Source organism: Crocodylus siamensis, chromosome 11 (genome assembly GCF_052110815.1).
Source record: "Crocodylus siamensis isolate JL-2025a chromosome 11, ASM5211081v1, whole genome shotgun sequence".
Taxonomy (NCBI): Eukaryota; Metazoa; Chordata; order Crocodylia; family Crocodylidae; genus Crocodylus; species Crocodylus siamensis.
This window is the reverse complement of record NC_143405.1, coordinates 25,264,406-25,335,744: the sequence shown is the minus strand read 5'-3', so window position 1 is coordinate 25,335,744 and position 71,339 is coordinate 25,264,406. Positions and strand designations below refer to the sequence as shown.

The following is a 71,339-nucleotide window of genomic DNA, read 5'->3' as shown; positions in this document are numbered from 1 at the left end:
TCTGGAGGAAGCAGCGCAGGTGCTGCAGCCTGGTGCACTCCAGGTGCGTGTGCACCAGGATCTCTCTCTGCTCCCGAAAGGGGCAGGTGGCAGGGGTGTCCATAAGCTGGGCCAGATACACACCTGTGGCAATGGCTCCATGTAGGATCCATCAGCTGAGGTCCCCGGTAGCACATGGGATTAAGGTGAAATACAGATATGTCCACTGGGAGCCCTCGCTCCTGCCCTTGCCTGGCTGTCTGTCCCACCACTCAGCTTCATGCACTGTGAATTCCTTCAATTAGCACAGTCAGAGTCAGCCTCCAGTTCCCTGCTGTACTCCCAACAGCTCTGCTTAGGACAGACCACCCCCTCTGCCTCTTGCAGAACTTACATGGCCTCAGCCTTTCTCTTCCCGCTTCTCAGGCACTTGCCTTAAAGGCACAGTCCTCAATTTCTCGCTCGCTCAATCAAAGGGCAGTGTCCCCTGTTACAGTATGGTGCTATTGACATGAGTAGAATGAGACCGTGCCTGCTCCAAAGGGTTTTTAGCCTGCCTAGACACGCTGCACAGAGGGAGAAACATGGTGTTACTCCCATGTCATTGTATAGATTAGAATATCAGGCCCAGAGGTGTTCAGGATATGTCTATCCTCCTGCCAAGGAATAAGTGCTGCTTGTTGGCTGCTGCTCTCCACGAGCGGTGTGCAGGACATGCCAGGCACCTTCAGGGATAAGCCCGCAGCTGAGACTCTCAGACTGTGCTCCACATAGGGACCACGCATTTGACAGACGGCGGTGTGCGCAGAACAGCAGCAAGTGGTAGAGCTGGCTGCTTGGCAGCGACATGGAATGGCTGTGGATGTGGTGTTGACATCCTCAGTGACCAGCCCATAGTTAACCAAAGAGGTTTGTGGGTGAAGAAGGAAGTGACCCTTACCTTGTGCTCAGTCCTTTCCCTGAGCTACAGGCCTACCTTGCATCTCTTCTCTAAGCCTGCATTAAAGAAGTTCAGCTTCTTAGGGCAAGAGCTGCTCCCCCAATCCCCAAGCAAGACAGAGATGTGCTAGCACTGTTAGATGCACAAACATGATTCACAGGATAAACACAAGAAATTGCAAGAAGTCATAGTGTAAAAACATTCTGACCTATTGTGGTCTTTCTGCGTTTGTTGCAACAGAATAAGTGTTCTGTTTTGTGTTTTTTTTGCAGTAAAAAAACTGAGTGAAAGTGGAGAGCTGGTATTTTCTAAAAAGGTCTAAAAGCTTGGGCCTCTACTAGAGGTAAAAGGCTGCAACAGTGTCTTTGACTGCCATGTGGCTCAGCCACCACTGGAGGGGGACAACACTATACTGACTAGGCATCAGTTGCACAATCCTGTACCCACAGCCCTGATCCTGAGAGGTACTGGCTACACACACTCACGCCTCTACAGGAGAGGTGACATGTGCCTTGTGGTGAAGGAGCATTGGGTGGGAATTGGCACTTGGGTGGTCAGCAGAAAGTGCTCTGGGGAGCTGCCATGGAAGCAGCTAGCACTGCCAGACTCCTATCTGTGAGGCTGCAAAGTGTGTGGTTTTCCTACAGCCCCAGGGCCTGCAATCTTGCTGCCAGTCGTTTGTCGAACCTCCCAGTGGCAGGGCAGGTCACCAGTCTTTCCTGGGACTTGTTATTGCAGCCTGACATTTGTTTTGGCTTGTCCATCTCATTTTTCTGGGCCAAACAAGCCAGCTTCCCAAGGCAGTGTAGAGCTCATGTGACTCTCCTGACAGCCTGCTTCATTCCAGGACACCCTTATCTGTTGGGTCATTTCAGACTCACGGAGCTCTGGCGTGTATAGAATACTGTTGCTTGCTGTCCTGAAAAGGACATGTTATCTCAACATGCTGGACTGTGGAGCATGGTTGTGGCAGCATCCCAGAAGGAGGAATGTTTCTACTTCAAATGCCTGCCTCCTCCCCCCACAAAGTGACTCATATTGCTGGTACATTGCTTGCAGCCTTTCCTCCTTCCAGAGGGAGCCGTCCAAGGGTTAAAATATGGAACTGCACCTAGCACTCCCAGCAGGGTCAAGGTTCTTTTTTAAGACCTCTGGATCTAGAAGGTATCTTAAAGAGCTCCTCAGTATCTTAGACCATGTTTACATCAGTGAAGATGCACACTTCTCTTGGGTCCACAGCTTGGACAGGGAGCTGATAGTGCTTATGGGCATCTCTACACCTCCTACTTTTCCCAATCCTGAGACTGCTGCCAATAAACTAAGTCCTACCCATTTGGATACAACCAGGTGACTGGGGTTTATTTTGTCAGCAGTGGTCCTGGGGTCAGGACATGCCCTGTGTGCAGTTTGGTAGGGGCCCCTGGTCTCCTTGCTTCCCCCTGTGATTGATAGACCCTAGATCTGTTGGCCTCCAGGCCATGTTGCAAGTACAGTGGATCCAAGTTTCAAATGCTTGAAAAGCCACCATTGGAAGAGGGAGAAATGTTGCTCTCCTTTGCTATACAGGGCAGGACACATGGCAATGGCTTTTAATTGCAACAGAGAAAATTTGTATCAGATCACAAGAAAGACTTCCCAACTGCATGGGATGATTAAACAAGCAGCCTAGGGAAACTGCAGAATCCCTTTCACTGGAGAGTGTCAAGAAGAGGCAGAACTTGCATCTGTCTGAGGAGGTTTAGGAACAGCACCTCCCTTCCAACCCAGGGCTTCTGTGTTCATTGCACGCATTCACACTATTCCTCCGAGTATGGCTCAACGCAGGGGGAGGGGGATGTGATAATTTTGGGAGGGCTATCGGGGACTGTTTCTTCAGTTAGTTGATCATGACGCATGTGATTTTTTTAGGCATTTACTTCAGGCAAATTAACACATTACCAAACAGAAGCCTTGGCTAGTGGTTAGGATATTAAATGGGGACTCAGACCTGGCTTTGAGACCCTGCTTTGCCATCAACTATTTGAGTGGTTTTGGCCAAATCATTTAGCTGCTCAGCTCCCCAGCTGTCCATTAGAGAGAAGAGATAAAGTATTCTGATACCTTGGGTGTCATTAGAAAATATCATTGCCACAACACAGAGTAATAAGTGAGCAGCTGAAAATGACCCAAAAAGGCCATGCTCTTGAAGCAAGAGTAAATATTTGCAGCTAGGTTCTATTGCATCATTTTTCTGTCCTACATCTTCCAAGCAGCAACAGAGAAGGAGGATCCTAAGAGGCCTTGTTAAAATCCCTCTCAGCATTGTTGGAAGAGTGTTATGAGTTCTCTGCTCTGCTGGGTTGCCCCTTCCCCAGCTGTTACTAATACTTCCCCCCCATGGGTGAATTGGGCCCAGTGATATTTACATTTGAAAACAATGTTTGCCTTGGGAACGGTGCATTTTTTGCTAAGGATTGGTTAAAGTGTTTGCAACACCTAAAGGGCTCCTGTAGGAGAGGACTTCTCTTTGCCCACCACAGTGCTGTCAACTTTCACAGCTCTCTTGGAAGTCTCATCGTATTGGATGAATTTCTAAAAGTCCCAACTTCTAGAGGCAGGTGAACATATGGTCCAAAATTGAAATGTCAAACCCCAAAGACCAACCAAAAAAAAATCTGGGAGTCTTGTGATCCTTCTCTAAGGGTCTGGGGGCCCGACACATGATGTTCTGCTGCTTGGCTCCGTGGACGTTCCATTAGGGATCCAAGGGCCTTTTATAAGCATAAAGAAATTAAGCCTCACAAGCTCTTCAGGCACTAGTGAGGTGCTGGAGTTGATCTAACTGCAAATAATAGACCTAATCCTCAGATCCAAAGGAGCTTGACTTGGTGCAAAGGCAGCTTCATGTCATCTTTCCCAAAGCATCGTCCTATGCAGAATCAAGCTGTCCAGACTCCTGCACAGGGTAAGAAAAACCTCCAAGGTGCTCTGATTTTCACCTGGCCCCAAGGTGTAACTAGTGGGTATCTGGGGAAATTGGCCTGCCCACTTATTTCAGGGCAAACCTACCTTGCTTGTCGTGCTTTTGATAATATTAATTAGAAGATGATAACAAGGCAGAAGGCTATCCATTTACTTGCCCGGATACCAAGGGTTTATACATGGCACCAAAACTCCTCTTATACCATGCCCCATGCCTTGTAGATGGCATCCATACTACTCCAGTACCTTACACTGGGATCCGCACACCAGCACCTCACATCAGGACTCACTCCCATGCCCTCACACTGGGGCTCATTGGTGACACATAGGGGATGCCCACGGGTGCACGTGCACCCCCTGAGATTGGCGGTGCACCCCCCGAGAGAAGCGCCACTGACACTGTCGGTGGCATCAGCAGGCAGTCGTTGATCGCTGCTGGCCACTGCTGCCAGCAGCATCTGCAGGTGGTCGCCGACCACTAGTCGGCACTTGCCACCCCCACCGCCGTGGCCGCTTGTGGGAGCTCCCCATTCCCCACCACCATGCCCCCGTCACCATGCCCCCCCAATGTCCTCATATCAGGACTCTCAATCCCTATGCCCTCACACTGGGACTCATAATTCCCCACACTGGGCTCCCAGCCCCTTCCTTTTCCTTGGGTTTTCTGCCTGGCTCAAGACCTTCTTGGTCCCCCCACTTGGTCCCCACACTAGGGCCTCCATCCCCTGCCCAATGCTAGGCCTCAAACCCCTTAGTCTCCTTGCCTCAGGGACTTCACACTTAGCTTCCTCATAAGCTTAGGACCCCACACTCCTGGAGCCTCACACCCGGCTCCTTCATGCATCTCAGGACTTGCAGTGAGGCTGGAAGCTGCCTCAGGTCCCTTCCTGACCTGGGCCCTGCCTCAGGATTCACTGTGAGCCTGGGCCCTTGCTTTGTTTTCAGGGTGTGCTCCCCTAGCTTTTCCCCTCCACAGGGTCACCAGCAAGGCAGCAGGGCCTGGGGCTTTCTGGTGCCCCATACTCACCCTTCACTGGGGAGGCACAGGTGCAGCACTTCCTGGAGACTGCCCTGCCACTGGCAGTCCCACCACACCACCCAGCCCCACAGGGTGTAGCTTTAGGTCATGCTCCAGGACCAAGAACCTCCTCCATCCCCATCGCTCCTGCCTGTACCTCCAAGTTGGTACGAGCAGCAGCTCCAGCGCAGCAGCGTTCTTCTCCCGGCTGCTTGCTGCAAACGGCTGGCTGCACTGCCCAGAGCTGTCCTTACAATAAACAGCTGGGCCCTGTTGCCAATCAGGTAGTTGTGCCTGATTGCAAGTGCAGCTACCTGCAAGCTGCTTGGCTGTTTGCTCATGCCCTTTGGAGTAACAGAGCACACCCTGTGCTGTGTTACACAGGGCATGATGTCTGGGCTCTACTTTGGGGTGGCCATGAGAGCCACATGAACTGTCCCTCTCCATCTTTTGCGTTACCTTGTGACAGGTACCCAGGTGAAGTACAGGAAAGATAAGTGGGCAGACTGGTTCCTAGAAAGCTTTGTGCTCAGGAAGCTTCCAGCTCCTGCTCCTTAAAGTGGAGCCGCTCTAGGAATCAGTTTGCTCAAAACTTGTCTCTCCTGCTGTCTCTAATTTCACGCAGTGGAAGCAGCAGTTGGGGAACAGAAGGGCTGTAAGTCAGGGACAGGGAATCCTGAGGTGGCTGCAGGTGGATGTCCTGTGTTCACAGCCACTGGCACTCAGATGACCTGCTCAACACGCTGCAGGGAGGGGGCATGCAGCAGAGCTTCCAGGGTTGGGCTAGACTCTTGCCTGAAGGTGAGCTAAGGTGTTTGAAAAGCAGATGATCAGTGAATTTGGGTTAGGGACAGGCCTGGGAATAGCCATAAATAGCAGCATAGAGAGACCCAATGTGTCCCAGCATCTGCTGTGAATGTAGCCTGTTCTGTAATTCAAAGGGTACAAAGTATGAGGCCTAGATCCTCCAAGATATTCAGGTGCCTAACTAGCATCACCCCCAGACCCTGTGCCTACATCTCCTGAAGGGCAAGGTATAAGTGAAGTGTGGATTAGCAGTAGAGTGTGTTTTTCTTATTGTCTGATCTGCATGCACATGGTATCCCCAGGGTCTGATGGGATGATGCCTGCTGTAGAGGCACGTGAGGCTTGCTGAATTTCCCATGTTCTGGGCTGCACATAAATCAGGCCTTTGGGTCCAGTCAGGTGCCTGCTGGAGCTCCTGGATATATCATTAAAGGCAAAACCTTTCAGCTGGAGCCCTGGGAAGCTGACCCTGCCAAGCAGCCATAATGAGGGTGGATGGCTTCTGCGTGGAGGAGGGCAGACACCTGTGGCATTTGCTGTCCTGCATTTCAGCAGATTGCAATGCCATTTGATCTCTGGTTACCACAGCTGTAACTTAATCCCTTTTCCTTGGCTTCCTTAGTAGGTGGGAAGTGATTCTCTTGTGATATAGTTCCTGGCCCCACACACCAACACACACATGCTCTGCAGAGACATCGTATCCAGGGACAAGCGATAAGTTGGAAGTCTCATAGCAGCTGCACAAGAAGAGCTGATAATGAGGAGTATGTGTGTGCAAAGAGAGGTTCATGTGTGGGATGTATGCACACAGGAAGGCGTACGTATGTGTATACAATAGAGGTCTAAATACAGGCAAAGGGTGTGGTATATGTCTGTTTGCACACAGATGGAAAGGTGTGTGCATGTGTTTATGCCTGGCTGTGCATCTCCATGGGAGACCAGGTTTGGATGAGCAGATAAAGCCATGCAAGACCTTGAAACAGGTCAAGTAGTGGAAAGGCATGGGCCAGTCTGCTACAGGCAGATAAGCACAGACAGTCAAAAAGTCCAAGGCTGAATCAATTCAGTCTTTTCAGATTAGTCTAAACTGCATAGATTGAACCAAAGGAGGGCATGTTCTCAGTGCATTATGAGACTGGAACAGACTAACTAGAGAGGCTGCACATTTTAAGTTAGACAAACGTTTGCCTGGGTTTGCACAGGATTTGTCCCACTTTGATAGGGAGTTTGCCTATACCTTGCAGTCTCTTCCAGCCCTACTTTTCTATGATTCTGCGCTTGTTTAACCAGACTGTAAGTGCCGGTGCCTTTCCTTGCTCAGGATTCCTGTGCTGTTAGACGCGCACAACCACTGGTTCCTCTGAACTGTTTTCCCTGTTGATTATGGGCTGAGTTTTGAGTCCAAACAGCTTGATGTGCTGCTGTCAATGGTGTACAGTATCCCTTTCCGCTCCAGTGGGTTAGACAGTTTGGAGAGGCTCCACTGAGGTAACAGTGATCCTGGCACATGCCAAGGCCTTGCCGCAAGAATCCTCCAGCCATTCAGCTGGGATCTAGTCAAGGCCCGTCTCCCATTCAGCTGGACAGGAGAGGTTCAGTGTTGAGTCCTAGGCCAGAGAGCCTCTTTGCTCACCCACGTTAGGTGCCAAGACTACTAATCACCAGCCCAGTTGGTCTCATTGGCCAACTGGGATGTGCCAGGGGAGTCATGTCTATGTACTACCTGGCTGCAAGGGGCATCTGGGCCCTAATTAAGCCTACCTGTGGCAACACTAGGCTGGCTGCTCCACACAGACACGCTCTTACCTTGCTCCAGATCTTGTCGACTGATTCGTGGCTCCTGGCTTTGGATCCTTTGGATTTTGGCTTTCGGTTTCTGACTTTGTTCCTGCTCCATGGTTTGTGACCCTGACTCCTGTGACCATCCCCCGCCCCGGGTTGCTTCTGACTTTTTACCCTAACCACTGGGTATTATTGCCCATGCTCCTGTCATGTAATACCAGTGAACCCATGGCTGACAGTTAGTGGCAACAGTGAGCCACTTCCCCCATATAGCTGGGATCCAGGAGCTCTGAAAGATGATGCTACTGGAAGTTGATAGAATGACCATTGAATGAGGAAAAGTATGGCCTGCTGAGCTCCACTCACTCTTTCCTTCTGCCTTCTTGCCCAAAGGCTGGGCCCACCACCAGAAGCATGGAAATCCCAGTCAGAGCCAGCTGGGAAGGTGGCTGGCCTTTTCCATGGTGGCTTGTGCCCCCTGTTGTTGAACTGACCTATTATAACAGTAATTACCCCAGTGATTGTGCATCCTGCTAGTGAATAGACAAAGGCCAGCCACTTTCTCACATCTGCTCCAGAGGCAGAAGTTCTGAATGTCCTGGGTTTGACCCTAGCTACCAGCTATGCTGTATGTATTGGCCATGACTGAGTCACTACTGCTCCATGAGCAGGGATCCTGGTTTTCTCTGATAAAAGAAAATCCCCAATTTTCAAATTAAAAAAGTAACCCCAGATCCACATTTTTCTGTAATTAAAATGAAATATATATATTAGTGACGTTTTATTTTAATAATGGAAAAATGTAGATTTGGGGTTACTTTTTTTTAATCCCAAATTGGGGATTTTCTTTTATCAGAGAAAACCAGGATCCCTGTCCATGAGTCACTACTGCTGTATTAGTGTGTACCAGTAGCACCACTCTCCCCGATGACGGGGTGGAGCATGAGGTGAGGGAAGGAGCCCTCAATGCAATGCACAGGTGGATTCAAAAGTTTACCATTTAATAGAAGCCTTTAACTACCTGAAGGGGGGTCGAAAGAGGATGGAGCTAGACTGTTCTCAGTGGTGGCAGATGACAGAACAAGGAGCAACGGTCTCAAGTTGCTGCAAGGGAAGTTTAGGTTAGATATCATGGAAAATGTTCTCACTAGGACAGTAGTAAAGCACTGGAACAGGTTACCCAGAGAGGCTGTGGAATCTCCATCCTTGGAGGTTTTTAAGACCCAGCTAGACAAAGCTTTGGCTGGGATGATTTAGCTGGGGACAGTCCTGTTTTGCGCAGACGTTTGGACTAGATGACCTCCAGAGGTCCCTTCCAATGCTAATTTTCTATGATTCTGTGATATCTGTTTCCTGAAACATGATGGCTTCCTGGGGGAAGGACCAGCCCTTCCTGCCCAAGTAGGTGAGGGGGTCCCTTAAAAGGACCAACTGTCACAAGTACCTTTGTAAAAACAGTATCCTGAGACCATCACAGTGTGCAGTGCTAGCTCCCACCCCTCCTGCTGCAGAAAGCCATGGAAAAGTAGGCCCACTTCCAGGCCTCAGTCTCTTGTTGGGGCAGCAATAATGAGGGGGTCCTGGGTTGTATCCAGTTAGGAGGGGCTGGGGTTGCATCAGCAGGGCATGGCTGTTTCTCTCCACATCTCCCTCCCTTTCATCTGGAGGCTGTGGAGTGATTGGCCTTTCTTAAATGTCGCTTGGTGCCCTGTTTCTGCGGTGGCTGTAGCATTAGTCTCTGTGTCCCTTGACTATTTGGGCACACTCTGCTCCTCTCCCTGGGCCTGCATTGCTAAGTCTGCTTCAGTGAGCTGGTTAGTTGATCTCCCCAAGGCCGCAATCCTGCCAGAGCAGGTGGGGTTAGGAGGGAGAGTTGCAGCCTGGCCACCCCACAATGGGGTAGTCTTGCTTTGCCAAGATGGGGCTGGGGGAGCTCCCTTTTGTTTGTAGCAAAGAGGGAGCTCTCGTTCCTCTGGTTGCCCAGCTTTAGCCTCTGCTCTGCATCAGTGAGGTGGAATGCCTGGCACTTCTTCCTCCCCTGTGTCCCTCATGCAGCCCATACTGGAAGTAGGACACTGGCCGAAAATTTGAATTTCATGTTCTTCCTTATACATTTCTCCAGTGAGGACCAGTTTCACGCTCTGCTATGACAAAAAAGGCTTTCTTTGGGAGAGTGCCCTTTCTGATCTCCAGCAGCACAGCACCCCCACCAGAAACCACAGCACTCACTTGGAAGTTAGCTCCCATACTTGGGGACTCATGGACCTGGATGTCCTTTCCAGTAGCGCTTCAGGGGTTAAATTTCACTAGCACTCTTGAGCAGCCCCAGGGTTGGAGAATGGGTATTAAGAGTAATCCATGAAGGACTGTTAAATACAAATCTCAGCATACTGCCATTTCCGATCAAATCCCAGCCACATTCCAAGCATCTACTGGGCTAGAAGGAAGTTAATGTGCGTCAGTGAGTCCCATTATTGTTTTGTGACAGGATTGATTTTGTTGTGCTTAACTGATTTGGAGGTGCAGATGTCAGCCCCTGGACTTCAGAGGCATCCTGGCCTCTAAGGGTTAAGCCCTGCTTGGGGAGAGCATTGTGAAACACCTCACCTTAAACCAGAAAAGACCTTACTTCCTTAACAGCCTCTGAACTGAAACCAGCAGCAATCATAACATATGACTGATCTGAATCACTGGTCCCTTATTATGGAGCCAGAGGGAGCTGGAGTCATTGGAAGAGGAAGTCAATAAATGAGTGTTGTCATACCCCAGAGCTGAAGCTGCTACAGGCACATCTCAGCACCAGAAAGCCCAGAAGGAAGGCTCTTATGAAACTTCCTGGGCATATCTGCAGGTCCATTAAAGACTTGGGCAGATGGGCGCTTTGATAAACTCCAGGTTTGTGGGAGCTTCTGTCTTTAGATGGTGGTGATTTGCTTGTCATATCCACGGGCCCCAGTTGGAATAAGATGAACAATTTTTTATGCATTCAAATATCAGGTGAGAAGATCCATCTAAAGCACTATGAATAGTTTTGTCTTGTTCACCTGGAAAGGAGAGTGCCTTGGCTGCATCCTCCCTGAGTTGTGACAAACAATTGCCCCAGTCCCAGAAGAGTACACGTTTGCAAGGAAAAGCAGTGCTCGAAACAGTCCATTCACAAATCTCAAGTCAAGTGGGCAAAAATCCTACCATGAGCTCATGAAAAGGCTCCTGCTTTTCTCAGTGCCGGAGAAGACTGTGATTTCTTAACCGGGGAGGGTAGTGATGTTGGAGGAGGTACCATCACTATGACACAGTGCTATGGTATGGGTGGCAGACTGTCCTAGCCTGGTGGTTCCTCAGTGGGGGTCTGTAAATAAGTTGCCAGCGGTTTTCTGATGGTTGGCAGGTCATGGGAAGCTGACTCCACCTATTCTTTCTCAACTGTTTCTATAGGTGTCCAGGTCCTTCCTTGCAGAGAAGAACCATCGAGTCTATAAAAGCAGCTGGAAGTCAACTATGGTAACTAGGGGCTCCTGCTACCCAATGGGAGGAAGAGAGAAAATGAGATCTGCTTTTAGGGGCCAAAGCCACCAGTGAGCTGAGGCTGCTAGACCCAGTGGGGTGGGAACAAGACAGTAAATGGTGAGTTCAAATTGTGTTGTGTGGATGGTCTCAGATGTATGGTTAGCTGGGATCCCCTCCATCTGCAGAGACATTAGGGGATCATGAATAGAAGAGGAGGGCATATGACAATGGATAGGAGTGAACATCTTTACCAGGATGTGGGGGAAGGGAGGGGAAATTTAAGGCTAACAGCAGAGAATGGTATTAGCTAAGAACCTTGGAGGGCTCTGGGATCAGGACCCCTTCCCTGCCAGAAACCCTTTTCTTTCATACCTTGTGTCTTTGCAGTTTAAAATAAAAGGACAAGGCTTGTTACTCCAGGCTGGGGTATGCGAACATGCTCAGGACAGGGGAGGTCTAACTAGGAACTTAATAGTCTGAGACCATGAAGGGAGAAGAAAAAGAGAAAAGCAAGGGCTGGGAGGGGGGAGGGGGTAGACTGTGTGAGGCTTTCAGCTGCCTGAATTAATACTCTGCAGCAAAGCTTATGGCTCTGCTACCTGAGCTATGCTTTCTGGAGGGATTTATGTTCCACTAAATATCCATTGCTGGATCTTCCTTCATTTTCCAACTTTGCCAATCAAATTGCTGTTCCTTCCAGAATTTGGAGGCAGATCCAGCTCCACTGGGCTCACCCTTTGTAGGGGCTGAGCTCAGAAGGGGGACTCTGGCAGCATTGAAGTACCTGGTCTATGACCTGATCAAGGACTCCAGATGATGATGCAAAGCCTTGTTAGAGATGGCTGCTTGCTGACTGGATGAGTGATAACTGTATCTTTTCTACCTTGGTCCTCATACCATCTCATACCATCACATCCGAATGCCTTTTTGTCGTGGAATAAGCAAGGCAGTTGCCATGTGTCCTGGGCACTCGCTTATCTGGTAAGTATGGGGACATTGCTTTGGTGTCTTTCACTGATGTCTGTGTTGAGCTGTGTTTCTCTTGCAAGCCAGCAGGTGTAGTAGGACTCCATTCTGCACTTGGAGCAGAAAGAACATGGGGCTAGGGAGGTAGCAACATCACCCCCGTAGCACAAAGAGGCCACCTTGGAATGAATCTCCCTGTATAAAACACCTCATATTGGAAGGGAAGTTTTATGCTGTAACAGCAAATCTCTAAATAACTGGGACAATCAAACAGCCCTGCAGGACAGCTCAGGGCTGGGAGAGAGTCAATCTGAATAAAAAACAGGCTTTCGTGTCAAGTCCCATTATCACCTTCAGGTTGATAAACTCAGCACAGGAGGCCCATGGTTAAAGCCATCAGAATGCTCCACAATGGCAACGACCAGTGTGGTGGGGGCCTGTGCCACGCTCCCTTGAAACAAGAGTTTTGTGGGCTGGGTGAAGTGTAGGGGCTTAAGCACTGTCCCTGACTTGGGATGCTTGTTAGAAGTGATTGAGCTCCAACATGGAAGGAAGAAGATAAAATAGCAGCAGCTTCCAAATCCTAAACACACATCTTCACCCTAACCAAAAGTTGGGTGTTGCTCTCAGTGGATGGGTGTATTTGCAGTCGAGGGACAGCTCGGGGGGAAGCAGAGATGGAGCTAAGCACCAGAAGGCAGCTGGATTCAGTGATATGCCTCCCTGAGAAAAGGGTGGAGAGTGGACTTCCCAGTGCGGTGCTGGTGGGAAGAGGTTTGGACCTGTAAGCAGGGCAATTGTGTGGGTGCTTGATTCTGTGTGCGAACAGGACAGTGGGCTTTGCACAGCCTTGTAAATGAACAGGCCTGCATCAGAAGAACCCGGCTCCTAACTGAAATCGCTGACAGGACCCTGAATTCTGGCAGAGACTTGGCTCAGAAAGGGGAACAGCATCTTGTTTTTACATTCAACTTTCCACACTCAAAGATCTTTGCACAGACTCCCCAGTGGAGCCTCCTAACACCATCCATGAGGCCAAGCCGTGCTATCAAAAAGGCAGGAGAGATGGTTCCTGTGACTGCACACAAGGTTGCACCCAGACTTGGAGCCAGATCTCCGGAACTACACTGGCTTCAGCAATGGCCCTTTCTGTGTGAAGAGCTGGGTCTGTGTCTAACCAGCCTGCTGCATGTGCAGTCGCAACAGCAGAGTGATGTAGGGACCTTTCCGAAAACTTCTTTCCTAAACCTTTCTGTGCCTCAGCTTCCCTCTCCATAAAGTGAAGGTTATTACTATTTAGCTACCTAAGTGGAAGGGTGTGGAGGGGCTTCAGTATCAGGAAGGCATGCAAAGATTCATGGATGGGGGAACTCCCAAGGGGCAAACTGGTTGTCCTGATGGTGCAGACCAGGGTGCTGAGCCCACAGGGCTGGGGAGGAGGAAGGACCAAGGGACTTATCCAAACTACCAATGCTGCCTCACGACTGGACTTCAGGACTCCAGATTCCCAGCCTATGCTCATACCATGTGGAGCTGTGAGCTCCCAAGGCTCCTAGGGATGATCCAACATTGTGATTCTGCAGAAGTACAGGCTGGAAGGGTTGTCTGGTTTGAAAAAGGTTTTGGCTTGTGTTTTGCATTAATATATATAAACAACTATTGAGTTTGATCCTTCTTTGTTTTGTTGGAGGTCCTCAGAGACATACTTTGTGAGCTGTCCCATGTTAATGGAAGGATGGAGGGAGGAAGCCAAGTCTTTAACATGGACATCCTTTCTCCTAATGTTCATTAGCTGTCAGAGTTCACAGTCCAGAACCACAGGTTTTTGAACAGTCAGCCTCAAAAATCTCTTCTACTTTCTATGGCCCCATTTGCAGTCTCTTGTAGTCTCCTTGTTTCAGTAACTCCTTCTTTGCTCTGTGTCTCAGTTTTTCTATGCTGTAAAATGGGGATAATACTCAGACTCTTGATCAACAATAAAAAGTCGGAAAAAGGATCCTGGATGCCTTCTCCAGATATCTTTGGGGTAAAATTCCAAGTCACCATCAGAAGCACTTGAGCTTCTAAGTCACTTAGACACTAGTTATCCCCCAGCTAATCACTGGGGCTGCTTTCCATGCTTGGGCACTCAGATGGGCTTTAATATTGTCAGAAGGTGGCACCAAGGAGCACAGGAGCAGACACAATGTGTTGTAATCACCTTATCACATGCTGATCTCGCTACACAAATACTTACACAGATAAGCAGGAATTTGCTCTGCAGGCTAGGAAGCCCATCCCCAGCCTGTCACCCAGGCCAAACACATGCAGAAAGGCGGCCAAATCTGTCTTCAGGCAACTCCCAGCAAGCCTATATATTTTATCAGATGCATTTAAATGTGGCAGGCAAAAGCAGGTGTTTCTTACCCTGTGAGGGGCTACAAGCAAAGGGATCGGATGTTTAACTCCTTCCTGGAATGCAGATGTGTGGGTGAGGCTCTTCTAAGCCACAGAAGTGCCCCGGTCTTGCTTACACCGTGGGCTGCCATTCAGTTCAGTCACTGATGCCATCAATGGGATGCTCCCACCTGCCTTTCCACACTGCCACAGGGAGGTGGCTTGTGACTAAATGGGTGGTGTCCCCCCAGCGCAGCCATTCGGGCAGGGCGGAGGCCCAGCCAACCAATGCCTCCTAGAGGACTCCTGCAGGTATTATGTGAGGACAGCGGGGCCAAACAGGCATGGCACTGGACAGGGGATGTGGGACCTGTGCTCAGTCCCTAGCTTTGCCCCCAGCAGGATCAAAGCCTCTCTTGCTTTTGCTTTAGAGAAGCGCTGCACAACGCCATGTACCTTCTGACCCTGAGCTGCAGCTCCCGGCATATCTCCTGGGAGCGAGGCTTTAGCTGCCAGTGCTGGCTTGGGGGGGCACTGCCCTTGCCCCTCCCTTCCCTATGCTTACTGAGGTTCTGCACTTAGAGCATATGTGAAGCTTACTGCGCCCCTGGGCAGGGGATCACAGCCACGAGGACTGTTCCCTCTCGCCTAGTGCCCTGCACAGCCTGGAATACAAACCTGTCCACTTGGCTTCTCTTTCTCTCTGCCCCTCAAAAAGGGGATAGGGGTGGGGATATAGTTCAACCACCCACCCACTTCAGCTGGTGCTTGGAGACCCAGAAACCCCTGGTTGCCAAGGTTACCCACCTGCACTGCTCCCTGGGGTGCAGCACTGTGTACTTGCTAAGCCAGCGCAATTAGCCAGGCGGAGTGTTCTGGTGGGACTGTACTGCCTCGGGCAAGGACCATTTCCATGGCAGGCTGTGTCCCCCCAGCACTCCACCACTGCTCCCGCTCTTGACTCCTGGCACGTGTCCTCCACACGCGTATGAGGGGATCCACACTCCACCTGCTCCATCCAGCCCTGTGCAACACGTGTGTCTGCCTCTGCTCCCTGCCGCGCATCTCTCTGGACTCCCCACCTGGGTGGTTAGTGAAGGTGACTCCACATGTGCAGGGTGCAAAGATCAGGGGTTAGAGGGTACAGAGCTCTGGGACAGGTCTGTCCTTATTTTGGATGAGACCCCAGAGAGAAGCTGCAGTTCTGGGTGCTTGCACACTTTAAGATCTCTCTTCCTTAACGGACCTTGTTAGCAGATTGGGATTTCCCAGGCAATTCCTCAGCTTCCCTCCTCACCTTTCTTTTGATCTCTTGTCTCTTCCCTTTCCCTGTTGAGTTTGCCTATGGTTCCTGTAGGTGGAAGCAGAGCCAGCCTGCCCTGTCCTGCTGTCTCTGAGGCACCTTGAGGAACTCAGACCCAGCACAGGGACAAGGAGGTAGCTTCTCTGCAATGCAGCTGTTGGCCAGTCCCGGTGCTGCAGAGCAGGGAAAGAACAGCCACCGCTCCCTGATCTACAGGCTCACAGCTCACTGCTCTTTGGGCTACAGAGTTTAAGAAGGGTTAGAGCCACTGGTGTAGATGCAGCCGTATGCACATGTCACGGGCATGGCTGTCATTACGTGTGCATATGTGCAGATTGTGTGTGTAGTATATAGTGTATAAGTAGCAAATTCTGGTGTATTCTGTGTTCCCAACCAAGCTGAGGCAGGAGCAGGTGTGACCTATTTTTTGCCGCATTGCTTTGTGTCTCCTTTCTGCAGCCCCAGCCCTTTGTGTCTCTATTAACACCTCTCCTGGCGCAGAGAACTGCTATTTCCAGGCTAATGTGCTGCTCTGGCATTCCTGAGCAGAAAGGGCCAATCCCAGATGTGGTGTAGCCTCCACCATCTCAGACATGACCCTCATTCAGCAGGAGATGCAACAGGTGTTTCCCTTTGCAGTTTCCTTGATGCCGCTTTCCTCTCGGCGCTTTTAATTTTCTTCCCCTTCTCCCAAAGGATGCACAATTATTAAACTGGGAGGCAAGTGAATTCCTCTGCAACTCCCTCACCTCTGACTCCCACTCCTGACTGGCTGGCTGCTGCAGAGCATTGTGGGTGATTAGCTCACCATTTGTTGTTCTGGCAGAACAGTCTCTCTGCTCTCCTACTCTGGGTTCAGGGTCTGAAGGATATTGTCAGGGAAGGGAGGATTTAGAAGGATCTAAAGACTGATTTAGACTGACAGTCCTGGGAATCCAGGCCTTTAAATATGACTTCCAGAGTCCAACCCTGTCCAGGGCCTAGGCTAGAGAGCAACCCCAGTTCCACTATGACAGGCTGCGGCTTGCACAGCAGAACAGGAGGAGCAGCAATTGGCAAACCCCAGGAGAGGAGGGACCAGCCAAGCCCAGGTGCTGCCTCCTAGGAGATGTTCCAGTGGCTGTAGCTGGGCCCTTGGGCTTCCTGGAGCAGGCTCTGTGTTTTACATTGCTCCTTGCCATAGCATCCATAGGCCAGCCTGCTCACTGGGAACCCACAGCCTGGGCTTCTCCTCACTGTCGGGACTCCAGGAACCCCTCTCGGTGCTTGGCAAGTCTGGGCAGCCCCCTCAGGCCTGAAGGGACAGAAGTTACACATAAATCAGTTTAAGTAATCAGAAACTGGTTTAAACCTGTAACAGAACAGATGTTCAGTGAACGTAAACCAGTTTGAAAATGGTTGAAACTGGTTTAAGATAAACCTGGTCAAATGTAGTATGAGACTTAACTGATTCCCGTCAAACCAGTTTATTAAACTTCTGTCCCAGACCCCTTCCTGGTTCAAGTTAAATTTCCAGTCCCCCAGCATCCCAGCATGCTTTCCAGCCCTGGGCTGGGTTGAGCTGTCTGCTCCAGGAAAAAAGTGGGGGCAGGGGGTGGAGGGAGGCAGGGACTGACCCCCGCTCAGGCAAATCCTGGCTGGGGTCTGAGGCTAGGACAGGGGGTTAAACTTTCCTTCTCCCAAGTAGAGCTGCTCTGGCTTGCTAAAAACTTATTGCTGGCTGCAACTGTGGGCTATAAATCCCAGAGGCACCTGGAAACAGAAAGCAGAAGTGATGAACAACTCTGCAGAGTCCTGCTGATGTGTTTCTGGACTGCAAATCCCACAAACCTCAAGGGCAGCAGGAAGAGGAAGTGGATACACAGCCCATGCTGGCTCTAGTGTTCCCTGGCTTCTGGACTGAGCCACTGCAGGTATGTGGCTGCATTTCTTGAATCAAAAGTGAATGTCTGTCCAGTTGTTTCTCAGTTTGATCTCTGCAGTTTAAACTAACCTGCAAAGACTGAATTGATTCAGCCTTGGGCTTTGTGACTGTCTGTACTTAGCTGAAAGGGCTAGATGACTTTCCACATGCTAAGCTATGATTGACTGAGCCCCAACCAAATACTGCATCCATCGTACATGGGATCCAGCTGACCAGGTCTAGATCTTCAATCTATACCCCTGGCAGCACAGGGCAGCCACTCACCTCTTATGGAAGGGGAGGCAGGGACAAAGTGGGAAGACTCAACCAACAAGAACACCTTATGGACACCTACATTAGAAATGCCATAGCTAGACAAGGAGAGACGTATGGTAGTATAACTCAAGGTAGGCAAGCAGGGCACTGGCCTGGCGTGTGGATTCAGAATGGTGTCCCCCAGGGAGCCTGTGTAGCAGCAACACCTGGATCTCTTGAGTTCCTGAGGGTCAGAACCCTAGGGAACCAAAATGATTAGTTATGCCTTTGGATGAATGGCTAGATAGGTAGACAGTCTGATGGATTAAAAATGCATTATATGCACAAGGCCAAGAACAGATACTTGCTGAACCTCATCAGAAACACATCAGTTTGACAAGGGCATTTCAATTTGCCAGTCCCCCTCCTCCATTGCACCAGCTCAGGGGTGGATCCAGGGGAGGGGTGCAGTGGTGCAGTTGTATACACTCCCCTCCCCCTTTGATGCACGATCCACCCAAAGTTTAAAACTGGCAATGGCGGCAGCATTTCTATTCTGGCAGCAGTGAGAGAATGGCTCCTTATACCCGATTCCTTCTAAATTCTTCATCCCACGGGTGTTAATGACCATATCTCCTTTTTAATGTTCTTAATGTTTCACTAGTTAAGCTATTCTTTCTTCTGCAATTCTGCTGTCTGGTAGCTGCTCTTGGGAACCTAGTTCCTATTTTACAGCCGAGCACGTTTTTTAACTCTAACTAAAAACATTAACTGAGGTGTGGAAACATTAACTCAGGTGAACATTAGCTCAAGTGTAGAAATAACTTTCAGTGAAGCATTGGATGCACTGTCATGAAGCTCAAGGCTGGTTGATTTTGTGTTATGAATCAGAAAGAGATGTACATTTAATTATAATGATTACAGGACTAAAGAAACAACTTCTTTAGATTATTTTTGCCTAGTTTGTTGTGTTTCTTAATACAGTATATGTGATATAGAAAATTAATGCACATTCCAATCAAAGTTATATTTGTTTTGCTTTGAACTTAAATTGAATACTGCAGCCCTAGGCCAATAACACATTAGCAAAGCTTCCAGTCTCTTTTTTACCTGGAGAAAAATATGTTGTTTTATATATAATGATGCACCATACCATCTGTAACACCCGCTTTCCAAAATCCTAGATCCACCCATGCACCAGCCCTAGGGACTTCCTGGAGGGAATTCCTATTTGAAGTACAGCATATTTTTTAGAAATACATCTTCTCTTAATTCAGCAGTTCCTTGTGATGGGGTTCCTTGGTAAGGTATTCCATGGGACTCTACATCCCAGGAGAGCCATATAGGGCAATGATCCAACTTGAGATGTCCCTGTTTGTGCATTGACTTTTTTGCGACAGTGTTGCACTGGGAGCTCATGGTCAGTGCCTTATTCCAAAGTCCTCATCAGAGTCACTGTTCTCAGGATAGTTAATAGATTCATAGATTGTAAGGCTGGAAGGGACCTCAGAAGATCATCGGGTCCAGCCCCCTGCACCAGGCAGGCGACCCCAGCAAAGTGAGCATTCAGTCTCCTCTTGAAGATTTTCATGGTAGGGGATTGCACCACCTCTGGAGGGAGCCTATTCCATAGTCTAGACACTCTAACTGTGAAGTTTTTCCTAATGTTGAGACTGAAATGGTCTTCCAGGAGTTTATGGCCATTACTTCCAGCTTTCCCCTGGGGCGTCCTGGTGAACAGTTCCCCTGATGTAGCAGTAAGCTTCTATCATGTCTCCTCTCAGCCATCTCTTTTTCAGGCTGAAGAGTCCCAGGTCCCTCAGCCTTTCCTCATATGGCTTGCTGTGCAAGTCTCTGATCGTATGGGTGGCCCTTCCCTGGACTCTCTCGAGCGTTACCACATCCTTGTTGAAGTGCAGTGCCCAGAACTGGACGCAGTACTTCAGCTGCAGTCTCACCAATACCAAGTAAAACGGAAGAATCACTTCCCTAGTTTTGCTGGAGGTGCATTGATTGATGCATGCCAGGGTATTATTTGCCCTGTTGGCTACGGTGTCACACTGCTGGCTCGTATTCATACTGTGGTCTATTATTACCCCCAGTCCCTTTAATTCGTGGTGCTAGTCAGTCTGGCGTTGCCAAGCCTGTAGGTGTAGGTGTGTAGGGGGGGGTTGTCCTAAAATGGAGCACTTTACATTTCTTGACATTGAACTTCATTTGATTCTGATCCACCCAACTTGCAAGCCTGTCTAGGTCTGCCTGTATCTGCAGCCAATCTTCAAGTGTGACCACACTTGCCCATAACTTGGTGTCATGTTTCTATAGCCTGTCATAGATTTCATAGATTTCATAGATGTTAGGGCTGGAAGGGACCTTGCAAGATCATTGGGTCCCGTCCCCTGCCAAAAGGGCAGGAAGTCAACTGGGGTCAGATGACCCCAGCAAGATAATCATCCAAACACTTCTTGAACATGTCCAGAGTAGGTGCTTGCACTACCTCTGGGGTGAGTCTGTTCCAGACCCTGAATGGGGGGTGAGGCCAGGGCAGAGGGCAGGGCTGGGGCCGGGGGCAGGGCGCAGGGGCAGTAGATCCTGGGGTGTCCTTTACTTACAAAAAGTGATCTTCACCATAAAATGGTTGGAGACCACTGCTCTAGAGTGACTGTGCTTCCCCATAATTTGGTATTATCTGCAAACTTAGCCAGTCCACTTCTGACACCCGAATCCAAATAGTTTATGAATATATTAAAGAGTACTGGTCCAAGAACTGAACCCTGGGGGACCCCACTGGTCACCATGTGCCATGTTGACTCGGTTCCATCAACAATCACTCTCTGGGTCTGACCACGAAGCCAGTTCTCCAGCCATCAGACCATAAGGTTGTTGAGGCCACAGCTCCAAGTTTACCATAAAGACATCATAGGAGACCAAGTAAAAGGCTTTATTGAAATCCAAGTAAGTGACATCAGCCTCTCCTCCTCTGTCCAGGTGACATGTCACCTGGTCATAAAAGAAAATGAGGTTGAGTAGGTATGACCTATCCGTAACAAAGCTGTGTTGGCTATCTTTCAAAATAATGCCTTCCTTTAGCATGTCGTTGGTGGAGTCTTTAATAATTTTTTCTAAGATCTTTCCAGGGATTGAGGTCAAACTGATTGGCCTGTAGTTCCCTGGGTTTTTCTTCCTTCCCTTCTTGAAGATAGGCACCACTTTGGCCACTAAGAAAACAACAACCTCTCTCCATTAGTTCAAGCTCTTCTTAAACAGCTTTTCCAAGGAAGGAACGAAGGGACATCACCAGCTACCGGTTGATCAGCAGGAATCCTGGTTTCCCCTGATAAAAACTGCAAATTCTCCACTAAAAAAAAATCACAAATTCTCTGATAACCCCCCAAGTCCATGATTAAAATTAAAGGCCCCCCATACCGCTCCACCCGCCTTGCTAGTGCCCCTCACTCCCCATCCACAGCCCCGAGGCCCTGCTTGTGCCTCTCACTCCCCACCCCCCACAGCCCCCACAGCCTTGCTGGTGCCCCTCACCCACAGTCCCTGCTCCCCCAGTCCTGCCGGAGGGGCCCCCAGCTGCCAGGGCTATGGGCCCGGGTACCCATGCTCCCCCTCTGCTGCAGGTTCAAGTGGGCTGGCTCCTGGCTGCCACATGCACTCTGCGTGGGAGACCCACCCCACCCAGATCTTTACCTGAAGCAGGCACAGGCTGTGGACTCAGGCTCCCTCCCTGCTTCCCTGTCTTGGGGCCTTCAGAGCCCAGCAGGCATGACCCAGTGTAGCTGGGGACAGGGGATCTCCTCACTATTGCTCGCCCTGCCCACTCCCCCACCAATATACCTCCTGTGCCTGCTGCTGCTTTGAGGGGTGCGAGCCCATGCCGCTGTCCCCACTGCAGCCCTGTGCACAGGAGACATATTGCCAGGGCAGCGGGGAGAACAAGCAGTGGTGAAGAGATCCCCATGCCACCCTGCTGCTGCCTGCCGCACCAAGTCATGCCCACCAGGCTGCAGAGATCATGGGAGCGAAACAGGGCAGAGCTGGTAGTGGCTAGCAGCTTCTCAGTGCGGGCTGCTCCCTGCTACCCTGCTTCCCTCCCCTGTGGTGTCTGCAGCCCTGTAGGCACAACCCAGCGCAGCAGGCAGCAGAGGAGCCACAAGGGGATTTCACCACTGCTCACCCCCCTGCTGCCCTGGTGACCTACCTCCCGCATGCAGGGCTGTGCCCCTCAAAGCAGCAGCATGAACAGGGTGCATGTCGCCAGGGCGGCAGGGGGGAGAAGCAGCAAGTTGATCCCCGTATGGCCCCTCTGTGCCCAGCCACGCTGAGTTGCATCTGCAGGGCTCTGGAGGCCCTGCGGCAGGGAACAGGTAGCCACTGTTCCCTGCCACTCTGCTTCCCACCCCTGGAGCCCGGCAGGTGTGACCCAGTACAGCAGGCAGCAGGGAGGCAACGCAGGGATCTCCTTGCTGCTGCCTGCCCCTCCAGTGCCCTGGCGACACACCCCCTGTGCACAGGGCTGCAGTGAGGGCAGCAATGCAGAGCTGAGCCTCAAAGCAGCAGCGGCAGGCACAGGAGTTGCGTCACCAGGGCAGTGGGGGGGCAAGCAGCAGTGAGATCCCCGCGCCACCCTGCTGTCCCCAGCTGCACCAGGTCATGCTTGCCAGGCTCTGGAGGCCCGGGGGAGGGAAGCAAGGTGGAAGCCTAAGTCTGCAGCCTGCACCTAGCCTGCATACAGATCTCAGGGGCACGGGTCCCCCCTGCCCTCTGGGAGCGTGCGTGGCAGCGGGGAGCAGGCCCTCCCCCTCCCGTGGACAAGCCACTCGTGGCCCTGTCCTGTTCCCCACTGGGGCCCTGTAACTGCACATTGTGGGCCTGGGCCCCAAGCCCCACACGGTTGGGCAGCAGCCCCAGCCCTGCCTAGCTTCCTCCCTATAGGGGCCTCAATTCCCCTCTCCTGCCCTCCCCCGACTTACCTGCTGGAGCTGCTCTGCAGGCTGCCTGGGGCCACGTGCCTGACCATGCACATGGCACCCACTGTCTCACCACCCTCTTTCCACTCCCTCCCAGTTCCCTGCAGGCTGGAACTCTGCCGGCCTGCCCAGAGCTCACTGCAAAACTGCAAAATCCACGTTTCTCTTGTAAAACAGGAAATCCGTGTTTGCCTCTGGTAAAAAAGTAAAATCCATGGTTTACTTCATTTTTCTGTGGGAAATGGAAAACCTGGATCCCTCTTGATCAGCTCCAAAAAGCGCTAAGTCGACACCGTCCTGTCTGCCTTTGTCCTATCTCCCACAGCATGGACCATAGCCAGCATGTGGCATGCTAGCTAATGCTGAGAGGTATCTGTGTAAGGCAGAGGAGAGGGGGGGGATTCCTGCTTGAGCAGGGCAGGGAGTGGTGAGGGGGCAGGAGAAAACCAGGCAGACCCTGCTGTACATGCCCTCTCTTCCGGAGCTGCAGCCAGGGAGCAGAGGGGAGGGGCCAGCCCTTCCAGACTGGAGCAGAGAGCACTGCCCAGAGAGCATGCCAGGATGCTGGGGGACTCTGATTTAATTTAAACCAGGAGGGGTTCTGGGACAGACATTGCATAAATTGGTTGAACCCAAATCAGCTAAGTCTGATACTACATTCAACCAGGTTTATCTCATACCAGTTTCAGTCATTTTCAAACTGGTTTATGTGCACTTAACTTCTGTTCTGTTACAGGTTTAAACCAGTTTCTGATCACTTAAACCAGGGGTGTCCAACCTTTTTGAATGTGGGGCCGGATCACGAACTTTTTATCACCCAGTGGGCCGGCGAGCCATATTCAAAGACCTCACAGGAAATAGTATCACATCAGGAAGTGATGTCATGTGACCTTTGACACCAATGAAGTTGCAGGAGGTGACAATGAAATGGGTCTGGAAATGTGCCTTGGGAAGTTGTGGTTTTCAAAAAGTATGTATGTTTGGTATGGCTTAGGAACAGGACATCATTCTTCTGTGTAGGGAGTTGGACTAGATTAGAGCTGCCCAGCTGATTACCTGCAGGCCACATGTGGCCCACAAAGGGCCAGAATGTCACCCACAGTCTACATGGGGTCTGCAAGCAGTTAAGTATATAGGGCATCGGCCTAGGCAGCCACCTCTCCCACTGCTGTGCAAGGAGGAAAGGCCAGTGTGGGGGGGGAGTGGTCCATGTCCTGCTAATGTAGCCTGCATGGCTGAGGATGGGGGTCTGCATGCTGCTGGAGCAGCCCGTGCAGTGAGGGGGTCCTAGGGGCCCACTCCCACAGCGTGCAGCCTGTGCAACACATGCTGGTGTCATCTGGGACCCACAGCCTCACCAGATCTGAACAGCCCTGGACTAGCTTATCCTTGAGATCGCTTCCATGTCTCTGCAGTATATGCCTACAATTTCTATTTAATTAACCACAATGACCATGTTACTTCCTGTTACTGATTAACTGTTTTCTTCTAAAATTAAGACCGTAGTAAAGTTAAATACTTGCATATAACACCAAGGGACATCCTTGATTTAGCACAACATGCTTGTTTTCAAGGATGAATGCAGCTGGAGCCATAAGGGGAAGTTTGTGCTGCCCATTTTTGCCAACATAAAGTGTGTGCAAGTGTCCTTTACTAACTTGATCACGGTCAGTGTGGTTAATTAAATAGAAATTGTAGGCATATACTGCAGAGACATGGAAGAGATCTCAAGGATAAGCTAGTCCAGGGTGGTTCAGATCTGGTGAGGCTGTGGGTCCCAGATGACACCAGCATGTGTTGCACAGGCTGCACGCTGTGGGAGTGGGCCCCTAGGACCCCCTCACTGCACGGGCTGCTCCAGCAGCAGGCAGACCCCTATCCTCAGCCATGCAGGTGACATTAGCAAGACCTGAACCGCCAAGGAGGCGGCTGGACCTAGAGCACCTCTGGGCCGGGCTCCTCCTGCTTCCTGCCCAGCCTGGCTCTGGCAACTGTGTGCCCCACAGCCCCGGCCTGGCTCTGAGGCACCCCCAGCTCCACACGGGAACTTACCTGGTGCCTCTGTCCACCACGCATGCAGGCAGGCCATGGGCCATGCTGCAGCTCCCCTGGCTGCGTGCCAGGGGCAAGGGGCGGGGCCAGAGAAGAAGTCGCAGGCGCTGTCCCCAGCTCGTCCAGTCAGGCGCAGCTGGGGCAGCCCTGCGCCACGCAGCCCTCGGGGCGGCGGCAGGACCTGGCTCACATGATGAGCTTGGCCCCGCGGGGGTAAATAGCTCCCCTCCCCTTGCTACTGGCTGGCGCCCATGGGCTGGCCCTGCCCGCTTTGTCTCACCGCTGCCCCGCCGCCACCGCCGCCGTGGAGCACGGAGCAGGCGCCAGGACTCCTCGCCTGTCCTGAGTGAGGGACCTTGAGCCAAATGAAATGGCTTGGTGGGCCGCATGGCGGCCTTCGGGCCATATGTTGGACAAGCCTGACTTAAACCAATTTTTGTCTGTCCCTAGCCCTGCAGTCGTTAAAGTTCAACTCCCTCAGACCACACTTTGTTGCAGCAGTCAGACTCTCTCCCTGCTGGGGTCTCAGTGGGGAAGTTGATCCTTCCCCCAGTTGTACCCAGACCAGGCTCCTCCAGTCTCCCTGGGGCCTCTTTTTCAATGATGCATGAAGCATACCAGGGAGCAAGGTCTCTCCCTTGCTCCTTCCACAGGCCTGTTGGCAAAATAGCTGCCACGCTGTAGCTCCTCTCCCACTCCCCCTCCTGCTAGCCCTCAAAGTAGTCAACCCAGCTCTCTGGGTCTGGTTTTCCTGGGTTTGGAGTGGCCCACCCCTTGCAAACCACGGGTGGGGGTTACACATGTTTCCTTTTATAGCTGCTTTCGTATCCCCTCTAAGCCATGTTGTTTTTTTAATCAGTGTTGCCGTCTTTCTCAAATGTTGGATTGTGGCTTTGGGGGCATCTAGTAAAATGTTCTTAAACAGCTCCTAATCATCATTGACATGTTTCCCTTTAAATTATTTCCCTCAGCTAATTTCACTTATAATTGTTTTCAGCTTTGAGAAACTGGCCCCTTTCAAGCATCGTGTATAAATATTAGTGGTTTGGACTTTTTTCCATTTGTACATAACAAATATATTCAAGTCAGGTTCACTTGTATCTAAACCAGTACTAATTGTTTAGGTCAGCTATCAATACCTCTCTATCTGTAGGCAGGTCTACCACAGAATTTTCCACTATTTAATGCCCAAACTTGTGTGATAGATAGATGGATAGATAGATCACTTTTTGTCGAAAGCTAAACTATTCTAAATGCTCTAGAGTCTGTATGCTGATATAAATTGTCTTCAAATTTACTGCATCTCATGGAGATGTGCTAGTGTTAGTGATCCAAATTTGGAGTTATTTCAAGTAGGCGTTCCTGAGAAACAGCCTTTCTAAAAACTTCGTTTCACAAAATCAACTTGTTCTTCTAATGGCTTCTGCACACAGCGGGGCTCTGTTACAGCTCTCATTGTTCCCAAACTGATCAAAACTGCCAGGGATATATCTAAGCACCCATTGCCCCTTTGGCAGACTAGAGTATTATATGGATGACGTTCTTCAGGATTAAGAATAGAATTCAGGGTCAGGGCCAAAGAAAATGAAATGTGCCTGTTCAGAAAATCTGTTAACTGCCAAAGGGTTACTAGGTAGGCTGCTGTCACAGTTACTGGGTGGTTTGATGTAGCCTGCTCTGCTCATTGAACCTATGTCCATCCACGTGCAGTGCTCATGAAACCCACTTTGTTCCCTTTGCAGAGAATGTGTGTCATGAATAACACCTGAAGTGATCTGCTTGCTGATAGCTAAGAAGACACAGGAAGGCCTAAGGACAGGTAAAAACGGGATGAGTCATCCGTAAGTTTTATCTCCATCATTCATAGTTAGTGTCATGGCAGAAGTGTGGGGAAAAATCGATTTTCTTGGAACTACCTAAAAATGACCTTGCACATTACATTTGTGCTGTGGTGGATTGTCTCCTGGGAGCTATAGTTTGGATGGCTGCTGCCTCCATTTTTTTCCCTATATGCCACTGCTCCTGAGCCCTATTCAGTGAATAATATCTTCCATTATGCTATATACTCTTCCCTCTGACACAGTGGCAGGTGCATTGTGAGGGTCAGAGTGTCTCTCTATTTATGATTTCCATGGTCTCCATCACTGTTGTGACATAACTATCACCTTCATTATAAGCCACTGAGTTGACACTTGTAGGGCCAACTGTTCTATCCTGGGAAACCGGTGGCTGCAGGGGGCCCTACAGCCAAGGGGCCCCTGCGTTCGGCTGCTTGCCACCCCTGCTGCCGCCAGCTTCATGTCCAGCCGCTTGCCACTCCCCCTAGAGGGCTTCAAAAAATTGTGGGCCAGCCCTGGACACTTGACTGGAGAGGGAAATGGATGACAAATGCAACCATGCAGCTTGGTAGGTAACTAGAAATAACAGGTGTGGCTCCATTTGTTGGGAATGGTAAGCTCCTTGGAGATGATCTTTTATTTTGTGCTGTACAGCACCTAGCACATGGTCAGGGCTGGCCATGTCATAAGTTACCCTAACAGAAGAACAGGGGTAGAATCCCATTGTCAGCATCGCTCCCCCTCCCGCTGCTGCTCAGCTCACCATCCCTACCAATTCAGCAGCAGCTGTGAGAATTTTAAATCTGGAGCTATGGGAGGGAGAGTGATACTGATGATGGGACTCCACTCTTGCTCCATGGCTGAAGGGTGCCTGATGGGCCCCTGCTCGAGAGGGGGCATGAGCTAATTTTTCAGATGCTGGCTGACCCAGTGCCAGAAATAGCCTCCTGCCACCATCCCCTCCTTCCAGGCCAGATATCAGTGCTTTCATCAAGTCTCACACCCCAATGTTGGTTGGCTAATTTCTGAGGAAAAGGTATGTATGTAGGATTTGACTAAATTTGGCATTCCAGATTTACAGCAAAATTGCCATGGTCCCATGGAGCATTGTGGAATATATTTATCCACAGGCCAGAGCAGGGCACGGCAGGCTTACCCCATTGACTGTGCAGCACCACTATATCTCATCTCACTATATCTGTGCACCACCACTATATTCTCTCCTCAGTTTCTGCTCTGCCTTTTATGTTGCTGACACCTACCCAGTGCAAGCTAGGGTGGCTGAATAAATGGGGCTTTGCCAGGCAATAGTGGGAAGTGCCTTCTAGCAAAGAGTATAAGTTAGTTTTCCAGATGCTAGAAGAGGTTCAGGCTGGGAATCTTGCTGCATACTCATGACCCAGCTGCCCCAGCCCTGCCCCTGGGTGTTCATCAGCCCACAGAGCTGCACTCAGAGGGAAGCACCCCAGGCTTCCTAGCACCTCCTTTTGGCTCCCAGAGAAGATTTTGTAGCACAGGCTGGTCATTTAAGGGTTAATGAGGTTATATATCCCTCCCCCACAAGCAGTCCATTTCCTGCATAAAATAATGCTCTCCCAGCCCCTACCTTATCATGGGCTTCAGAGTGAGTAGGGGCTGGCAGAGCCTGATGGGGTCTAACTCCCTAGGATTAGGGATATTCTCACCTGGCAACCCTAGCTGCCAGATCTTCTCAGCACAGAGGGAATTGCAGCTTCCTGGATCCTGCTTGGGGCATAAGTAAGGTGGCCGTCGAAGTACCTCAAGAATTGAGGGCAGCCCCCCCGCCCCTCCCCAAGCCTGGTGGGGCAACTCGAGCTCCTGCAGGTGGTGGTGTCAGCGGCAGGGGCATGGTGGTGGGAAGTGGGGAGCTCCCACAGGCGGCTGCGGCAGTGTCGGTAGTGGGGCAGGACGAGCAGGAAGCTCCCACAGGCAGCTGTGGGAGTGTTAGTGGCGGGGGGGCAGGGGCGCCAAGCACTGAAAAATAGAGGACATAAAGGCATCCGGTAGAGGACAGAGGACCAGAAAACTGGACTGACCTCTATAAAACCCGACAATGGCTACCCTAGCCATGAGGCAGCGACTCACCCCCTGATCCCTCTGCCCTCAGGAGCTTCTTGTTTTAGTGGTGTGTCCTGAACTCTTTCCAGGATTCCCTTCCCACTGGATGGACTGATCTGGCTGCTGGCGTGTGAGGCTTATACACACTCTCATACACATATGTGCACATACATGTGTACACAGCATCACCAGCACTGGCAAGTACACACATGTGCAAACAACACCAAACACTCACTAACCAACATGCCCAGATACACACAATGTAAACTTTATGCAGCGCACGCGCACACACACAGATGTGCATGTTTACAGATGCTCACAAACACACACACATGTATGTGCACACAAACATACACACACAAGCATGCACTGACCCAAACAGCTAAACTCAGATGTAAGTAAAAGCACATATGCAGGCATGCACATAAACATGGGCATACACAACTGTGCATGTGCACACACCCACGCATGCACGCACACTCACACACACAGAATTTCCACCTGTCACATTATAGTACTGACACCTACCTCCTCAAGTCCTGTCCAGGAAGTCCTTATGGTTGCAGCCTGCCTCTTTGCCAGATTACAAAGGCCGGTGCAGTTCAGCCCTGGGGTCACAGTGGATCCCCTTCAGTGCTCAGTGCTATGGTGGATCTGGGAAGCTGCCTGCCAGGAACAGCTCAGAGCTGTGCCTTGGGCAGGCAAAGGGCCAGTGGCTATATGGAGGACACAGCCACTACTTGCGCGGGGAAATTCTTCCACCAGGTCTTGTGGACATGGAGGGACATGAGACTGGGGAGAGAAGGGAGGTGAGGAGGCAGATCTGCCAGCTCCTGGCAGGAGCAGAGTAAATTCAACGCTCCAGTGGGAGGGGAAATAGGGAGGCAACTCCATAAGTTCCACCCCCATTTCCCCATCTCCCTGTGCAGGCTGGTGCCTCAGACAGGAAAATGGGGCCATGAGGTAGGGACTGGCTGCACCAAGGTCACTTGTGAGTGCCACCTTCTGGCACTGCGGTGGGTCATGTCCCCTGCAGAAAGTCTGCAAGCAGCACACCAATCTGTGGCATGCAGAAGCACCTGCCTTCATCATCCTACCTTCCAGGGCAGCACTGAGATTTGCAATAGGATGGGAAAGGAGCAGAGTTGATGGCCGGGTCCCCAGCCCCTCACAGTCTCAGACACCAGAGGGCCCAGGACTCTGCCCCGCCAGAGCAGTACCCAGGGAGCTGGGAGAGAAGAGCTCTCGACTTTGCCAGGGGGCAAGGGAGGTGCCCTCTGGACTGCTGCCTGCTGGTGCCTGTGAGGGCTTTACTGGGAAGTACAGCACAGCTGTGTGGTAAAAGCAGCCTTTCTTCCCCACTCTCCTTTGTTGGTTTATTTGGGTGATTGTGTGGGGAGATGACAGCATCTGCCTTTGAAATCGCCCCCTGATTAGTCATTACCGCGCCAGCCATTACCTGCAATTTCAGCTGTCACTGTGTCAAGCTTGTCGCTTCAATGCCTTAAAAGGCCCCCTTCCCTTCTCCCCCACCAGCCCCTCTCCCCACCTCCCCCCTTCCTTCAGGAATTCACAGAGGGCGACTCGTGGCTCCTGGCCGTGAAGGGAGGTTTGTGCAACTGCAAATTGTGCCCGCTATAAGTTAAGCAGTGTCCTGTTTTCTGGGAGATGCTGTGCACTGGAGCGCACAGGGCCGCCACAGGATCCAGCTAGCTACTAAGTCTTCATGGTCTGCACCAGGAGCGGTTCTCATAGCTCATCTCCAGGTGCACATAGGTACTGCCTAGAACAGCAGTTGAAACACTGTCCAGTGCCCCCTTTTACTGCCCCTTCCTGTGCCGCTTTCACACACAATCACATATGTGCAGACTGAGGTTACCTGCCTGGATAACAGCCCTCCCCACCCCTTCGGCGGGTGACCTGCAACTTCCGTCCCCCTGGCCTGAACTGAGGAGTGAGGGCTGTAGCAGGCAACTGTAACCACCAACCCTCTTCCTCCTTTAGGGAACAGCGTCTAGGGGGCAACCAAGGCCCACACGCTCCTCCTGGGGCTTGCATGGACTGGGAGGCATTTAACCCTTTAGTGACTGGAACCACCCACTGCAAATACATGCCCAGGGCAAGTGAAGCCCTACCCAGTCCTGCTCCCTGGTTATGGCCCCCCCATGCCTCCTGTCTGCCAAGCCAGGACTTACAGAGACCCCTGGTGGCAACACCAGATTTTTTTTACAAACGTGTATTTCTATATTTGTATATATTTATTTATATATGTGTGTGTATACTTATATATATGTATATATGTATATACATATATGTATACACACACACACACTTCTACTTTCACAGCCCTGTCTTGTGACTGGCCTGATTCACTTGACAGGCCCGCCCGCACATATATGGTTACAGTATTACATTTGTTACAGTCATTGCACCCACGCACTAGTGCACCTGCGCACCCATCCACATTTCCTTAATCATTACAAATACGCTGGCCCACCTCTGCTCCCTCTACCCTTCTTCTTTGCTGTCCCCATCTTCTTCCTCCTTGTTATCGTCATCATCATTGTTGCTGCTGTCTTCCCCAGGGGTCTGTTGTCCTTGAACAGTCTGTGCCATTGCTCATCTTCCAGATGATTTCTGCCATCTCCTCGCTGTCCCTCTTTTATCATCTTCTGGTAGTACACCTGCAGCTTGCTCAGTCCCTGAGAGGTTTGTGTGCCTATACATGAGTGGGTTCCTGGCCTTCCACAGGGTGCTTCTGGTGCAGGAGACAAATTGGTTAAACAGACTGACCAGCACCTCTCTGGTCATGGTCTTGACCCCTGTTACCATCTGGCTTACCTTCTTCTACACCTCCTTGGCCTATGGGCAGAAGAAAAGGAGGTGGTCAGTTGTTTCTGCCTTCCCCAGATGGTTTCCTGGGCCGGTTTGTTTGGCTTCTCTGCCCCTCTGTTTCAGAGTTTGCATGGGGAGTGCCTGGTGAGCCACTTGCCAGTTCATGTCTCTGTACTCAGTGAGGAAAACAGCGTGAGTGGAAACAGAGAGACGGGTATGGATAGATCCTCCAGGCAGCTGGGACAACTTGTCCATGACCGCGGACTGGTGGACACAGCCAAACAGGCCCAAGGCCCTGGGGGACATTTCACCCAAGTGGACCCCGCAGGAAACACCAAGTCCAGAATTGACTTTGTCTTCCTCCCCATGGGGTAGAGGGCAGAAGAGGCCAAATACACACCCATGTGCTTCCCGGACCACTCCCTCCTCACCCTGCGGGCCGACCTGGGGGGAGAGCTGGAAAGAGGCAGAGGAGCGTGGAAGCTGAACACCAGCCTCCTGGAAGACAAGCAAACAGATGCAGCTACAGGGAACGCTACGCGGGCTGGCGGACCCTTCGGGAGCTGCACCAGGACCAGACCGAGGGGTGGGCCAGCATCAAAGAGAGGAGCAGGGTCTTTTCCAGAGAGTGGGCAAGGTCTCTTACACTGGAGGTGGCATGAGCACCTGACCTGTAAGTTACAGGACCTGTGCAGGCAGGCAGCAGTGGGACAGGATGTGAGGGAGGCCATGTAGGAGGTGAAGGCCCAACTTGGTGCCTGGTACCAAGAGGAGGTCAGGAAAAAGTTCTTTCAGGCCAGGGCACCCTGGGTGGAGGAGGGGGAGGAGTGGTCTGCTTACTTCTCCAGGCTGAAGAAGAGCAAGGAGGAGGTCATGACATGCCTGAAAGATGGAGGGGGAGTGGAGCACCGGTTGAAGGACGACATGCTGGCCACAGCGGCCGCCTTCTACCGTGAGCTCTATGCCGAGAAGCCAGTGAACCCGGGGGCCATGCAGCTGTGCCTGCAAAGCCTCAACCAGGTCCTCAGAGAGGAAGAGCAGGAGCAGCTGGAGGAGGACTGGATGCCAGAGGAGCTCGAGAGTAAGACTTGTGGGTCAGACGGCCTGCCCAAGGAGCTCTGCCTGACCTTCTGGGACCTGGTGGGCCTGGACCTGCTAGAGCTCTTTCAAGAGCGCCTGCAGAAGGGCCAGCTGGGAGTGGGGATGGAACGGAGCCTCATGACCCTCCTATATAAGAAGGGTCTGAGGGAGGAGTTGAAAAACTGGAAGCTGTTCACCCTCCTGAGCTTTGAGTACAATCTTCTGGCCAAAGTCTTGGCTGAGCGATTTAAATCTGTTCTAGGCACAGTCATCCATGAGGATCAGTTGTGTGGGGTCCCCGGGAGACAGATCCATGGAGACCTGGTGCAGCTGAGAGATGCGCTGCATCTGGAGAGGGCGAGGAGGCAGAGCATCGCTGTCCTAAACCTGGACCTGGAGAAAGCCTATGATAGAGTGTCCCACCATTTCCTGTTTCAGATGCTGGAGCGGATGGGAGTCCCATCAACCTTTGTCGGATGGGTCAGGACCCTCTACACAGAAGTAAGCAACCAAGTACAGATCAACAGTTTCCTGGGCGCTTGGATAGTGGTGGAGTCAGGGGTGCGGCAGGGCTGCCCACTCTCCCCAATCCTGTTTATCTGTGCCAGAGAGGCCAAGGTCCTGGCTTACATGGACGATCTGACCATCCTGTGCTGGACCAGGGGGTCAGTAGAATGAGCCCTGGCACACACACAACTTTACGAGGCGGCAGCGGGGGCCAAGCTGAACGTAAGCTGGAGCACCTGCCTGGCTGTGGGTGAGGTCAGGGACCTGGAATCCCTGGGGGGTCTCTGTCCTCCAGGAGGGGGTCAAGATCCTGGGGATAGATTTCAACCCAGAGCTGAGGGGCAGAACAACATGGGAGAAGATGGAGGCCAAGGCAAAACACAAACTAGGGCTGTGGCACTTGCATTCCCTCTCCATGGGGGGCACGTTGCACTCGTGAAGGCAGTGTTGTTACCGGTGCTTCTGTACACTGCACTGGTCTTCTCCCCTTCCAAGGATCCAGAGGGCCGTGTGCGTTTTCTTCTGGGGCTCCAGATGGGAAAAGGTTGCCTGGAAGACTCTGTACAAAGACAAGAGGGCTGGGGTTAGGGGCATGCCAGACATCCTCCTGTTCCTATGAGCCAAGTGTACGAGCACGATCTGTAAGCTGGCGACAGATGCAGAAACCAAAACCGCTTGTCTCTTGAGGTGCTTTGCAGGGGACATCCTAAGGCACTGGGGGGTTTTCACCCCATCTAACCATAGGCCATGGACAACGAACGCACCATGGTTCTACGAGTCCCTGAACCAATGCTGCAACGTGTACAGCCTGCAGAACGCGGGCCTGATGACCACGGAAGCCACAGGAAAATCCAAGAGATGGTGAGAATAAGGCACACCATGTTGCCCATGGACCTGCTCCCCGGCAACACATGCCAAGCCACGTGGGAGCGCATCCACCGCAAGTTGCTGAGCAAAGATCACAGGGACCTGAATTGGCTCATAGCCCACTGAGCTCTACCAGTGAGGGTCTGGAGATATAGAGAGGGACAGTTGGGGAGACCCAGCTGCCCATGGCCGTGGGACCACCAAGACAATAGAGCACCTCCTGTGGCTCTGCACGTGTGAGCCCATTACCCCATTTTGATCAGTATGCATCCTGCCAGGAGTGCCTTGTGGAAGGCCAGGAACCTCCTCCTGTACAGACAAACGGACGCAGAAGTGGTGGGCGGCATGAAGATGGTGCCGAGTGAACTCTAGACCTACTACCAGAAATCGGTAGCAGAGGACGGAAAAGAAGTGGCAAACGCCACCTGGCAAAGGGACATGTGGCACAGGACCATACAACTCCCGCCGAGTGAAGAAGGGAGCGAAGGCAGCAGAGAAGAAGAACAGATGAGCAGAACAGAGGACAGCGGCAGTAGCAGCAGGTCCTCCAGTGGAGGCTGGAGCAACAATGACAGAGAGACTACTTGAACTGAGTACCTGACCCCGGAAGCAGGGCAAGGGTGGAAACGAAGGAAGGGCTGGTCAGAGGGACCAGAAGGGACTGATGGTTTTTGTGTGTTGCACGCATTTGCGGAGATTGTAATGGGTACGGATGGCCAGCGGGCTTTTGTGCGGGTGTGGTTTTCTGTAACGGAAAAGGTTTATTCCTTTTGTGATGTAATAGGTAGAGCATAGTTATATATAACCTTATAGAGACATATATTTTTACAAAAAAAAAAGTCTCTGTACTCTTTCCCTAGGCCAGTGGTTTCTAACCTTTTTATGGTGACGATTGCTTTGTGTAAGTAAAGGGCACCCCAGGATCTACTGCCCTGACTCTGCCCCTCCACCTCCCAGACAAGCCGCCTGGGCTCTGAACCCACTCACCCAGCCCGACCTGCGTGGCAAGGGGAGTGGCTCAGCTCAACCACGTGCTTCCAGCTGCTCCCAATCATGGAGCATCTGACAGACTGAGATCAACTGTCAGAGGCTCCACTATTGACCAGTTGGGTGACCACTGCTGTAGGCCCTTGTGAAAGACTCACTCCCACATAGCCTGGTAGCCATTGCTGAGCAGTAGGTCCACGGTCAACAGTCTGTCTCTTGCCCTAACTCCTCCTGCATCTTTTGGTGGTTGGTCATGGTTGCAGGGGCTTCTTTGTGCAGTTCATACATGCTCCAGGACTTGCCTAGGACCTTGTAGGACCAGGACTTACAAGACCAGATACCAGCCTCAGTAAAGACTCCCACTCTGTTCCTGATTAGAAGCAGCACCCTCTCCCCAGGCAATGGGACATTATCCCATGAGGGAGAAGCAATCAGTTGCCCCACTGGGTTGCTGGATCAGGGTGACTAAGGCAGAGGGGCATCTGGTAATTGGATGAAGGCTGGAAAAGCTTCAGAGGATTCAGGTGTTTGTATGAGTCTGAAGTCCATTGTAAGCAATGAACCACCGGCCACTGAAATGCAGCCAGCTCTGGGATGGAACACCATACCCTTTAGAGCACACTGCAGCACTGCTCAGTAGCTCCAGACAGGAGGCAGAGAAGAAACTCCTACCCATGGGATGTCACAGGGAGAGTTCACAGGGCTAGGATATCAAGACCAACAACACTGCTCTTGTAAATGTCACAGGGATGGTAGCAGCCACAGGCCATCAGGATTACTGTTTCTTGCCTTGTTGGGAAGTCCCTTTTCTATGGGATCAGGCCCCATCTCTCTTAGCTGATGTTTGCTCTCAGGGGGAGAGACCTGGAGGGGTACCAGGAGGGGGGTGCCTGGTAGGCTGGTACCTGCTGGGTATGGGTAGGCCTCTAATGTGATGGCTGGATAGGGGTTGGGGTGACTGGCAGGTTATGGTTCAACCATGTGTGCTGGCAGGGACACCTGGAGACAGAGCAATGCTCTTGGGTCCCCTACTGTCCTTCTGGCATCATTCATAGGTGACTGTGCAGTGTTGGACAAAGGGAGAGGGAAAGAGTGTCCCTTGTGGGGCTCCCCATGCTGGCCAACCCATAGGTTGCTAGCAGGTGACCCTTCCCTGTGGACCTACCCTGGGGGCTGTAGTGATTACTGGGTTCAATAAATACAGGCATATGTGAAAGAGAAGAGCTACACAACCAATTTTATGAAGTAGTAAGCAACCCACTGCAGACCCTCTGTCTCTCTGACTAACCAACTCCTAATTAGACACTACCTGAGGGACCATCTCCCAGTTATCCCCTTCTGTAGTCCAAGTAAGGGAGTGGCTTTAAATTATGACCTCTATCACTACAGGACCTACAGTGGTGGGTGTGCAGAATGGACACTTCCCAGACCAGTTTGGGAACGCACCAGGCTGCATCCCCTCTGCAGGAGTGGAAGTCAGTTCTCCTCAGCTAGGCCCAGCCAGGAACACCTGGCGTGGGAGCAAGGGGCCGGCAGTCAGTGGAAAGGCATCTAGCTTCACAGAGAAAAAAATGCAACATTTCTATTGTGCTGCCAGCCAAGCGTGACAGACTGGCTGGGGAGACATCCGGACCCAGGGAGACAGTCCTGCACATAGTGTGCAGGGCAGCTGTAGGGGAATGACTTACAATGCACGATTGTATTTTTTTGTGTTCATGTATGTCTGTTAGCATGCACTTATGATTATGTGCATGTGTGTGTGCATGTTGCATGTAAATGTTTGCATGTTTTTGGACATGTGTATGCACATACATGCACGTTTATGTGTATACATGCATTACACATGTTTGTGTCATGTGTACATATGTGCATATGGACTGGAGTCCCTGGGTATAGGCAAGTTCACTCTGAAAGCTGCCTGTGTGTGAGAGGACAGAGCTTAGGGAAGAGCTAAATCCCTGCCTTGGAACTGGTGCTGTTTTAGGACACCAGAGGCACAGCTGCTCAATAATGCCCCTCCATGGGACCAGATCTCACAGTCTGTATCATGCTTCAGATCCAGGTGCCAAGGAAATGTCGGACAATGTGCTGGATCTCTGTGGGATGCCCAGATGGCGGTGGAATCTTGATCAGCTCCAGGGCCAGGTGCAAGGCAGAGCTACAGCATCATCAGATCAGAGATATGACACAGCAAACCAAAAGGTGTTCAAAGCAGGGGTGGTTTAGTCATTTCCACAAGCCTGTCCTGAACCTCTGATCCCTCCAGTCAGGTCCACAGGGGCACATTCCCCTTCAGGGGTCCGTTTCCTCCAGCTTCTACTTGGACTGGAACTGCCATGGACAGGGGTGGCAGAGACCATGACTTAGGCATTACTCAGCTGGGACTCACTCCCACCCCAACTGAGCAGTGCTCCATCTCCTCCTGGGGCTGCCCCAGAAGGTTTGCAAGTCTGCATTGGACCTGTAGCTGACACAAGGCCCCAGTTAATGCCAGTGGATGATCCCAGAGATTCTCCCAGCTGCTTTGGCCAGGAGTCCAGGCTCAGCACTGGCCCCAATCCTGTTCCCTTCAGTCACCAGCCTTGTCCAGTTTCTATTTAGCCAGTTGCTTCTCCCTGCCCCTGCCCTGGATTTCCAGGTCTCAGGGGATTGGGCTGGGCCAATGTGCCTCAAGCCAGGGCAGCTCTGTTGCCCCTCCCCAGGGGAGCAGCAGAGTGAACTTGATGTGATCTGTGGAGTAGCAGGCACTGAATATTTGAAATGTGGGAAATACCGCTCTCCTCCCTGCCCATCACTAAACCCCTGACCCACCAGGCTCCCAGCTCCCCCCGTCCTCATGTTATCTATCTACCTAGCTGTCTGTTGGTTTGTCTGCTGCCTATCTGATCTACATACAGCGCAGTTTTTCTGTCCTTCTCCCATCCCATATTTTACATACCACCTGCCTGCAATCTGAGCTGGAAGGAAGCAGAAGTAAATTTATGAAAGTAAATTTCCAAAGCTGGAAGAAAATTATGGGTGTGACTTGTGCTCCCTTTTGTTCCTTGTTAGCAAGGGGACTTTAAATGCAGTGCCCTTTTCCTGTGGTCTGAGACATGCCAGAGAAAGCCTTCATTCCCATTACGCCCAGCAGTCACAGCCCAGATAACAGCTTCAGCAACCCAGAGCACATGTCCAAATCAGTTGCAAATTCTTCAGGCAAATGCATATTGCTTTAAACAAAGGACTTTTTTTTCCCCCCCTCTCACACAGCTCTGCCAATACTCATCAGTCCAGATTTGCCACCCTCCCTCCCCCCACCGAGTGCCCACACACAGCTCTGCTGATTATAGTCAATCCCAATCCCACAGCCCACCCTGCTGTCCTGGTGCTGGGCTCCCCACATGCAGTACTGATGGTGTCCTGCACTCTCACCCCCAGTCCCCTGCCCTCTCATTCTTGGACTCCTCCTCCCCTAGATGTAGCGGTGCACTTCACTCCCACCTCACAGCCCCAGTCTGGGACTCTACCCACATACAGTCCTGCAGATGCTCTTCAGCTCTCCTTTGCTGCCTTCCTGCTATTCCAGTAAACAGAGATTGCATTAATGACCCCAAAATGAGCACTCCCATGGACCTTGCCAGGACTAGCACATGTGAATGCTCCTCCAGGTGGAACTGCAAGGAAGGGGGAGCTGGAGATCTTCAGCAGGGGGTGCTGGAAGAGCTGGGTGAGCTGTCTGGTCCAGGCTGCTGGGATAGCATTAAAGGTACCCTGTAGAAGTTTGCGTGAATCCCAGGACTGGGACTCACGGATTTCTGTTGGTGAGATTTCTTAGCAGGGTTATTAAGATACTGCACAGAGGAAGCATTCAGTGCTGCCAGCCTGGCTGCCCTAAGCAGAGCACTGCTGTGTGGAAGCTCACAGCACTATGGGTTTAGCTGACATAAAGCAGCATTCTCTGTATGGGTGCTCTCAGTCCCTGGCGAGCAGCATGCTTTGGGGACCAGCAGCTTCCCGCTCTGGCTCCCAACCCTGCAATTTTAATTCCAACCCTGCCTGCTGCCAACTTTGTTGAGGCTCTGAGGCACTTTGGGTAGCCAACGGGAGAAGTAGCTGGCCAGTGCTGAGCTCAGTAGCCAGAAGACCTTGTGCTCTCTCTGTGCAGGGCTGGGGTGCTCCAGGACATGGCTGGGCCCAGCTCATGGCAGGCAGAGTGAGCTAATACAAGACCTGGCCAGAAGGCACCAAAATGTGCACACACAAATGAAGCACATGGCTGAGGTTCAGGCCTCATTTTGGTTTCCCATGGAAACTCCAGCGGTTCGGCTGTCCCCGACCCACAGCCCAGATGGACCATGCTGGCAGCTCAGGTTTATGGGTTGAAATACTGTGCCTTTCCCCAGGGCCAGGTATCCATCTTTTAAAGGAGTCCAGAGTAGGTGCTTGTACCACCTCTGGTGTCAGTCTGTTCCAGGCCTTGGGGGCTCAGACAGTAAAGAAGTTTTTCCTTATAACCAGCCTGAAACAGTCTTGCAGGAGTTTGTGACTGTTTGACCTTGTGATCCCTTCGGGCGCTCTGGTGAACAGGCGTTCACCCAGATCCTGATGCACAGCCCTTATATACAGCCACCAGGTTCCACCTGAGCCTACGCTTTTCCAGCCTGGAGTCCCATAGCTCTCAGTCTTTCATCATAAGGCCTATTTTCCTACCCTCTGATCATATGTGGTTCTCCTCTAGACTCTCTCAAGCTTCTCCACATCCTGCATTGTGAAGCCCAGAATTGGATGCAGTACTCCAGCTCACCAAGGCCAAGTACAGCGGGAGGATGACATCCTGGGATTTGCTTGAGAAGCATCTATGGATGCGAGCCAGAGTTTTGCTTGCTTTGCCAGCTGCAACATCACATTGGTGGCTCATATTCATCTTGTGGTCAATCGTGACTCCCAAGTCCTTTTTGGCCATAGTGCTAGCAAGCATAGCACTGCAAAGGCTCTAAGCATGCTGAGGATTTTTCTTCCCAAGGTGGAGTACCTTGCATTTTTCGATGTTGAACACCACCACCATTTTCTTAGCCTGTCAAGGTTGGCCTGGATCACCATCCTGTCCTCAGGTGCGGATGCTTTACCCCAAAGTTTGGTGTCATTGTCGAACTTGGCCAGTCCCCTTCTGACACCAATGTCCACATCATTAAAATTAAGATGTGGAAGAGTATGGTCCAAGGATGGAGCCTTGGGGGACACCACTGGTCACAGTACACCACGATGATTGATTGCCATCAACGACTACTCTCTGGGTCCAACCTCGCAGCCAATTCCCCAGCGAGTGGACTGTGATGTAGCTGAGGCTGCGGTTGGTCAGTTTTTCTATGAGAGGATCATGGGGTACCCGATTGAAAAGTTTAAAAATCAAGGTATATGAAGTCAATCTCCTCTCCATTGTCCAGGTGATACATCACCTGGACACAGAAGGAGATGAGATTCATCACGCAAGACCTACCCACAACAAACCCATGTTGGCTACCCCTCAGGATGTTGCCATCGGCCAGTTTGTCAAGAATGGTCTCTTTGATCATTTTTTCCAAGATCTTCCCCGAGATAGAGGTCAGGCTGACAGGCCTGTAGTTCTCTGGATCTACCTTTTCTCCCTTTCTTGAAGGTAGGCACCACACTGGCCTACTTCCAATCTTCAGGCACTTTTCCTGAGCACCATAAGTTCTTGAAGATCCATGCCAGTGACTGAGCTATGATGCTTGCCAGCTCCTTAAGTACCCTGGGATGTAAACTATCTGGGCCAGCTGACTTGAAGGTGTCCAGCCTCTCAAGGTGGTCAACATTGATGGAGGGGATCAATTCTCATAGTTTCATAGTTTCTAGGGCTGGAAGGGACCTGAGTAGATCTAGTCCAACCCCCTGCCATGGCAGGAAATAATACTGGGGTCAAATGACCCCAACAAGATGTTCATCCAACCTCCTCCTAAAAGCCCCCAGGGTAGAAGCTAGCACCGCTTCTCTTGGAAGTTGGTTCCAGATCCTAGCCGCCCTGACCCTGAAGTAGCACTTCCTGATATCTAGCCTAAACGTGCCCTCTGCCAGCTTGTGACCGTTATTCCTGGTCACTCCTGGCAGTGCACGGGGGAACAGGGACTCCCCCAATGCCTGCTGGTCCCCCCTGACTAGTCTGTAACAGGCCACTAGACCCCACCCCTCAGCCTTCTCTTTTGGAGGCTGAACAGGTTCAGCCCTGCTTCCCCCTGATCATGCGAGTGGCCTCCTCTGGACCCTCTCCATGTTGTCCACATCTCTCCTGAAGTGCGGCGCCCAGAACTGGATGCAGTACTCCAACTGCGGCCTGACCAGTGCCGCATAGAGGGGGAGGATCACCTTCTTGGACCTGCTCAAGATGCATCTGTGGATGCATGACAAGGTACGGTTGGCCTTCCTGACTGCCTCCCCACACTGCCGGCCCATGTTCATCTCGGAGTCAGTGATGACCCCCAGATCCCTTTCCGCCTCCGTGCTGACAAGAGGGGAGTTCCCCAACCTGTAGGTATGGTGCCGGTTGTTCCTCCCGAGGCGCGTCACATTGCACTTGTGAATAGGATGGGATTCAACACAGATATCTGCCCACCTTGTAACCTGTCTAGGTCTGATTGTAGCCTGATGCTTCCTTCTAGTGTGCCCACATCCCCCCACATTTTAGTGTCATCAGCAAATTTGAATAGGTGCTTTTTACCCCCTCGTCTAAATCGCTGATGAAGATGTTGAACAGTGCGGGCCCGAGGACCGAGCCCTGCGGAACCCCACTGCCCACGTCTTTCCAGGTTGAGAAGGACCCATCCACTACCACCCTCTGGGTGTGGCCCTCCAGCCAGTTGGTGACCCAATTGACTGTGTGGGTGTCAACACCACCGTCCCCCAGTTTCTTAATGAGAACGGCATGAGAGACAGTGTCAAATGCCTTCTGGAAGTCCAGGAAGACTATGTCTATTGCTACCCCTGCATCTAATGATCTGGTGATGTGATCGTAGAAGGCCACCAGGTTGGTCTGACAGGACCTGCCACTGGTGAACCCATGTTGGTTGCCCCTAAGCATGCAGTCCCCTGCTGGATGTGTGCCAGCATAATTTTCTCAAACAGCTTGCCTAGGATCGAGGTAAGACTAACTGGCCTATAGTTTCCTGGGTCCTCCTTCCTCCCCTTTTTGAAGATGGGAACCACATTGGCCCTCTTCCAGTCCTCTGGCACCACACCAGAGCACCACGAGTGCTCATAAAGCTGTGCCAGGGGTCCTGCAATGACCTTGGCCAATTCCTTTAGGACTCTAGGGTGGACATCATCCAGGCCGGCTGACTTGAATACGTCCAGCCCCTCCAGAAGCTCCCTAACTAGTTCCTCACTAACCTTTGGCCCAGGTGTGCCTCCCCCGGGGCCCAAGGGGGGGCCCAGCAGGGAGTTGGCTGTTCTGGTCCCTACTTAGGAAGACAGAGGCAAAGAAATCGTTAAACATGTTAGCTTTGTCGTCTGGTGTGACGACCAAATTTCCCCAACGGGTTCTGCAAGGGCCCCACATTACCCAGGACCTTCTTTTTGCCCCCTATGCATTTAAAAAAGGACTTCTTCTTATCCTTGATTTGAGAAGCTAGTCCTAATTCCATCTCTGCCTTGGCCTTCCTAACTGCCCCCCTACATCCCCGAGCGACTGCAGAATAGTTATCCCTGGTGATGACCCCTTCTTTCCATTGGGTGTAAGCCTCCTTTTTAGCAAGGAGACATTCCCGGATGCTTTTGGTGAGCCATGGAGGCTTGTGTGCTCTCCTGCTCCCTTTGATCCTCGTTGGGATTACCTTCCTTTGGGCTTGGAGGATCGCCTCTTTAAGGAGTGACCACTCTCCTTGGACATCTGGCTCCCCTCCCCTCTGGGACCTCAGCGCATCCCCGACTATCCTCCTTAGCTCATTGAAGTTTGGCCTTCTAAAGTCTAGGGCTGCTGCCTTACTGCAGGCCTTTGCCACCTTGCGCTGGATGGTGAATTCCAGCAGGCGATGATCGCTGTCGCCCAGGTGGTCGAGCACCCACAGCCCCCTCACCAGGTCATCACCCGTGGCCAGCACTAGGTCCAACAAGGCGTCTCCCCTGGTGCGGCTGTGCACCTCCTGGGTTAGATGGAGGTCCTGCACTCTGGCCAAGAACTTACGTGAGCGGTCAGACCTGGCTGACTGCTCTTCCCAGCAGATGTCCGGGAAGTTCAGGTCCCCCACGACTACCACATCCTTAGCCTTCACTACCTCTGTGAGCTGACCCAAGAATTCCTGGTCAAGCTCTTCTCCCTGGTTGGGAGGTCTGTAGTAGACTCCCACCGTTAAGTCTCTCTCCCCTCGACTGCCTTGTACTCTAACCCAAAGCACCTCAGAGTGCCCCTCCTCCGACTCCTTGCTAATTGATGAGGATGTGTATTCCTTCTTGATATAGAGTGCCATGCCCCCACCTCTCCTTCCTATCCTGTCCCTCCTGTACAGCCTATAGCCCTTGACATTCACCGCCCAGTCATGCGTAGAGTCCCACCACGTTTCCGTGATCCCCACTATGTCTAGGCTGGTGTCAGCCATCAGGAAGGCGAGTTCCTCATGCTTGTTTCCCATGCTACAAGCATTTGTGTAGAGGCATTTGAGGCCTCCTGTGGATGTGTGTACTGTCCCCCTAGTCCCAGCGTTGCCCTGGCCCCCACTGCTTACCTCGTTCACTCGTTTCGCTCGTTGGTCTGGGCTGGGCTGTAGTTGTGGATGTTGTTTGGTCTGGCAGTCTGATGTTTCCTCCGCCCTCATCTTCCCCTTCCCCCGACGAGCCTAGTTTCTCCTTTGCCCTGGCTGTCCTGTACCATATTGAGCAGGGCCATCCCTTGGCGCTGGTGAAAAATGGACACAAAATACCCATTAAGCAGGTTGGCTTTTTCTAGGGCGTTTGTTGTCAGTTGTCCTATATGGTTTAGCAGGGGTCCAATGTTACCCTTGCTTTTCCTCTGGCTCGCCACATATCTAGAAAAAGGACTTTTTATTGTCCTTGATACTTGTAGCCAGTTGGAGCTCAGTCAGCCTTGGCTTTCCTGGTTCTCTCCCTACAGGTCTGGGCCAGTGCAGAATACTCCTTCTTTGGAGGTGGCTCGTCTTCCAGCCTTTATAGGTCTTTCTTTTTAGACGCGGTAGGTCCACAAGTTCCCTGCAGTGCCAAGGAGGCTGCTGTGCCCTTTTGCTGCCTTTCCTCTGAGATGGGATAGACATTGCTTGTGCTTCCAGGATTGCTCCCTTGAGGAGCAGCCACTCATCCTGAACTCCCCTTCCCTTCGGGTTGTGGCCCCTTAGGGCCTCACCAACAAGCCTCTTGAGCTTGTCAAAGTCGGCTTTCCTGAAACTGAAGACTTTTGCATTGCTGACTCACTTGACAGCTTTACAATGAATCTTGAAGGTGATCAGCTCATGATCACTGTCTCCCAGCTTCCCTTCAAACATTAGATGGCTGATTAAATCATCCCGCTGCAAGTACCAGGTTGAGCAGCACTTTGCTTCTCATCGGTCCATTAGACTTCTTGAATCAGATAGAGCTCATCCACGCACATGAGGTAGCTTTGCAACTGTTCAGTTTTGGCCAAGTGCTCTTCCCATGAGATGTCAGGGTAGTTGAAATCTCCCATGACAACCATGCACCAGGAGTGTGCAGCCACAGCCAGTTCCCTGGTGAATTCCTGGTTAAGCTCTTGATTCTGGCTAGGAGGTCTGTAGTAGACTCCTATCATTGCATCCCCCGTGCCATGTTCACCATGGATTTTAACCCAGAGAGTCTCCAGTCATCCACCCTGGTTTCCAGTGTGGGCTTGCAGGGATGTATAGCTTTTCTTGACATAGAGAGCTACACCCCCACCCCTTTTGTCCACTTGATCTCTCCTGTACAAAGTATAGCCATCTATACTTGTGGCCCAGTTATAGGTGGAGTCCCACCAGGTCTCCATTATCCCTATGAGATTGTAGTCATTCTTGTTTAGCAGGAGGATCAGTTCCTCCTGTTTATTTCCCATGCTCCTGGCATTGGTGTACAGGCAGGCAAGTGTCCCCTTGCCTTCCCTACAGATTGTTCCAGGGCTGGGATAAGGGTGGGTTCCCTCGAGTGCCTTAGCCTGCTGGATTTGCAAAAGTTGCCAAGTGGGCTTGCAGTGGTGGTAGTCCCCTGTAAAAGGCTGCTTTCCACAGCCTGTATTCACGCCCTACGTGGGGCACCCTTGGAGTCCCCTTTAAGGTTTCTTGTGTCCTGCTCTCTACTCATCTGTCACATCTTGATGGAAAATTGTTATACTGATATTCTGGTAAGTGGGAGACTGCCTATTATATTTCATATGTTGTGGTCTTCTGCCTCCATGGGCCTTGACCCCTTGCCTTTCTCTACCTAGGCCTCCCCATCTAAAACCCACCAAACAGGGTTCGACTCGGAGGCTCTAGCCCTTTTCCTTGTCTTGAGGTTTGTGGCCCTCCTTTCTCCTCCAATCTGGAGCCCGGCCTCCCTGGCCCAGAGGCCTGGCCACTGGTCCCACAGCCAGGGGCCACAAGTTTAAGGCTGGGGAACAGCCCCGAACCCATGCCATCCCAGTCCACAAAAAAACACCACCCCCCCCCCAAAAAAAAACCAAAACCAAAAAACCCCCACACAAAACTGTACCTCAGGGGCACCAGGCCACCCCAGCTTTTTAGGATTGTGCCCTTTGGTGCCAGGGTCTGTACCCCCCAAAATCCTGCACCCACACTGGCACCAGGGCCTATATACCCCGAATACCGTGCCTTCTCTGGCACCGTGGTCAGTACACCACAGATTCTGTACCCACATGGGCACCAGGCCCCCATGGTGTAGTGGGGTCCCAATGAGGCCTCCTTCTTCCCCACTAGCCTCACCCAAACCACAGGTGTTATTAAAAAACCCTCATAAACAGTCTGTCCACAGGCTATAACCACCACCAAAAAAATATGATCAAAGAAGGCAGCACACCAGCTTACATTTACCTAGGGGTCATGCTTCTGCTCCCCACCGTCAGCTACCATCCTTCTCCGGGGTTGCAGCTGCTCCTCTGGGTTCCTCAGTAGTTCCTTCAGCCTTTGGACGGCTCACCCAGCCCCCTGTGGGGCTCTCCACACACCCCCTCTCTCTTGCCTGCCAGGCCCCAGCTGCTGCCCAGCCCAGGGCTTTTATAGTCCTGGCCTGCCCCCTTCTGGTCACCTGGCAGGGGAGACACCATGATCAATCAGGTGGTTTTCCCAGGGCAGGTGATTGTCTCTGATATGTCCTCCATCCCAGGTCTATATTGAGCAGATTCTTTTTGGTGTTGGGTGGTGGAACCGGAGCTTGCTCCATCCACTCCATGCATTGACCTGGTATTACATGCTTCCAGGACCGGTGCAAAACAAACGGGGGGGGAAAAAAAAAAGCCCCCTTCTGGGCACCTGACCAGCTGGCTTGGCACAACTTTTAACCCCTACCTTACCAGCACACTGTGCCCAGAAAGTCCTGATCTTAAAGGGTCGACTTGTCTTCTGGTAACAAGGCTAGGGTTCCCTGTTACATCCCCCCATCCCCCAGAGGGCTGAGTTTAAAGCCCAGTCAAGCAGGTCAGCCAGTCTGGCTGAGAAGATCCTCCTCCCCAGTGGAGTGAGGTGGAAGCTGGCTCTTCCCAGCAGACCACTGCCCCTCTCATCAAAGAGCGGACCGTGATCGTAGAAGCCAAAGCTTTCCCAATGACACCAGCGCCGCAGTCTTTGGTTTACTACCTCGATCCTCCTCTCCCTCCTCAGCCCATAGCCCTAAACCGGAAGGATCAAGGAATACACCACCTGTGCCCCCCACCCCTTAAGCCTCGCTCCCAAAGCCCTGTAGCATCTCATGACACAGCTGGGATTGCTCTGAGCTGTGTCATTTGTGTGCATATGGATAAGGAGCATAGGATACTGGTCAGTGGGCCAGATCAGTTTTGGGATCCTCTCAGCCACTCCCGGGAGGCAGCAGACCTCCTGGGCTACAGGGTCGGGGTGGCAGATTGCAACCTCAGCCCCCTCAGGAGGGATTCTCCCATGATGACCACTCTACGAGTGGCCTTAGGGAGAGCAGGGACAGTAGCTGAGGATAAGCCTGCGTTGCCTATAGGAGCTGGCAGCTCTGCAGGCTCTACTGCAGCTGCAAGGGATTCGTACCTGTTGCAAAGCTCCAGAGGGGAGGGGACCTGGGTGCAGTGGGCCTTGGAGCCATTGACTACCTTGGTCCAGCCCCCTGGCTGGGCAATATGGGAGATCCCTGAGTCCTCCCTTGTCCTAGGAGGTGACCTTGGTCTACCCTCCGCCTCCAGGGAGTGAAGGGCCTGGCAGTAGGAGTCTATCTCCTGCTCACCATCCCTGCTGGCACGCAGTCTCTGGACTGTGGCCTGGGGCTCCTCTATCTGGTACTCCAGAGACTCCAAAGTGGAGGAAACCTCAAAAGGGGAGGTGGCCATGCTCACAGTCCCATGTGCCTGGAAACGTGCCGGCAGGCCCCGCAGTCGAGAGCTAGGGGCTCTGCCTGCATGGAGCCCAGAACCACGGGCTCCGTCTGGGTGGAGACTTCAGATGTGCTGGAGGGGAGGCCACAGACTCCAAGGAGACCTTCGGGGTGCAGCGTGTGCTCATTTGCATTGTGCCACTGGTAGTCTGGCTACTGATGGGGCTACCTTACCTATGGCTCACTGGCAGGGCCTCGGCCCCTCCCACTCACCCTTCTTTGCAAACTCCCATGCTAAACTCATGCGCCAGGCCCAGAAGCACACCTGTTTGCGCGTCCTGTTCGCCACGCTCTGGTCACATGGTTCCCTGGGGGGACTGGGCCGGGGGGGGAGGTGAGACCCTCCTTGGCTCCTCTCAGCTGCCTCCCCGCAGCTGAGGTAAACTAGTCCCCTCCCACCATGGGACCCGCTTACCTTTGGCTGTGCTGGGGGTCAGCAGGGGTGCTCCCCGGCTGCTGGGGGTCGCTGGGGGGCTTCGGGGTGTGGGGGCATGACAGGCTTGCACCCGAGCATCTCTCACCACTCCCTGAGCCCAGTCTGATTTGGGCTGGTGTCTGGGGCTGAGGCACCCAGGAGGCCCCTCTCAGCTACTCCTTGCAGAATGGGCAGTGTCCTGCCTGCATCCTTCCTTACCACGCTCACGTAGGTCCCAGCCCGGCCACACTCCCATGGCATACAGACATTAGCTGGTCTCGCTAGAGCCTGCATCTCTGCCTGCCAAGTTACCATGTGCACAAGCTCAGGGCTCCTGTCCTCACACAGAGGTACTTCACCATCTGTCAGCGATGGGAGCACAAATACGGCAACCCAAACACTGGCAGGAGCAAGCTGAGGACCCTTTACACACAAGTGAGAGGTGCTGATCCCCCAGCTTTGAACCAGGACACATAGCCAAGACACTTCAATACCCTCCCATCAGACCTTCACTAACACCCAGCAGTACCTGGTTGCCAGGGGATCTGATCCTGGTTTAGGGGACCTGATTTTAAAATAGCCTTTCCCCCTTGTGGGATTGCTACAAGGCAGACCCAGGGGATTTATTCCCATAACCTGGATTTCAAATCTAACCTTCACTGAGAACTTACAGCCAGGCTTTGGGGGTCACTGCCCCAGTGCTATGCAGAGTCTTGCCCCTCTATAACACATGTGCACTCTTGATGCTAACTCCTCACCACAGCTGCTTTGTCTGAGAATTTCCTTGGGTCTCTCTCCACTCTTGCTGAGGTTTGCAGTGCCTGGTTGGCAGAATACCCAGTGCAAGGATCCAGGCACTAGCCCACACTGCTGCAGATGTCGCAACAAGGGAATCTCTGCTGTGCTGGTATGCACTCTATTGAGGTCTCAGAGGGAATGTCCAGTTGGCTGTGCTCCACTACCACTAAGTAAATTAGGCCCAGTATCTGGGTCTGGAAACAGTAGAGAATAGCACACTCCAATCAACCTGTTCCCTGTACAGCAATTAATTGTACTCCCAAGCCCCATCAGCTCTGACCCCACAACTGTTCTGCTTCCACACCGGCTCCCCCAGCTTCACCTCTGCCTACCCCCACCCCTACCCCAGGGGCCTCTTGGAGGCTGGAGCCTGCAGAGAAGTCTCCTGCCCACTTTCCAGGCTGGGGCAGCTCCAAGGTGTTTCACTACCCTGCTCCCAGGTGCTTTTTGTGGGAAGCATCTATCCCCTTGTACCCAGGGGGAGGGAAGAGTGAAGGGGCTATTCCTGCCCCACCCCCCTTCTCAGCAACTGCTCCGGCTTTCACAAGATGTGGAAGGGGAAAGCTCTGCTTCCTTCCGAAACAGCTCTGACTGGCTGCTTTACCCCATGGGTGAGGGCACTGGACAATGCAGCCAATCAGAAGGCTTCAACCTCCAGCCCTCTTTGTCTTTTCTTCCAGTGCTCACACATGCATCACAGCTGATGCAGTGATAAACTGCCCCCTTCTCTACTTCACATGTGGCCACACAGGCCACCTTACAGAGCATTCATCCAACCCATACTTACTTACTTTGTTTGTGAGAATATTGTGGGAGACCATATAAAAAGCGGTATGTAGTTCCCTGGATCCTCCTCCTTCCATTTCTTAAGGATGGACACTTCATCCTTTTCCAATCATCTGGGACCTCTCCCAATCTCCATGAGTTTTCAGAGATGATGGCCAGTGGCTCTGCAATTGCATAAGCCTGTATATGAGGGCATACAGATATATGTTTTTGCATACACAGTGGGGTGTATTTCAGGATGTATACAGGGTAAGTGGCTGTGGCCAAAGCTCTGGCTGTGGGGTCAGATGCTGTAGGGAGACTAGGCAGACAGAAGGGCAAGACTGATCAGGATCTCTGTGTACTGCTGTTCGAGGCTCCATTGCATGGCATATAGTCCAGGGGATCCCCCTCCACTCCAGCCATATCCTGATGGGGAAAGAGCTTCTCTGGTGGGGCAGAGCAGGAAACTGCAGTCCCAAGGACCAGACTGCCTATACCCTGGTAACCTGAGACTACTCCTCTGAGGGCTGGACTGGGAGCAGCCAGGGAGGTCAAAGCCATTCTGGGGCCCAGACGCCTCGATCCTACTACCTAGCTCAATTACAGTTGCTCTTTCTGGAACTTCCCCCAGATGCACCAGCCCTCAGAGAGTGCCAGGAGTATGTATCACTGCTCTGAGTTTGGTGGGTTCACAGGGAAGCATATACTGCATGTGCAGGAGAGGTATTCACTTCCCCCTATCCTGCCTGCCCTGTTGGGGCGTGCTGGGGGATGGGGTATTGCTCTCTTTTCTGCATGGGAAGATCCCTATGTAGCACATGCCCTTGGTGCACGTGTGCAACTGGGCTGGAAGCAATCCTTCTGAAATAAGGGTTAATCCAGGGGGTTCTGTAAGCCAAGGCCTCTGGTATTCTGCAGAAAAATAAACTGTGGTTTGTCTGGGGCCCAGCCACCCCATGTGGCTGAGAAACCACAAGCAAATAATGAAAACTCCTGCAGCTTACTCATGCACCTCACCAAGTGCCACCTGGCCCCCTGGACCCCATGGGGCTGTGGTGCCCGGCCTCATTCCCAGCCTCTGCTGCCTGCCAAGCTCTGAGCGTCTACTGGCCAAGCATCCTGCCTGGGCACACGCACCTGCCCACCTGTCCCTTCAGCCATTGCAGTGCACCCTGCACCATGAGGGGAGTAATTCAGTGATGTTCTTCCAAGCCTGCCTTGCACCAACCATGGTGCAAGCTCAACACTACTAGTCCTGCAAACACTGGCCTAAGTTCATTCCTTAAAGATCCCCTTTGCCTCCTAGGGAGAAACTTGTGAGCCCCAAGTTCATGCCCCTGGTTAACATCATTGCCCATCATTTCTGCCATCTAAGGTGCTGGATCCAACCCAGTCCTAAGTGCACTCTTGGTGCTGCTGAGGGATGGACTGAATCTGCATGTAACACAACAGCATTTTCCTCAAGTCCCAGCTGATTACCATATCCTTGAGGAATAAACAGGCATGGCAGAGGCATGATGGATCACCGTAAATATGGTTCCAATGATCGATTGGCATTCAGTTCATGTACTGGGCTCAGTCCAAACTGATCATATGTCAGACATCTACATAGCCACCAGCTCCCCCAGGGAAAGGCTCCACAAACATTTTGCTTAGGGGCTGCTCAATTGTTGTAAATTCCCTTGCCTGCATCAAGCTTTATCTTTAGCTGCTTTGCTGTTTTTAGGCTGGTGATCTCAGCAAAGCTGCCTTGCAACCCCATGGCTCCTCTAGTGGGCATGGTTGTACATCTGGGGAAACAGTTATAGACAACAGAAGTGATACAAGATCCCATTCTAAATCATTGGCTGAGGTGGGAAATCGAACCCAGGAGTTCTGCAGCCCAGGAGGTAAAATACTGGCTGAGAAGACACAGAGTCATCACTGTGAAATTCTCCTCCCCAGGACATCCCACCTTAGTTTCCCTACCTGCAAGGCAGGGATAGAGAGCTATACCTTGTGAGGAATTTGGATGGACTTCATGAGCTGCCCAGAGTGACAGGACAAGACACTATAATGAGCTAGAATGAATTACTGCTTGTTAAAGCACTTTGAATTCCCAGGAGATAGGTGCTGTGCAGTAGGATGATCATATTATCCTCATAGAAAGTGACAGGGAGGTTTCAGCTGACACTGCATGACTCCAGGTGGGGGATAGGAAACTGATATGCCCTCATGAACCAAAGATCTGGTTTCCATGTGACAATCCCTTAGTACTAAAAGGCCATCATGGCTGTGGCAGATGCAGAAGAGGCTGCTTTTCCACAGCAGAGGGCAGGGCCCTCAGATTCACTCAGCTCTTTGATTCTTGAGGCTTGAGCACTTTGCGTGAGCAGAGCTGCTTGTGCACATGTGCTGTGCATGGCTGGGAAAGCAGCCGGGATTAATCAGCTTGGAGACAATGGGCCAGTCCTTGTTAATAAGTACCAGGAGGGCAGGCTCAGCAGCCAAGCTGGGGAGAGCCTGTTATCCTGAATTCCATGGCCCAGACCCATGCAGAGAGGGCCTGAGTCTGCCAGAGGGGCTATCTTTCACACCCTAAAAAGGGGGGTTAGATTTTGCCTGCAAGGAACTCTTCAGGAAGTATGGGCTGGATGAATGGACTGTAAGGTGGATAGAAAACTGGCTAGAGCATTGGGCTCAGAGCATAATAATCAATGGCTTGATGTCTAGTTGGCAGCCGGTATCAAGTGGAGTGCCCCAGGGATTGGTCCTGGGGCTGGTTTTGTTCAGTGTCTTCATCAATGACCGGGAAGATGGGATGGAGTGCACCCTCAGCAAGTTTGCAGATGACACCAAGCTGGGGGAGTAGTAGATCTGCTGGAGGGTAGGCTTAGGATTCAGAGTGACCTAGACAAATTGGAGGATTGTGCCAAAAAGGTTCTCATGAGGTTCAACAAGGGCAAGTGCAAAGTCCTGCACTTAGGACGGAACAATCCCATGTACCAGTACAGGCTGGGGGCTGACTGGCTGGGCTGCAGCTCTGCAGAAAAGCACCTGGGGGTTATAGTGGACAATAAGCTGAGTATGAGTCAACAGTATGCCTTTGTTGCCAAGAAAGCTAACAGCATGCTGGGCTGTGTTGGTAGGTGTGCTGCCAGCAGGTCAAGGGAAGTGATTATTCCCCTCTATTCAGCACTGGTGAGACCACATCTGGAGTACTGCGTCCAGTTTTGGGTCCCCCACTACAGAAAGGACGTGAACAAATTGGAGAGAGTGCAGCAGAGGGCAACAAAAATGGTGAAGGGGCTGTGGCATATGAATTATGAGAAGAGGCTGAGGGAACCGGGCTTATTTAGTCTGGAGAAGAGAAGACTGAGAGGGGGTTTAATAGCAGTCTTCAACTGCCTGATGGGTGGTTCGAAACAGGTGGAGTTAGACCGGGGCAGGCAAAATGTGGCCCGTGGGCCAGATGTGGCCTGCCAGGTCATTCTATCTGGCCCACGGGCCCCCTAAAATATTTAGAAAATTAATATTTATCTGCCCCTGGCTGCCTGTCATGTGGCCCTCGATGGCTTGCCAAAACTCAGTAAGCGGCCCTCCACCCAAAATAATTGCCCTCCCCTGAGTTAGACTGTTGTCAGTGCTGGCAGATGACAGAACAAGGAGCAACAGTCTCAAGTTGCAGCAAGGGAAGTATTTTCTCACAAGGAGGGTAGTAAAGCAATGGAACAGGTTACCCAGACAGGTGGTAGAATCTCCATCCTTGGAGGTTTTTAAGATCAGGCGAGGCAAAGCTTTGGCTGGGATGATCTAGATGGGGACAGTCCTGCTTTGAGCAAGGGGTTGGGCAAGAGCTGAGCTCCCCTCCAACCCTGTGATTTCTGTGATTCAGGGCATTCCATGTTTGGCCAGAGGAGGGAAGCATTGGCACACAGGCCAAGTCAGGGACTAGCTGGGATCTGGCAGGACTTACCACAATGCCTTGGTGTGTGCCATGTCATCCCCTGCTGGCTGACTCACAAAGAGGATAGCATCTGACTAAGTAGGGTTGCCAGTTAGTTTCTAAGGTGTCACCTGACTCTTCCTTCCACAAAGAGGGTAAGGGACCTTTTTACTGCTGCCAGTGGAAGGAGATCTCCTTTAGGCGGGTTGGGAGAAGCCTGGGGTTTTTACATTGGCAATATGTAGGGGGTGCATATGAGTGCATGTGCACCCCCCTAAGCATGGCAATGCACCCCCTGCAAAAAAGTGCTGTTGACGCTGTTCACAGCGCCTGCAGGTGGTCACCGCTTGCCACCTCCCCCCTTGCCATCAACACCTCCGGCGGTGTCTGTGGGTGGTCGACGATCGCTGCTGGCCACTGCCATCACTTCCAGCAGTCTCTGCAGGTAGCTGCCAACCACTGTACTCGCCACCCCCCCTCCCACCGACAGCGCTGCAGCTGCCTGTGGCAGCTCCCCACTTGCCTCCACCATGCTCCTGCCACTGCCAGCATCGCCACTGCCTGTGGGAGCTCACTGAACCCACCAGCCTCCAGGGGCACAGTGTTCATGTGTTTTGACTCCAGACTACCTACTGCAAGTCTCAGCTTGATGGTGAAGTGTGTCTGTGTGACCCAGTATATGCATTTTGGATGCATTTGCACAGCAAGTAATGCAGCCTTCAGTCAAGTACGATGTCCAGATACAGAAGTAGGGCCTGGGCAATATTCAGAAGGAATGGGCACTGTTAGTGGGGAACACTGGACAGGACTTGTCCATTCCTGATCAAACTGTTTCCTAAATCCCAGCAGGCTCCTGGACAGGTAGTCTCTGCTGAGAAAGGCCCAGAGGTGAGAGACACCAGGCAAGCAGGAGGCATGGTCATGACAGCCTTGGATAGCAAGGTAAGGAACTTGGCCCACAGCGGCAGGAGATGTCTGAATGGAGCCTGACTGCCCTGGAACGCCTGAGTCTCATGAATTTTGCAGGCAGGGGCAGTGGTCATGCAGTTGTCAGCTAGCCAGGCATCACCCTGGAATGGAGCAGAGTGGGTGGCATTGCCAGGCTGGAGTAGTGCTGGAATTCTGTGCCCTGCCCAGAACTCAGGAGCTTCCCTGTGCCCTCCCTGGTTCAGGCCAGAGCAGCCAAGCAAACTGAGGGCTTTCAGAGGCTGTGGGTCTCCTGGAGAACCTTTCTGGACCACAGGAGCTTGGGATGGAGCAAGGGTCACTGGAGGTCTAATGGGTAGGACAAAGTCAACAAGATGCTTAAGGACATGTTAAACAATTGGAGGAAGCAGGGCTGGAAGGGATCCCCAGGTGCTCATCCCAGAAGCATAGCAGGTTAGCTGTATGCCCTGGGCAGCCATAAAGCACAGGGCAACGTTGGCTACTACTATGCTGATTGTGGCAGCGGCAACTACCTTTGTGCCTCCCACAAAGACAGTGCATAGGGCTGCTGCTCTGGTTGACCCACCTCAATTTGCTACTGACTCTTCCAGTCCAACCTCTTACCCTGAGCAGGATCAAGGTCACCTAAGACTGTTCCTGAAAGATGTGTGTGACCTGTTCTTAACACTCTCTGGTGTCAAGCACTCCACCACCCCCTTTGCTGGCATAGTCCATAGTCCAGCTCCACTGCGTTATCTTACCTGAAGCAGATACTCCACTCTTCATGAGGGGCCAATGCCCTGGGCCTTTCAGCATGGGAACTAGCTGCCATGAGTTCCCAGCAGTTGGTCCAAATTCTACTGCAGGACCCCAGTGAGAATCCAGGCAGCATGGGGCCCAGAGACAATGACATATGGTAGCAATAAGGAAAGAAGTCCAAGTCCCTTCACTGTAGAGATCTGATCATGCAAACTAGGAAGACACTACTCATCTACTTTTGGGACAGAGAGGGAGCCCCACCATCAAAACCTGTTCTTTATGACGGCTTTTTTTCCCCAGAGAATGGCTCCTAAGGTCTGTTGTAAGTAGCCTCCTTCCTCCTAGGGCACTCAGACTGCCACTGAGCCACAGTAGGACCAAGCCAGGGGAAGGCCTGGTGAGAATCTGCTAGAGATGAGAGCCTGCAGGGGCTGCAGTCCTGGAGGGACTGGGGTGGCAAAGGCAGGGTAAGTGAGCTGGGTGGGCCTAGGTGCCTTAGCATGTACCTTTGAAAAGCCAGGGGCTGCATACAAGTGTAACCCAAGCAGTACTCCAAGAGGTACCCCCTCTCCAAATGAAGGGATCAAAGCAGGTGCACAAGCACTGTGGGAGGTGTAGGGACTCTCCTCCCGCTATAGGGCAGAGCCAGACCACCAATGGGGACTTAACCATATACCTTTTAATGAGAGAACAATACTGGGAACATAACCAGTATAGACCAGGGGGTATAGGGGACACTACAATGCCCCATATGGGCAGGATTCAACAAAGGTCAGACACTTACAATCATTGACATATTCATCCGGTTGACAAAAGACAGGGTTAACCAAAATGTAAAACAGAAACAACAGAACAAACAATACTCGTTGGTGAAATATAAAAGGCACAAAATACAAAAATGTCAAATTATAAGGACTATAGGGCCTAGGTACGTGGAGCAGGAGAAAGCACAATGGCCCCTTTCCACTGCAAGAGGAATTTCTTCCTGTTACCTCACTCACCCCAAGTCACCCAAACTTGGGCTTGAACTCTGATCTCCCATGTGATAGGCAGAAGCTTGACTGCACAGCCACCAGTGCTAGTAGTGTGCAGACTGCTGGGGGTCTTGACTTTCTTGCAGCCCTGGCCTCATGTCAAGCAGCCCGGCCCCTAATTGGAGGAGCTGGAAGCGGAGCTGGGAACCTCTCAGGTCAGTGCCCAGATCCTTGCTGGAGCAGGGGAGCCTCTCCTGCTGGCCACAGCCTCTCGTAGGGGATCCTGGAGCCCAGCGGGGAGCCTCTCCTGCTGGCCGCACACCGCGCTGCTGAGGGTCCCACTGCTGCCTGCAGGTCCCACTGCTTCAGGCTCTTCTGGGGCAACTGTTCCCACCCCACTTGCTCAGCTCTTTGAATCTCCTTCCTTGTGGTCCTTCGCTGGTCTCCTCTAAGTCAACTGCACTGCCCCTTTTATCCCCCTCCAGGTGACCCAAGGGGCCAATCGGGACATGGAGGGTGAGCCTCTGGGGCCTGATTGGTGAGGAAAGGGTCCTCCAATCATCTTTTGTCCTTTCAAAACCCCTGGGCTAAGTCACTGCCACCCAGACTGTCACACAAGGAAGATCCTAGGCAGATTGGTTAAGGGGCTGCTCAAAGCTGGAGTCCAAGGACAGAACAGACTTTTCTATCCCCTCTGGCCTGTTCCAGGTCTACACAGAGGGGAGGGGAGTGTGCTGTGCTGCCTTCCAGAGAGGAGCATGTTTCATCCAGGTCAAAGGTGGAGAGTTGCTGTAGTAGAGCTTGCACCCTCCACCCCTCAGTTTTAAGCACAGCGTCCTCTAGTGCAGCATTTCTCAACCGGTGGGCCATGACCCAAAAGTGGATTGCAAGAATATTTGAAAGGGTCGCAAGCAGATCCCCAGAAAACCCTGTGAAAGCACAGGTTTCCCTTTGCAGGCTGGCCGGTGTAGGCAAGTAAGTGAATGGGGAGCGGGGGATGGAAGTCCAATGGACTTTCCAGAGGGCTGGGGGGTAGACGACTGCAGATCAGGAGTGAGGGGTACCAGCATGGCTCAGGGGGGCAGGGGCTGTGGATTGGGGGTGAGGGGCACAAGCAGGACCCAGGGGGTGCAGGGGGCTGTGGGTTGAGCACTGGCAGGGTGAGGGGGATATGGGTCAGGATAAGCCATAGATCTTGGCAAATGGGTCCTGGTATGAAAAAGGTTGAGAACCAGTACTTTAGTATCTTACAGTCCTGCAAGGCTGGTCAGGGGAGAGAGAGCTCCCCTACTGATGCTTCTACCCCACTCTTCAGCACCCAGATGTAACTTGGGCTCCTCAGTTCTTTGCTTTCCATCAAGCCCAGGAAGCTTTGCCTTTGTTTCATCCTGACTGCCTGATATGGTTGGGATGGTACTCTTCCTTTGATGCTCTAGGGAACCCTCCAGGGAAGATCCAGAGGTATTTGGTGTTCAGTGTCCATGACAGAGACATTGCAATAGGTGGGTGAGGCAGGAAGTCCAGCCCAGCTCCCCCCACCCCATCTAGCACCAGAGCCTGACAAGTGAACCAGCTCCAAGAGGCCTTCCTGAACCGTGATGCCCCAGGTTGAACCTCATCAGTGCTAATAGGCTCTCTGTATGGAAATATGTGAGAGTGATGCCCCTGTGAGTAGTATGTTGGTGCTTGACCAGTGGTAGCCTGTGTGCAGATGCTCCTGGAAGCCACCATGTGTGGGACAGGCTGCCAGTGGAAACTCCAATTATTCTCATGGCCCTAACATGCTCACAGTGCTCCCTGTGCCCTCACCCTGCCCTCTCCCTCCCCTCCCCATGATACCTCCCTGGGCTTTGTTCTTGCCTTGTTGCCTGTTGACACAGATTTGCTCCCCTTGGCTGCTTTCAGCCCCTAGCAAGATGTTTGCTGCTTCTTCTCTTTGAAACCCATTCAGCAGTGAAAAGAGGAGAGGGGAGAGGGGGGAGGGGGAGAGAGGAAGCAAGGAGCAGTGTTTAGCCATCCAATGTTTTGGGCAAATGCTGCTTACAAAGGAGAATTAGGGAGGGATGCATACTTTCATCAGGGCTCTGTCCTGCATGGTTGCCTAGCTTGGGGATGGTTCCCCTGGGGTCCCAGACCAGTCTTCCCTGATCCCATTAGCTATTCTGCAAACTTCCAAGGCCTGTCCTGCAGAGGAGAGAGGTCTGCAGGGCAGAGAGGATGGCGTAGCAGCCTGTTCCATCCATCCCAGCTGCTTTTCCTGTTTGCTTCAGCTGGGAATTACTAGTGCAGCTCAAAAGCAGATAAGAAAAGAGTTAATAGGGCTTTCTCCATTAGAAGTATGATCTCAGTTTGGTTCTGTTCTTTCAGACAGAGATATGTTTGAGGCTCCAGGTGGCTCATCATCAAAGGGCTTGACTGGGTTCTGCCAAGGTGGCAGGCTACAGCAGCAGAGCTGTCAAGAACATCAGCCATGCCCACTGCAGAAAGGACCGGAAATGAAGGTCACCAGAAATTTATTTTAAATCAGAAAACAACAGCTCCCCAGTGCAGAACCTCCATCCTCTATGTCTCTCACTGGTACTGTGACCACCCATCCCTAACTGGGATGGACAGTCCCAGAATGGGAATATCAAATCCCAGTCCCGGGTTGCATGATTCCAGAACAGCATTTATCCCTGATTTGCAGTGTTGTGCAGGGATACAGGTTTTCTATTCGTGGTGGAAAATGGAGGGTTCCCCCCTGCAGGCTGGCAGCATTCCAGCCTGCAAGGGGCTGCTTGGGGCTTGGGTGGAGAGGAACACAAGGGGTGCCACGTGCAAGTATATGTATATTCACATATGCCTGTGGCTGGGAATACATCCAGGCAGTGTGGAGAGCAGCTCCCTGAAGGTAAGTCTATGGGGGGGAGTAGATTGAGTCCCTGTGGTGGGGGAGGGAGTGGGGCTAGGGGCACTGGCGAGTCAGGGTGGTGCATTGGGTCTGGGGTCAGGGTGAGGAATGGGACAGAGCCATAGGCAGCTTGTCTTGGGGGAGAATAACTCCCCGCTGCTGCATGCACCCCCGGGAGGGGCATGGGGGGTGGGGCATGTGCTCCCCCAGATTTGTATGCAGGGCAGTGGTGGATAAAGGCTGCCCACTGCAGCCTTGGGGCTCCCCACCCTGATGCCCTGACCCCCCCAACCCTGGGAGCCTCATGCTGGTCATGCTGCCATGGTGAGGCACCCCCTGCCTGCCTGACAGTGGTGGGGGTGGTGAGAGCAGTGTGGAGTTGTACCCACTACTTCTGCTGGGTGGAGGGGAGCACACAGCCAGCATGGGGCTCCCAGGGGAAAGGCAGCAGGGCAAGGAGCCCCGAGCCTGCAGTGGGCAGCCTACATCCACCCTTGCTCCGCTCAGCTCTGCTCCAGCCGAGCTGCCAGAAGGTGGGGAAGAGGGGAGGAGGCAGGCATGTGTCCCACATTTCCATTTTGAAAGGTGGTCACCCTACTCACTGAAGGATTACCATATTTCCAGTTCCAGAAAAGATGACACCTGTCACAAGGACACCTTATTCCAAACCCACAGTCCCCTAGCCCTACCAGTGCCCCTCACTCCCAATCTGCAGCTCCCCACACCCGCATCCCTGCTGCTGCCCCTCACTCTCAACCCAGAGACCCCTGGCCCTGCCAGTGTCCCTCACTCCCAAACCAAAGTCCCTTATCCCACCCCAGGCTATGCTGGTGTCCCTCAGTCCCAACCGGCAGCCCTCCATCCCTGCTGTTGCCTTTCACTCCTGGCCCGCAGACCCCTGGCCCCCCCAGTGCCCCTTACTCCCCACCCACAGCCCCACAGCTCTGCCAATGCCCCTCACTCCTGACCCACAGCCCCCCCTGGTCCCCCCAGCCCTTCTGGAGGGGGCCTCCAGCTGTCCCCATCCCAACTGGACCAGAATATGGTGGCTGTGGAGGCAGCTCTGTCTCATGTGGGTGGTGGCAGAGTGAGTCCAGCCCTGACATAGGCTTGAGGGAGGAGGCGGGTATACCTATAGCATCCAGTACACTTGGCTGGGGCTTCTGTGCTGCACCAGGCAGCCTGGCCTTGATCCCACCCTGGGCAGCGTCTCCCAGCTGTCCCACCCTGCAAGCACAGGCATTTGGCCCCCGGTGCAACTAGACCAGCTTGCAGCTCCCCACTGCCCACGAAGGGTCCCCCTGCCACTTTGCCTGCTGGAGGGGCAGATGCCTCCCCCCTATCCCTGTGCCCTGCCACAGCCCTCGTGCCTAGCTGCCATTCCCCAGCACCGGCAGGCTCCCACTCCCCTCATATACCCATCCCCTCCACACCCCCCTACCCAGATAGTCCCCAGGCCCTGGCTTCCAACCCTGCCCCCATAGGCTTACCTGCATTCAGCTGCCAGGGCTTCTCCCACTACCCTGCAAGGCTGCATGCCAGCCACGTGTGTGTGCACACACGGATGTACACCGTGCTTGCTGCTTCCAATAGCCCTCCCCCACTCCCATCAGCGAAGCAGAGCAAAATCCCAGACATTTGTTCAGATTTCAGAAACCACCTGAACAGAGATCGGAGGGCCCAAAAAAAGAACGCACCTGGGAAAACTCAGATTTATGGTAACCCTAACTCACTGGGCCCAGCCTGCACTGCCTCTACAGACCTACAGCTCTAGCTAGAGGGGATGCAGGCTCCACCAGCCACTTCTTTGCCACTAGTGTCCAGCCCTATTTCACATCCTGTGTCTGTGCTGGTGTGGCATTCTTGTCTTCTCTGGACTCACCCAGCACCAACCAATGTCCAGAGATTTCATACTCTCACATCAGATGCAGTAGGTGAAATGAATGTGGCAAATGTGGGGGCAGGAAAAACTGTTTTCTTCCTCTCTAGAAAGAGAAATTCTCTAGTGTCTAATTGGAAGCAGGTGGGTACAGAGCAGAGCAGAATTGGCCCTTGGGTGTGGGGAAGCATGGACAGAGTAGCAGCACTGGGCTGGGTGAACAGCACTGGAGATGAATGCTGCTTAGGCAGCAGATCCTGACCGGTCACAAGCTTCACAGCCTGTTGGGGCTGGAAACAGAGCTTCCCCACTGCCCCCTGTACAGGTGTGTAAATAGCATTGTGCTGTGAGACAGTGTTTCCTTGAGCAGCTGCCAGGACTCAAGGGCTGACATTGAGAGGCGCTGAGCCTCTCTCAATAGGCAGGGTCTTTCTGCAGGGGGCAGGAGTAGGGGGAATGGGCAGCATTCTCTATTCAGGAGCCAGGGTCTGTCTGGTCCAGGGGTGGGCAAAATACAGCTTATGGGCCAGATCCAGTCTATAGCGGGTCTTTGTCCAGCCCACAGCAGGTACCTCAGTCCCGCCTGTCCCAGGCACAGTCCAGAGATGACGCATCCTGCTGCGCCCTGGGCACACAGTGGGACTGGGGCAGCTCCATGGTGGGACTACCTTTCTAGGCAGCATGGGCAGCAATAGCTCCTTCCAGTTTCTGCCCCTGGACTCAGCCCTGCGGTACCGGTGGGAACCTGCTCTGCACAGCCCTGACCTTGTGCACTGTGTCTCTGCTCTGGGCTCGCCCACCCAGGCTTGGCAGCACCAGTGCCAGCACCAGTGCCAGCACCAGCGCAGGACAAATGCAGGGACATTTTGTTCTGCCACCTACACCCTTCAACAGTGACAGAGGCTGCTGACCTAGCCTCTGCAATCACAATGCCTGCTGGTCTCCCAGCCCCGCATTTCTGTTTTCCTGCATCTCTGGCTGGATCTTGGTTCCAGGTCTCCTGGCCCAGAGCTGAGGTTACATGTGCACTGCGTCCTGAAACTAATTTCCATCCTTGGGCAGCTGATAAAAGCCAAGAGCCAAACGCACCCTACCAGCACCTTGGCTAGAGATCAAACCTGTAGCCTGTAGGCTAACAGAGAGGGGACCTTCTGTGGGCACCTTGCAATCCAGGGTTGCCTGAGCACTCTGTGTGAACTGAGGCACCGTAGAGGAAGAAGACCTCTGCCAGCAACTGTGAAGGAGCAGAAGGAGAACTGCCAGAGCCCAGGGCTCATTTACATTTCATTTGTAAATTATCTATGAGCTTTCTGCCTATGCGCTGGTTTGGGAAGACATTAAAACACTGCCAGGTTCTGGAATTGGGGGTGGAAAGAACCCTTTAGTTAAACTAGTCAGGGGGGACCAGCAGGCTTGGGGGAGTCCCTGTTCCCCCGAGCACTGCCAGGAGTGACCAGGAATAACGGTCACAAGCTGGCAGAGGGCACGTTTAGGCTAGATATCAGGAGGCGCTACTTCACGGTCAAGGCGGCTAGGATCTGGAACCAACTTCCAAGAGAAGTGGTGCTGGCTCCTACCCTGGGGGTGTTTAAGAGGAGGTTAGATGAACACCTTGCTGGGGTCGTTTGACCCCAGTACTCTTCCTGCCACGGCAGGGGGTTGGACTCGATGATCTGCTCAGGTCCCTTCCGACCCTAGAAACTATGAAACTATGCCTTGAGATAAGCAAACAAATCACATGTGTCCAGAGGGCCTGGAGTAAACTTGCTGCAGTCTGCATGGTGGCACGAAGCTGTCGGGCATAAAATTAAGCAAGAAGTTTCAGTGAGAAAGCCTTGTTAGCTGAGGGACGGGGCGTGCTGTCTGTTGTGCACTGCAGACCAGCCCTGGAGGAAAAACAATTCTATTTGTGGGTTTTACATTTGGCTGTGAAGTGTCACATGTGGTTTTCTATGCTATTGATTTCGTTTTGAAGCTGCAGAAGTTGCTTTAAGATGGTCTAAACAGCTGAGCTGCAGCAGAATAGTGGCAGCGAGGGCCAGGAGTTACAGAAAGACTGATGGAGGAGTGTGTCTGAAGGTGAAACAAGGAAAGGAGGAGAGAGGTGATACCTGGATGTACATGCAGATGGGTAGATAGGCAGTCATTACCCATTGCAATCCTAACCAAGAACTGGGAGGCTGGAAGAGCAGTCTGGGTGCTGAGAGGATAGAGACTGCATGGGGGTGGGAAAAGCCCAGCTGGAGATCTGGATGTCCCCTCTAAGGGATTCGCCACCTGTCTGGTGTGTGTGAATGGTGCTGGGAGGTCAGAGCAGAGCCTGTTTGTGTGCTACCATCAGCATGTGTGGCTGGGGTTTACCTGACCTGCTGATCTCCAGCAGCTCTGGCCTGCAGCCCAGGCCCCTGGATCTGGGTTCAAGCAAACACAGCATCTGTTTCCCCAGGTGAAGCAGGGGACCGGCTGCCAGAATCCCTACACAAGATTCAAAGCATCAGAAGGTGACGGGAAACAGTCGGATAGGTCTGGGAGAGCCTCCCTGCCCTTCTGGCTTTTCCATACAGTGCATCTGGACACTGCTGCCCTGTGCTGGGTGGAACTGGCGCAGCCCAGTTGTGTGTCATGGGGCCTATGCTGCAAGGGGGACTCCCTTGTAGATCTGCGGAGGAGCTCACTGCGTGGCCATGGCAGTGAAATTTGGAAGGTTCCCAGGTGACTGTGGTTTTTTTACGGTATTAATGACATTTATTGTTCTGACTTCACCCCCTCAGGCTCTACCTCCCCTCCAGAGCCTCTGGATCTTGGGAAAGTATGGGGAGTATCTGTGGTGCTTCAGCCTTGTGGCTGTGTTCAATCTTTTTATCTCTCATCCTTGGACATTCCCTCTGCAGTTGATACTCTGCTGGGAACTGGGCTTGATGCAATGTGCAGACCAGCTATGAGAGGAGGCCATTGGCAGTCTCTGCACAGGTTGGATTATCCAGAGAGGTGGGACTGGCACATGAGACAGCAGTGACATGAGTTAGCTCCCTGAGAGTGACCATGGCATGCTGAGGACAGTCTGCAGAGGTCCCACTTCAGGGCTGGGATCAGTTGCCTGTGGGTTGGTTGGAAGTGAGGACAGGATCCTGCCTGTTCGCAGGCCCATCTGATGATCCGCACGGAAGCTGCTCCTGTGGCCACTGAGATACAGCCGCTGCAGCTTATCCCTAAGGGGGTGGGGGGGCTCCCAGAACCCAAGATGTATTCTCACATCCCTTCGGCTGCGAAGGATGTGAGTGCAGTCTTGGTTGAGATAACACCCAGCCTTACCTCGGCATCTGTGCTGACCCAGGGCAGCCTGTTTGGTTCCCTGTGTTCACAGCTTGTCAGTTGGGTACAAGGTTCGGCTCTTTGCTGTCCAGTTTGGCTTTGTGCCTCCTACAGTTTACATAGCCCTAGTAATAATTAATATTGCCTTTTAATTGTCTTTTAATTGTCTGGTATGAGTCCCACAGGCAGGGAGGGCTGAATGTTTCAGACATCATGCCCACAGGGTTATTTAATGGCTGCTATAGACCAGGGAAGTGGCTGCAGGAGCCCTTAGGGATGCTCTGGATTGGAAGCTGTGCTTCTCATAGTCGGATGTGGGGTTGTGACATCCATGCACAGTGTATTTTCATCTGCAGCTGATACAGCCATGCTGGGACCTCTGGCGTGAAAAGGACACGTACTGTTCAACATCTTCATCAGTGACTTGGATGAGGGGGTAAAAAGCACCCTGTTCAAATTTGCTGATGACACTAAGATGTGGGGGGGTGTGGGCACGCTAGAAGGGAGGAATAGGATGCAATTGGACCTAGACAGGTTACAGGGGTGGGCGGATGAGAATAGGATGGGATTTAACACTGACAAGTGCAAGGTGATGCACCTGGGGAGGAAGAACCGGCACCATACCTACAGGCTGGGAACTCCCTCCTTGTCAGTGCAGAGGCAGAAAAGGATCTTGGAGTCATCATTGATGCCAATATGAACATGGGCCGGCAGTGTGGGCAGGCAGTCAGGAAGGCCAACTGTACCTTGTCATGCATCGACAGATGCATCTCAAGCAGGTCCAAGGAGGTGATCCTCCCCCTCTACAACGTGGAGAGGGTCCAGAGGAGGGCCACCCACATGATCAAGGGGCAGCAGGGCAGGCCCTACAAGGAGAGGCTACAGGACCTGAACTGTTCAGCCTCCACAAGAGAAGACTGAGTGGGGATCTAGTGGCCTGTTACAAACTAGTCGGGGGGTTGGTTGGAAGTGAGGACAGGATCCTGCCTGTTCGCAGGCCCATCTGATGATCCGCACGGAAGCTGCTCCTGTGGCCACTGAGATTCAGCCGCTGCAGCTTATCCCTAAGGATAAACTAAGCCCGCTGGGGGATGGGGGGACTACTGCCCCTGCTGGCCTGCTGAACGGCCCTTGCAAAGCCAGCAGACCAAGGCACTTAAAGGGGCACTTAAGGGAGCCCACCCCTGCCCCAGCCCTGGCACAATCTGTGGGCAAGGCAAGAGCCCCCAAGGGCACACTTGCCTGCCTGTACACTAATGCCAGGAGCCTGGGCAAAAAGCAGGACGAGCTCGTCCTCCTGCTCAGTGCAAAGAAATATGATGTCATTGGGATAACGGAGACCTGGTGGGACTCCACCCATGACTGGACCACGGGGATAGAGGGCTATACCCTGTACAGGAGGGATCGTGTTGAAAAAAGGGGTGGGGGTGTAGCTCTCTATGTGAAGGAAAGCTACATGTCCCTGCAAGCTGATGTTGGCGACCGGCATGGACAGCTAGAGACCCTCTGGGTAAAAATTGGTGGGGAATTCGGCACAGGGGACACAACGGTGGGAGTCTACTACAGACCTCCCACTCAAAGTCCTGAGCTTGACCAGGAGTTCGCCCGGGAACTGACTGAGGCCGCTTGCTCCAGGACCTTGGTTGTCATGGGTGACTTCAATTACCTGGACATCTCGTGGGAAGATCACTCAGCTAAATCTGAGCGGGCGCAAAGCTTTCTCTCGTGCGTGGATGACCTCTACCTGACTCAAGAAGTCTATGGGCCAACGAGAGGCAAAGCGCTGCTTGACCTGGTACTGGCTACGGGGGACGACCTAATCGGCGACCTAGTGATCGATGGGAAGTTGGGTGACAGCGACCACGAGCTGATCACCTTCACCATCCGCCGTAAAGCTGGCAAGTCAGTCAGCAACACAGAAGTCCTTGACTTCAGAAAAGCCAACTTTGACAAGCTCAAGACGCTAGTCAGTCAGGCCCTCAGGGACCATGACCCCAGGGAGTTGGGAGTTCAAGAAGAGTGGTTGCTTCTCAAGGAAGCGATCCTCAGTGCACAAGCTAAATCTATTCCAACACGGAGGAAAGGCAGCAAGAAGGCACAGCAGCCCCCCTGGCTCTCCAGGGACCTAGGAGACCTACTGTGGCTAAAAAGGAAAGCCTACAAAGGATGGAGGATGGGATTCACCTCCAAGGAGGATTACTCTGTGCTGGTCCGGTCCTGCAGGGAGCAAACCAGGAAAGCCAAGGCTGCAACTGAACTCCAACTAGCTTCAGGCATCAAGGACAACAAAAAGTCCTTTTTCAGGGGAGCCGGAGGAAAAGCAAGGGCAATGTTGGACCCCTGCTAAACCAGATGGGGCAACTGACAACTGACGCCCAGGAAAAAGCCAACCTATTAAATAGGTACTTTGCGTCAGTCTTTCATCAGTCACACGGGATGCCCATGCCTGCTATGGGACAGGGAGATCTGGGTGAGGGGGATCCCCTACCCTCCATCAATGCTGACCTCGTGAAGGAACACCTTGAGAAGCTGGATACCTTCAAGTCAGCTGGCCCTGACAACCTGCACCCCAGGGTACTCAAGGAGCTGGCGAGCGTCATAGCCCAGCCCCTGGCACAGATCTTTGAAAACTCCTGGCGCTCTGGTGTAGTGCCCAAAGACTGGAAGAAGGCCAATGTGGTGCCGATCTTCAAGAAAGGGAGGAGAGTGGATCCGGCTGACTACAGGCCCATTAGCCTGACTTCTATCCTGGGGAAGATCTTAGAAAAGTTTATTAAGGAGGCCATCCTTGATGGACTGGCCCAGGCTAACATCCTAAGGGATAGCCAGCACGGGTTTGTTGCGGGTAGGTCTTGTTTGACCAATCTCATTTCCTTCTATGACCAGGTGACCTATCACCTGGACAAGGGAGAAGAGATTGATGTCATATATCTTGACTTCAAAAAAGCTTTTGATCTGGTATCCCATGATCACCTCTTGGCCAAACTGGCCGGTTGTGGCTTTGGCTCCACCACGATCCGCTGGCTGGGAAATTGGCTTCGTGGTCGGACCCAGAGGGTTGTGATTGATGGCAGTCACTCATCGTGGTGCCCTGTGACCAGTGGGGTCCCTCAAGGCTCTGTCCTGGGACCCATACTGTTCAACATCTTCATTAACGATGTGGACATTGGAGTCAGGAGTGGACTGGCGAAGTTCGCCGATGACACCAAACTTTGGGGCAAAGCATCCACGCCAGAAGATAGGCGGGTGATCCAGGCTGACCTGGACAAGCTCAGCAAATGGGCAGACGAGAACCTCATGGTGTTTAACACCGAAAAATGCAAGGTTCCCCACCTTGGGAGGAAAAACCTGCAGCACCCTTATAGGCTCGGCAGTGCTACGTTGGTTAGCACTACAGAAGAAAAAGACTTGGGGGTCATCATTGACCACAAGATGAACATGAGCCTCCAATGCGATGCTGCGGCTAGTAAAGCGACCAAAATGCTGGCGTGCATCCATAGATGCTTCTCGAGCAAATCCCGGGACGTCATTCTCCCCTTGTACTCGGCCTTGGTGAGGCCGCAGCTGGAGTACTGCGTCCAGTTTTGGGCTCCACAATTCAAAAAGGATGTGGAGAAGCTTGAGAGAGTCCAGAGGAGAGCCACGCGCATGATCAGAGGTCAGGAAAACAGATCTTACGATGACAGGCTGAGAGCCATGGGACTCTTTAGCCTGGAAAAGCGCAGGCTCAGGGGTGATCTGATGGCCACCTATAAGTTTATCAGGGGTGACCACCAGGATCTGGGGGAACATCTGTTCATCAGAGCGCCCCATGGGATGACGAGGTCGAACGGTCACAAACTCCTGCAAGACAGTTTCAGGCTGGACATAAGGAAGAATTTCTTTACTGTCCGAGCCCCCAAGGTCTGGAACAGTCTGCCAGCGGAGGTGGTTCAAGCGCCTACATTGAACACCTTCAAGAGTAAATTGGATGCTTATCTTGCTGGGATCCTATGACCCCAGCTGACTTCCTGCCCTTTGGGCAGGGGGCTGGACTCGATGATCTCCCGAGGTCCCTTCCAGCCCTAATGTCTATGAAAATCTATGAAATCTATGGATCAGCAGGCATTGGGGGAGTCCCTGTTCCCCTGAGCACTACCAGGAGTGACCAGGAATAACAGTCACAAGCTGGCAGAGGGGAGATTTAGGCTACATATCAGGAGATGCTACTTCATGGTCAGGGCGGCTAGGATCTGGAACCAGCTTCCTAGCAAAGTGGTGCTGGCTCCTACCCTGAGGGTCTTTAAGACAAGGCTAGACAATCACCTTGCTGGGGTCGTTTGACCCCAGTACTCTTTCCTGCCATGGCAGGGGGTCGGACTTGATGATCTGCTCAAGTCCCTTCCAACCCTACTATGAAACTATGAAACTAACTATGACACCTACTGTTTCCTGCCTGCCTCAGCCCACACATACTGGCAGCAAGCTCTTTCCCTGCCTTGGGGTATGAGCAGCTCAGAGAAGGCACTCACACCTGCTGGCACTGAGGGCTTGCCTATTGCCCCTCCTGCCTACTAACACCTATGGGGGCAGTTCTGTACATGGTCTCTCCATCTATCTGTTGATGCTTCATTTTGGGAGGCGGGGTGGTGGTAAGGGCTCCCCAGTGCACACAACCCTGCCTGGTGGGTGGACCCAGCAATGCTCCTAGCATTGAGGCTCCATGGCTGGGGGATAGGTCTGGTACTGAATGGCCTTGCTGGGGGGTCTGGAGGAGTCAACATTAGGAGACAGCTGGACCCATGTTCAATACAAACCCAGCGCTGTCAGTCCTGTTTGTCCCAAAGGCATTGACACCAACAGGAATATTCCATTTATTCAGCAGCGTGAACATCAGGACAACCAGGACTAAAAAAGCAGCTGGGCCCCACATCTCCCTGGGCTCCCTCATCTCTGGGCTTGGCCATGGCTAGTGGCCATTGACTAGTGTCCCCCTTGCAGTGCCTAGGGTGGCCATCATAGAGGATATTCTGGTTTTCTGCTACTCTGTCCTCTGTCCTCTATTGATACAAAACCCTAAAAATAGAGGGCATAAAAGTGTGAGGTTTCATATCAATAGAGGACACAGGGCAGCCAGACTGTCCTCTATGATGGCCACCCTAGCAGTGCCAGATGCTCCGTGAGGATGCCTGGTTCTGTCACCTATCCTGGAGCAGGAGACAGGTTCACCCAGGCAGAAGGGGATGGAACCACTGAGACGAATATCCCATGCCCACAGGGACTCACCTCAGGCCCTGCCATAGTTGTCTGTGTCTGAAGCCCCCTGGTAAGTGTTTTGGAGAGCCATGATCCTGTCTCCATCTCACTGTAAACAGATGGGGATAGTGCCTGTTGTTGCCTGTGTCTGGCTGGGGCTGGGGCACAGCCCAAACAGGATGCACTGTGCCACTGGGTCAGAGGAAGCAGTATTGCCCCACCAGAGTCATGGGATTGTCTGTCATTCACCCAAAATGCCTCTCAGAGCCTTTGCTGCCCCAGGAGGCATGGAGCTCATTTGTTCCATCTCTCTTGATCCACCCATACGAAGTCACAGCCACTCCCACCACATGGGCTCCAGATCTAATGCCCTCTAGATGCCCTTGAATGGAGCTGGGATAACCTGACTGCCTTCCACCTCTGCATGTGAGTGCATTATGCTGTCCCTCAGATGGCTCTGGAGCCAATTCAAGGCAATGGATTGAATCCTTGGAGCCCTGTGCTTGGGTCTCACCCACTTCAGACCCCAGAGGAAATTTGTGGGGGGCCTTGGGCTAGCAGAGCATCTCCTGGAGATTGCTGAGCAGGTGTCTAGGGAGCCTGGAGGACAGAGGGCTCCATGGCTGGGCAAGGCTCTTGGGCTTCATGGATGGGTCTGAGTGTTCTCTTGGGCACAGCATTAACATGGGACTCAGTAGAGCTGACTTCAATCTAATGTTGCCACTGTTTCCCGAGGTAACTGTGGGCCAGACTGTGACATGGGGATTGTCAGCCCTATGTCTATGACTGCAAGTTTTTGAGGCAGGGGCAGTCTCTGCTCTAAACAGCCACTAGCACCATGGGGCTTATCTTATCAGGGGGTGCTATGGGAATAACTAAAGCCCTCTGTGCCATCTATATTGCATACATTCAAAGCTTATTATTAAAACAGCTCAGAATTCCCCAGGCTCAGTCAAGGAGTTTATTGGTACAAGGCAAAACCAGCACTTAAATAAGGCAGATCCGTGTCTTTGAAGAGTAGAATCCCAGCAGTTTCCTTCCCACCCCCCTCCCCAGTGAATCCTCAAAGGGACCTTTTTGTCTGTTTTGCAGAGCAGACTAGAAGTGCCTGGCTTTTTCCTAAACTGGCTGAACAGGTTTTGCCCAAGCCTTTATTTTATTTTAATCCCTGCATCCCCAACTCAGCAAATAAGCAGCTTCCTTATGCTAATTAGTCCCTGGTACAAAGCCCCTGTTTTGAATATCAGTAGAGTCATCTTGTCTGAAGTCTGAAGTAGGTTGCAATCTCCAGCTGAACATGAGCAGAGTGGGTCATGGGGGCAACTCAGTCCCAGGGTAAGGGAGGCTTTAATACCCATAACACACTACATGTATGTATGTATATGGATGCGTGTATATGTGTATGTGAAGTGCATACATGCACACATACAGATACATATGTATATGAAAGATACCTAATATAGATCTGAATATTAACATAAAATATCACTAATTAAGATAAGGATTCATGGCTCTGGCACTTTGGCACTAGACTACTACAACTGTGAAATCATAGAGGAATAACATGGCAATCCCATGTGTTGGGGTAGCCCCAGTTTATGGGATCTTTGAATCCCCACCACAGCCCTGGCTTGGTGACAGCTTGCTATTGAAAATAGTTGGGCCATGCACAGTAATGCATTCAGTGTGTGGCATCACAGCAGTATGCAGGGGCAGGAGGCAGCTCTGATTGCCTGGAGTTCCTATTTATACAGAAGGATCAAAAAAGGGCTTGGAAAGCAGCCCAGGTACTGCAGTTCCGCAGCTCCCTGGCCTCTTATCTCCAGAGACCCAGCTTCAGACGTGCCTCTTGGCCGGTTTTATTCCACACAAATTAACTTGACTGTGCTGAAG

At 52.3% G+C, this 71,339-nt stretch overlaps 1 long non-coding RNA gene across 1 annotated transcript; it reads right to left on the bottom strand.

The window, feature by feature from the left end:
- Positions 1 to 31,088: 31,088 nt before the first annotated feature.
- Positions 31,089 to 46,164, bottom strand: LOC149855628 (uncharacterized). Its single transcript, XR_016438565.1, has 4 exons — positions 46,043 to 46,164; positions 43,736 to 43,905; positions 33,622 to 33,726; positions 31,089 to 31,749 (listed from the first exon to the last, which is right to left on the bottom strand). It is a non-coding gene; the product is annotated as an uncharacterized LOC149855628 (long non-coding RNA).
- Between the last annotated feature and the right edge of the window lie 25,175 nt (positions 46,165 to 71,339).